The sequence below is a fragment of the Dendrobates tinctorius genome, unplaced genomic scaffold (genome assembly GCF_039654945.1).
Source record: "Dendrobates tinctorius isolate UK_male_01 unplaced genomic scaffold, ASM3965494v1 ptg000250l, whole genome shotgun sequence".
Classification (NCBI taxonomy): Eukaryota; Metazoa; Chordata; class Amphibia; order Anura; family Dendrobatidae; genus Dendrobates; species Dendrobates tinctorius.
Window position 1 is genome coordinate 1430900 of NW_027361917.1, and position 72089 is coordinate 1502988.

Genomic DNA, 72089 nt, shown 5'->3' on the forward strand with positions numbered 1-72089 from the left:
ACATAAACTTAAGACCAATGGCATTCATCTAATGACCTTTTTACTCATAGACCTGAGACAGGGACAAGGGGGCATCCTCTATGTCTGGAGGAAAGAAGGTTTAAGCATAATCACAGATGCAGATTTTTTACTGTAAGAGCAGTGAGACTATGGAACTCTGCCATATGATGTTGTAATGAGTGATTCCCTGCTAAAATTTAAGAAGGGACTGGATGCCTTTCTTGAAAAGTATAATATTACAGGGTATATACACTAGTTTCCTTGATATTGCATTGATCCAGGGAGCTAGTCTGATTGCCGTATGCGGAGTCGGGAAGGAATTTTTTCCCCCAATGTGAAGCTTACTGTTTGCCACATGGGTTTTTTTTTGCCTTCCTCTGGATTAACATGTTAGGGCATGTAGGTTAGCATATGGGTTGAACTAGATGGACTTAAAGTCTTCCTTCACCCTTAATAACTGAGATGATGACATCTCAGTATATTCTAGCTGCATTCAAATTCAGAAGGAGAGGTTAATATTCACTATGGCTAAGAAATTATCACAAATGTTTCCTGGGATATTCATCCAAGCTTAACATCTCCCCTTTTCTTCTCATAGAGGTCTAATTTACAAATTTACCTTCATAAACGGTACACTAGTCACTTCTCATGGCCAAGCTGTGCGTCAGAATAGTCAAGAAGTTCAAGGTCAGAAGTCAGGAGAGTACGTTATAAACGGAAGGAAGATACAAAAGCGTGGTCAGGTAACATTCCAAAGGTCAGAGTACCAGGAGAATAATGGATCACAGCAGAAGGGGTTAAACAGTCGGATGGCCAGAAAGAAGTCCAAGATCAGGCAGCAAATGATCAATCATACAGAACTCAAGGCACATGGAGCTCAAACCCACTACATGAATGTACGTCTGGCAGAGGTATGGAAGAAGCAGCTCAGTTAAGTAGTATGGCAATCACCTGGGATAGTGAGCACTTTGAGACAGCCAACGCCTCCCAGTCACAGATTGGATAGTCGAGCTGTCAATCAACACACTGACAGCTCAGCATGCCCCTGTACCAGATTGGATGGCCAAGCTGTCAATCAAAGTACTGAGAGCTTCAGCAAGCCCCTGTACCAGATTGGACTGCTGATCTGTCAGTTACTGCATCCCAGACACCCTGAGAGGTGGAACCATGACACTTACTCTTTAATAGTAGAAACTAAAACTACATCTATTGATAAAGGCATATCATGTCAAGAAATAATGGTTCTTATGATGCAGAACCTCTGCTTGTGTATTAATAAGCAATTAAAAATAATAATGCTTTTGGATTTTAGAATGGCTCAAGCTCCAGCATTAGTAAGCCACAAATCATCTGGCACACCAATGAAGTATGCAAGAATTAAACAAATAAAAACACTGCATGCGAAGAACGATCATCTGTGTTTCACGAGCTGTTCTACATAATTAACATTAATTTTTATAGAGATAATGATCAACTAGTAGAGTTTTTGCAAAAAAAGTATCAGTATGTGAACTGAATTTCCTTTGTCTCTGCTTCTTTTTGGCTTACTCAGCTTGCTAACAGGCAGTTTTTCGTGCCGCTGAAATACCTAGAAATGTTCTCCGAGAAACATTACATCAAAAAGAACTTTTGTAGATGTAAATCTGCTATAGGACAAAAAGGCTGTCAATAAAATACGTATAATGTCAGATGAAATGAAAGTACGCACAACTTGGTAATGACTGCTGGACGGATATATATGCCAAAGCTTTAATATCAAGCAATGGAAAATGTCTCTCTCATTCACATTTCTCTTCAGACAGCCACTTGCAGTTTGTCTGCAGACACATTTGTTAAGCCAAAAACCAGACCACTTAAGAATCAATTGGGTATTGTGAATTTTTATAGCATGTGCACAGCTCTCTTTTGTTTTTCCTAAAGACTGTCATTTTTTGCCATTTATTGTTAAATTGCCATCTTAATTGGTTACAGCATAATACTTTGTCCTGTGCCAATTATTAAAGACATTGTCATATACAGTACATTATATTACAGTCATGATTCTTACCCCGTGTTATGATGCCGTACCATACACTTGCCAACTTTTCCTACTTTTAAGTCTTAATTGTTTCCTCTGTAATTTAGCCTGTTTCTTGGATTCTGTACTATCTCTTTTAGCATTCATTTATCCTTTTATTAGTTCAAAATTTAATAAAACCAGGATGTCTGTGTTAGTAAAATATATGTATTTTTATTTTATTATTCTCTTCATTTGCTTGCCAGGAATGCTATTGTTCTTTTAATCTAATGACAATAATCAGCAGGAGAAATATTATAAAAGTCTGTTACACTAATAAAAGTATCTGGTGATAAATGTGTGTTATATAGGCTAGAGCAAAAATAATCTATAATTGTAGCAATAGCTAAAGTAGCTCATATTGTATATATAGAGCATATAATTAACAGTGACTTCTGCACAGGGTTTGCTTATTACTGTCCAAAGCCATTGTGCTCTCTACTTTATTCTTAATGGCTTCCTATTACATCCCCTTACATCTTGGTAACTCTTAAATAGGAGTGAGCTTTGGAGTTTCCTTCTTTCCTATTATCACTTGGTTAATGGGTCTTCTACAATCCAAAGGCATTGCTAGTTTTTAGAGATGAGTGAATATTTTGAAATTTGAATTTACATCACAAGCTTCAACTAATTCTTCCCACAAAATCAATTTGTGGAATTGATTCATGACAAATTCCAATTACTCCAATTATCCCAAAAAGAAGTGTGTAACACTTTGAGGTCTCCTTGGACTGTATCCATTTCCTTTCAAGCCTTTGAACACAAACACAAACTTTATAATGTCAAAGTGACCTCAGTATATATCTCTATGAGAAAAACGGATGGTAACTGTCCTGCGCTGCTGTAAAGCAGTGGACCGGATGCAACATGCAGCTAGACATGAGACAGGAACAGCTAATGAACTATTTATTTTCACTGATATGGCGGGAAATTGCAGTCGTAATGGCAACCATTAAACAGATCAAACTCAAGTAGAGTATACAATACAGAATGTGTAGTGAGTCCTACAATTCACTTTAGATGTTATGGAAGTCTCTGACTGATTATTCTCACAACACTCTAACAGGGGTTGTACACGCGTTCACATGGGAGCTAACATGCTGGCTCCTCCTTTTGTAATGTCTATAGCAGGGGTCACTGGTTCTTCACGCTAGGTCACACGTGACAAAGTCTATCAAAGCATATTGGGCCTCCTTCACTTTAATTGACCCCCCCCATCCTGTTTGCTATCTTAGCCCAGGTCCACCTCTGTACCGTACGTCAGTGCTGGAAGTGATTGCCCTCCCATTCACCACCACAGTTGTCATTTCCTGGGTGGAGTCTCCTCATGGATGTTCAGTGTTTAACCAATGGCGGGTGTCTCCCAGGTTTAAAGGGATGAGGGATGGGCTCCAACTCTTGACTGGTGCCGTCTGGGCTCTGGAACTTGACTGGAGCGGTTCAGGGATTTAGACTTGACTGGCATCATCAGAACTCCACGTCTTGATAAACGTGGATTGGGTTCTCAGGCCTTGATCAGCGTAGTCTGTATACAGGGCCTAGTCTGTTGCTATTTGGGTTCTGTTGGAAGCATGCTGCAGCTCTCTGGTGCATACTTCTACTGTGGCCTGTCACTTTGGCTACAGCGTCTTTCCCAATGCATGTCTTGACCGCTCTCCCTCTTTGCGCCAAACCAGCCTATCTTTTGGCGTGCAGATCTTTTTTATACAGAAACCTCGTCATTAATGTCGCCTCACTAGGGGCTTTATCCAAACTTGTCCCCCCGGAAACTCTTTCTCTTCTGGTTGATTCAGCATGGTCCCTTTTGGACAGTAGCTGGCAATCTTCTCAGTCCAATGACGAACAGCGCTGGTTACTGTGTTAAGTTATTTTTTTTTCTCTCCCTATATCTATGGCTAAGTTATGAATTGTGACTTCCTCTCATTATCCAGATCTATGCCAAATGGCTTCTGCAATCCCTGTATCTGCTTTTTTACAGGTGATAGTAGTCCTTCCTGATTGGTTATATTATATCTTATAATGTGGTTGCTGCAATTCATTATGGGGAAGCCCGCGTAGTTGTAGAAACTGCAGGTACTTGAGATGTCATCATGGACAGGAGACAAATCAAGAGTTAAAAGGATTTTATTAACAACAAATACACTCCACGCAGGGAGTGGCAGGGCACGGAGGAGTATAATAGAACAAAGGTCAAGGCAGGGATGAACGATAGTTCAGAAGGAAAAGGGAAAAACTTATCAGTCTGTAGTCTTCTTGATTGCAGCATCTCGGTTCTCCAACGGTGGCACCGGCAACATCGGCATGTGACGTCTCGGAGATGTCAGTAGGGAACCAGGTTCCAATTCACGGAGCAGTAGAACAGTCTCTGTAGGGCGTAGTGTCCAGAGGCTGTAGGCGCTACCAGGAGACAGGTCAGTACACCAGGAGACGTGGTGTGGGCTGTAGGAGGGCAACAACCCAGCAGCAGGACCGCTCCCTTTGCCTTTGTGCAAGGAATAACAGGAGGAACACTGCCAGAGCCCTGCAAAATGACCTCCAGCAGGCCACAAATGTGCATGGTGTCTGCACAAATGGTTAGAAACCGACTCCATGAGGATGGTCTGAGTGCCCAATGTCCACAGATGGGGGTTGTGCTCACAGCCCAACACCGTTCAGGACGCTTGGCATTTGCCACAGAACACCAGGAATCTTAAAAATTCACCACTGGCGCCCTGTGCTCTTCACAGATGAAAGCAGGTTCACACTGAGCACATTTGAGAGACGTGACAGAGTCTGGAGATGTCGTGGAGAGCGATCTTCTGCCTGCAACATCCTTCAGCATGACCGGTTTGGCAGTGGGTCAGTAATGGTATGGGTATAATAAAGTAACTTGGCACTCAACTGAATGATCCTTTTTGAAAATAAGTTTTTATTGTGGCAGTCACAAAGGACGTTTCGGCCTACAATTGGCCTTCGTCAGTCTGCTGTAATTCATACAAAACAACATACAGAAGAAATAAAAATTATATCCTCAAATTGGTACCATAGAGTAACATATGTGTTTACAATTCATATATACAGACTTAAAAAATAGTGAAACACAATAACCTGTGGAGGCATACACAGAAAACCAGGTGGGGGGAGAAAGAAAAAATAGAAAATGTTGGCCTACCCGACTGCTGCAGATGATGAAGATAAAAGTGGAGAATTATATAAGATCCTATAGTGAAAGAAAGTGCTTTGAGATTGTGTAATTGAGTGAGCATGGCAATAGAGTGCCGTACTGGAGAAGTCATACCTATTACAAGGCAGTGATTTTGGAGGTTACTGCAATGACCAACTGTCTATAACACGTGTAGTGCTCTATCAAATATAAAGAGATGAGTGAATAATTAGTAGTAGCTCATTATGGAAAGAGAGAAAGATAAAGAGATAAAAAGATAAAAAAAAGTTTTTTGAATATACACCTGGTGAATGCCACAATAAAAACTTATTTTCAAAAAGGATCATTCAGTTGAGTGCCAAGTTACTTTATTATTCACTTGGGTCTGGGTAACCTACTTGTGCACCTTGTAGTAGTGCCACGCTATACTTTACACAGTAATGGTATGGGGTGACATTTCTTTGGAGGGTTGCACAGCCCTCCATGTGCTTGCCAGAGGTAGCCTGACAGCCATTAGGTACCAAGATGAGATCCTCAGACCCCTTGTGAGACCATATGCTGGTTCGGTTGGCCCAGTTCCTCCTAATGCAGGACAATGCCAGACCTCATGTGGCTGGAGTGTGTCAGTAGTTCCTGCAAGATGAAGGCATTGAAGCTATGGACTGGCCCGCCCGTTCCCCAGACCTGAATTCGATTGAGCACATCTGGGACATCATGTCTTGCTCTATCCACCAATGTCACATTGCACCACAGACTGTCCAGGAGTTGGTGGATGCTTTAGTCCAGGTCTGGGAGGAGATTCCTCAGGAGACCATACGCTGCCTCATCAGGAACATGGCCAGGTGTTGTAGGGAGGTCATACAGGCACGTGGAGGCCACACACTACTGAGCATCATTTCCTTGTCATGAGGAATTTCCACTGAAGTTATATCAGCCTGTAATTTGATTTTCCACTTTGATTTTGAGTATCATTTCAAATCCAGACCTCCATGGGAAATTCATTTTGATTTACATTGATAATTGTTAGGTTTTATTGTTCTGAACATATGCCACTATGCAATCAATAAAAATTTGCAACTGGAATATTTCATTCAGAGATATCTAGGATGTGGTATTTTAGTGTTCCCTTTATTTTTGTCTTGATTTAAGGCTACATGAGTGCTGCTGGTGAATTTACAGATGTATTGCTCTATATTAAAAGAGAAGATGCTACCATTGGGCAATGAAGAAAAAAATAATTATATTTTTACCACAAAAATTTAGTTTTAACCCCAGATTTTATATTTTCACACTGGAAAATGGATAAAGATGGCACCAAAATTTGTCCCACAATTTCTGCTGAAGGTAGAAATACCCCATATGTGGCTGTAGTGTACTGCTTAGCCATATGGCGAGACTCTGGAGGGATAGTGCTCCATCCCTCCCAAGTCTTGCTGTATGGCTAAGCAGTACTGTTATACAGGAGGCAACCTGGAGCACATAATTTTCTATAATAGTTTGAGGACGCCATATACAGAACCCCTAAGTGCTAGAAAAGCAGAATCCCCCCTCAAGTGACCCCATTTTGGAAATTATACCCCTTTGGGAATTTATGTACAGGTGCTGTGACAATTTTGACTCCATGAGTGTTTTCCAGAAACAAGCAACAGTGGATGTTCCATAGTGAAAATTGCAAACTGTCATTGTAGTGACCAGTACGTTGTGCCCAGCTCATGCAGCCATAAATTAGGTGGGCTCTCATCACTACAGAAATGCCAAACATGTGGACACTTTCTGCAGTTTAGGCAAACTGGAGCTCAGAAGGGAGGGGGGCATTTGGATTTGAGGACACAGAATTTGCTGAATTTCTTTTAGGGGTGAGGGCCATTTCACATTTCCAGAGCCTTTGTGCTACCAGTAACATGGGAGCTCCCTATAGTTCCATTAAAAGATGCCGCTGCTGAGTGGGGACTTACTTTTTTTGTGGATTGAGTTGAAGCTTTGATTGGGAACATTTTACATAACATTTTGGATCACATTTATCCTGTGCTCTACGCTGAGCACTTACATCAGAGTTTCCATATAAATCTCCAAGTGACGTAATTCAGATGAAATCCCCAAGGGAGGCACTTACTATAATGAGGCAGCAGAGTTACCCTGGACTCTGCCTGGTGTCTATTCAGTGGTGTCCTCTTTTTCGGAGGTACATAAAACTGTGGCCGACAGCACTTTTATGTACTCCTGATCTAACTCATTATAGGGAATCTTCCACCAGGGGTTCTGTCTGAATCACGTATTTCAGAAATTTACACGGAAACCTCTGTGTAAGCGCTTAACACAAGTATAAGGTATAGCAATACATGAAAATTGCTATACCTCTTAGCCTGTCAGCCCTGCAGACACAAGTTAGTTAGATCATGCACTGCACATGATCTAACTAACTTTCTAGTGTCTGGTGACCTGGATGTAGGCATGGCAACATTAGGTCACCATGACAACTATTATGAATGAGTCACCATAGGAGGCAAAAACAGAAATGCTAGCTAAGTCCAGAAAACCAGAGAAGTTGGCAGCTATCGGATTGCAGACCCCTGAACCTTTCAACAACAACTAGCAGTAGCCGTGGGGGGTTCCTACGATGCCCTAGACCCCTCAATCACAGCCGGAGAACTGCCTAGCCTAAAGACAGAAAGGGAAATCTAAACTGCCCCAGAGCAGACCCCAAAGCAATAGGCAGCCCCCAACATATAATGACGGTGAAGCAAGAAGAAAAAACACGAACACAGATAGCAAGATAGACTGAGCAAATGATGGGGCCCAAGCTAACTAGATAGGACAGGATAGGAAGGCTGCTGTCTGCAATCCGCGAAAAACCCTATCAAAATAAGAGCCAACAGACTGACAGGGAAAAAGGCCCTGAAGACGCTAGGCTTCAAAAAGACTATGTCAGTACTCAGGTATTTTCTGAAGACAGAGCAAACCGACAAAAAGGAATTCAGCTCACCCCAGCAGGGAATGGCAGAATCCAGAAAAGCAAGGCAAACTAAAACCAAAACACAAATGCAAAAAGGCAAAGCAGAAAACTTAGCTTTTGAGGAGCAGGAATCAGACTGGTCTCCTAGAATTCCACAGCGAAATCACCAGCGAGGCAGAAGGGCGTTGGCTGCCTTATATCCAGTCAGAGATCCCCGTCGCCCAGTCATCCTCTCCCAGCTCAGGTGCTTGGTAATCAGCCTCACTACCTTCCTTCACCAGAAGAGGGAGTTCATCAGACCTCAATGGTGAAGGGGAAAATGAACTCATAACAGACAACTATCGGGACCCACAATGATGTGGTGGGGTCACCGATCCAAAGACAGAGGGGCTTTCTTCCCTCTGCCTGCTTGCTAATTCTTGATCACAGCATTTAGAGGGCTAAAGTGCCGGGAGCAATTCGGACGCCGCTCCTGGCTGAGAGCCGGGTGTCAGCTGTCAGAATCAGTTGACACCTGGCGGCAATTGCCCACGTACAGCCCCCCATCATGACATACTTACAGTTGTGGCCAAAAGTATTGACACCCCTGCAATTCTGTCAGATAATACTCAGTTTCTTCATGAAAATGATTGCAAACACAAATTCTTTGGTATTATTATCTTCATTTAATTTGTCTTAAATGAAAAAACAAAACAAAAAGAATTGTCCTAAAGCCAAATTGGATATAATTCCATGCCAAACATAAAAAGGAGGGTGGACAAAAGTATTGGAACTGTTTGAAAAATCATGTGATGCTTCTCTAATTTGTGTAATTAACAGCACCTGTAACTTACCTGTGGCACATAACAGGTGTTGGCAATAACTAAATCACACTTGCAGCCAGTTGACATGGATTAAAGTTGACGCAACCTCTGTCCTGTGTCCTTGTGTGTACCACATTGAGCATGGAGAAAAGAAAGAAGACCAAAGAACTGTCTGAGGACTTGAGAAACCAAATTGTGAGGAAGCATGAGCAATCTCAAGGCTACAAGTCCATCTCCAAAGACCTGAATGTTCCCATGTCTACCGTGCACAGTGTCATCAAGAAGTTTGAAGCCCATGGCACTGTGGCTATCCTCCCTAGATGTGGACAGAAAAGAAAAATTGACAAGAGATTTCAACGCAAGATTGTGCGGATGTTGGATAAAGAACCTCGACTAACATCCAAACAAGTTCAAGCTGCCCTGCAGTCCGAGGGTACAACAGTGTTCAACCCGTACTATACGTCGGCGTCTGAATGAAAAGGTACTGTATGGTAGGAGACCCAGGAAGACCCCACTTCTTACCCCGAGACATAAAAAAGCCAGGCTGGAGTTTGCCAAAACTTACCTGAAAAAGCCTAAAACATTTTGGAAGAATGTTCTCTGGTCAGATGAGACAAAAGTAGAGCTTTTTGGGCAAAGGCATCAACATAGAGTTTACAGGAGAAAAAAGAGGCATTCAAAGAAAAGAACACGGTCCCTACAGTCAAACATGGCGGAGGTTCCCTGATGTTTTGGGGTTGCTTTGCTGCCTCTGGCACTGGACTGCTTGACCGTGTGCATGGCATTATGAAGTCTGAAGACTACCAACAAATTTTGCAGTATAATGTAGGGCCCAGTGTGAGAAAGCTGGGTCTCCCTCAGAGGTCATGGGTCTTCCAGCAGGACAATGACCCAAAACACACTTCAAAAAGCACTAGAAAATGGTTTGAGAGAAAACACTAGAGACTTCTAAGGTGGCAAGCAATGAGTCCAGACCTGAATCCCAGAGAACACCTGTGGAGAGATCTAAAAATGGCAATTTGGAGAAGGCACCCTTCAAATATCAGGGACCTGGAGCAGTTTGCCTAAGAAGAATGGTCTAAAATTCCAGCAGAGCATTGTAAGAAACTCATTGATGGTTACCGGAAGCGGTTGGTCGCAGTTATTTTGGCTAAAGGTTGTGCAACCAAGTATTAGGCTGAGGGTGCCAATACTTTTGTCTGGCCCATTTTTTGAGTTTTGTGTGAAATGATCAATGTTTTGCTTTTTGCTCCATTCTCTTTTGTGTTTTTTCAATTAAGACAAATTAAATGAAGATAATAATACCAAAGAATTTGTGTTTGCAATCATTTTCAGGAAGAAACTGAGTATTATCTGACAGAATTGCAGGGGTGTCAATACTTTTGGCCACAACTGTATACTGCATTGGTCAGAAAGTCCTTCTCGACCATGACGTATATACTGTATACTGCAAATATCGGGAAGGGGTTCAGCTACTTCTTGATGACTGTCTTCAAAGTGTTCCATGGTAATGCCTTGGAAATCAATCAAAAGGTTAATGAACTTGAAATCTGAATATTTGAGAAAGTAAAGTAAGTTTTTGTCTTTCTTAGGAGAATATCAATGTGTGCATAATTATTGGGCAACTATTAGTGAGCAGAATTATTATACAACTAAATGAAAAATGGCAATTTTCCTATCTCAAATGGTAATTTTCTTCTGTTAAAGTGAGAATAATAGCCAAACATCTCAAATTTTACAAAAATGCATTTCAGACATTAACACATTTAAAACAAATATCAGTGACAAATATAGAAAACTTTTTCAATAACAATCATAATACTTCCATCCATGCAATCTGTCAATTTCTTAATCCTTTGACGATGAACTTTTTGGGCAGCACCAACCACAGCCTCCAAGACACTGATCGGAGAGGTGTACTGTTTTCCATCACCATAACTTTCCCAAATGAGGAAAGCCCACAACCTGTCAACAGGGTTTAGGTCAGATTAGGAAGGAGCCATGTCAGCATTCTTTTATCTTTAAGGCCATTACTGGCTAGCCAAGCAGTGGAGGTCTTAGATTCATAAAATCATGGTTTTCTTGAAAGGTGCAGACTTTTTCCTGTACCACTGTTTGAAGAACGTGTCTTCTAAAAACTGTCAGTAAGTTTGGAAGTTGATTTTGAGTCCATCTTCAACCCAAAAAGGTCCAACTAGCTCATCTTAAATAATATTGGTATTAATGTTAAAGTGTCTTGTGCTGAAATCTGAACATGGACTTCTTCTGGAGACAATTTTACAGTTCGGGAGTCTGGGGAGAAGAGAAAAAATTTTTCCTGCTCCAAATTTTGGGTCAACATTGATTTCTCTGGGGTTCATGTTCAAGGTTGGGTGCAGTTCTGGTACCAAACTGAACTTTGGACGAATCTGAACTCCCACGGCTCCACTCATTCCTAAATATCAGCCAATAGCAGTATCCAACCTCCACCTTTCTGTCATCTGAACCAAAGTCGAGATCTGTGCCCATGATCCAGCCATAGGCCTAACCATCTGGTCAGTCAAGAGTCACTAGCATCTTATCAGTCAATAAAACCTTTGAAAAATGTGTTTTCAGATATCTCTTGGCTCAGTCTTAACATTTCAGATTATGTGTCTTGTTAAATAGTGCTTGAGTTTCAGCTTTCCTTACCTTGGCCATGTCTCTGAGAACTGAAAGCCTTGGGAACTCTGGAGAGGTTGCAATTCTGGGATGAGATAGCACTGCATGTTTCATTCCTCTCAATTCTACATCACTGCAAAGTCCCTGGCAAGCCAGCCCTACCTCCTCTTCTACTCCTGACCCAGCTGCTCTGCTCCTCCACCCCTGCCAGGGACTTTACTGTAATGTAGATTTGTAGTTCTAATGATGACTCATGCAGGGAAAATTGACATAATATACCATTTGGAGAACTTACCTGAATAAAACGCAATTGCTCTTAAGGAATAATTTTTGAAAAAGAATGTAACAACACTCTCAATAGATTATCTAACAGGGGATACTCTGATTGGTGTTTGAAAAAAGCTAATGCCTGGATAGATAATATTGATCGTAAGACTTTATGATACAAATCTAAAAATGATAACAAGAGCCATTTTTCAGGCATAGCTTTTTCAACAGAATATAGTACCCAGTATGGTTATATTGTGAGTGTTATTAAAAAATATCTTCCAACATTGAATTAATATGAAATTAAAAGAAATTCTGAGTAATGATGTTAGATTTGTAGCTAAAAAAGCCCCCACTTTGGGGTCTCTATTACCACCCAGTCTTTTTGGATAGAATACATCACAAAAAAGGGGAAAAAAACATGATTAAATATACAAGGTTTCTTTGGATGTGGGGCAAAACGATGTATTGCGTGTCATCATGTTAATAAAACGGATAAATTTCAATCTATACACAATTCTAATATATCACATTTGTGATTTTATTAATTGTAATGATAATTATGTGATTTATCTTGTAGAATGTGTTTTGTGTAAATTGCAGTATGTTGGCTGCACTACCTGTGCGCTAAAAACTAGGATTAGACGGCATATATCGGATGCTGCGAATCCTCAAGAGTTTTCCTCATCAGCGGTTTCTAAACATTTTGCCAGAATTCACAAGGGAGATGTAAGCAGATTAAAATTTTGTGCTATTGAGAAAGTTTATCACCCTCATAGAGGTGGTGATCATAAACGCAAACTTCTCAACAGAGAATCTTTCTGGATATTCACTCTGGAAACTAGAATACTGAATGGTTTAAATCAAAGACAAGATTTGATTTTACAATATTAATTTTTTGATATATAATCTGCTTATATTTCACATATAAAAAAAAAATTCCTATTGTGAGTTTATATCATTCTGGGATTCGTTTTGGATGTAATATTTGTTTTTATTAGTCCTTTCGCTAAAGGCAGTTTTGTTTTAATTATTTCTTGTTCATATGCAGCTATTTGGTTTATTTCTTGACCCTGAAACACTCATCATGATTAGAACACCTGATTGGAATGGGAAGTATACTATTTAAATGTAAACAATGTTGAACAATGCCTATACCATTATACCATGATTAAGACCTAGAGTCGAAACGCGTTGGATTATGCTGCTATGTGTGCTGTGCTGCTAAGTACTATTCTTGTATTGAACACCAGATTTATTCATATTTTATGAAAATGAATAAAAGTTACTTTTTAAGTGATGAAGATTTCCTTTGGATCCTGCTGGAATTCACCTGCTATTTGATTATCTCTTCTGAGGCCACTCAGCCCAGTCCGTGCGGGATCTGGAACTTGGAACTATGGCTAATATGGGTGAGCTGATGAACCTTTTCTTTTTTCTAAATATTGCATCCAAGACTCGGAGTATAACCTTACTGAAAGTTTTGAAAAAAATTACTAGTGTTTGACTATTATAGAGTCACCAATAATAGGGCCACATTGTGCACACTTTTGATATTTATTTTCAACTAGCTGAAGAGCCCGGCGCTGCCCGGGCATAGTAACTAACTGTGGTTAGTTATAGCAAATTATAATTATCCTCCATCCCATAGTCCCATGCGCATATACCAATCATACATATCCTCCATCCCATAGTCGAGTGCCCATATACCCTTCACACATCCTCCATCCCCTAGTCCCATGCCCGTAAACCCATCATACATATTCGCCATCCCATAGTCGAGTGCCCATATACCCATCACACATCCTTCATCTCATAGTCCCATGCCCATATACCCATCATAAATATCCGCCATCCCATAGTCCCGTGCCCATATACACGTCATACACATCCTCCATCCCATAGTCCAGTGCCCATATACCCATCACACATCCTCCATCCCATAGTCAACCATTATGACATCATAATGAGTGGCGGGGCTTGCAAACTATGATGACATCAGCGTCGCCATGGTAACCATTATGACATCATAATGAGGGGCGGGGCTTGATACACACACACTTTTTCCCCATTATGTAGATAGGGGCAAAATTGTTTGGTGAATTGGAATGCGCGGGGTTAAAATTTTGCCTCACAACATAGCCTAGGACACTCTCAGGGTCCAGACGTGTGACTGTGCCAAATTTTGTGGCTGTAGCTGCGACGGTGCGGATGCCAATCCCGGACATACACACATACATACATACACACATACATACATACACACACTTGAGCTTTATATAATAGACTAGCTGAAGAGCCCGGCACTGCCAGGGCATAGTAACTAACTGTGGTTAGTTATAGCAAATTATAATTATCCTCCATCCCATAGTCCCGTGCCCATATACCCATCATACATATCCATGATCCCATAGGCCCGTGCCCATATACCCATCATACATATCCTCCATCCCATAGTCGAGTGCCCATGTACCATCACACATCCTCCATCCCATAGTCCCATGCCCATATACCCATCACACATATTCTCCATCCCATAGTCCCATGCCCATATACCCATCAAACATATTCGCCATCCCATAGTCGAGTGCCCATATACCCATCACACATCCTTCATCTCATAGTCCCATGCCCATATACCCATCATACATATCCACCATCCCATAGTCCAGTGCCCATATACCCATCACACATCCTCCATCCCATAGTCAACCACTATGACATCATAGTGAGCAGCGGGACTTGCAACCTATGATGACATCAGCATCGCCATGGCAACCATTATGACATTATAATGAGGGGCGGGGCTTGATACACACACACTTTTTCCCCATTATGTAGACAGGGGCAAAATTGTTTGGTGAATTGGAATGCGCGGGGTTAAAATTTTGCCTCACAACATAGCCTAGGACGCTCTTGGGGTCCAGACGTGTGACTGTGCCAAATTTTGTGGCTGTAGCTGCGACGGTGCGGATGCCAATCCCAAACATACACACATACATAGATACACACATACAGTTGTGGCCAAAAGTATTGACACCCCTGCAATTCTGTCACATAATACTCAGTTTCTTCCTGAAAATGATTGCAAAGACAAATTCTTTGGTATTATTATCTTCATTTCATTTGTCTTAAATGAAAAAACACAAAAAGAATTGTCCTAAAACTAAATTGGATATAATTCCACACCAAACACAAAAAAGAGGGTGGGCAAAAGTATTGTCACTGTTCGAAAAATCATGTGATGCTTCTCTAATTTGTGTAATTAACAGAACCTGTAACTTACCTGTGGCACCTAACAGGTGTTGGCAATAACTAAATCACACTTGCAGCCAGTTGACATGGATTAAAGTTGACTCAACCTCTGTCCTGTGTCCTTGTGTGTACCACATTGAGCATGGAGAAAAGAAAGAAGACCAAAGAACTGTCTGAGGACTTGAGAAACCAAATTGTGAGGAAGCATGAGCAATCTCAAGGCTACAAGTCCATCTCCAAAGACCTGAATGTTCCTGTGTCTACCGTGCGCAGTGTCATCAAGAAGTTTAAAGCCCATGGCACTGTAGCTAACCTCCCTAGATGTGGACGGAAAAGAAAAATTGACAAGAGATTTCAACGCAAGATTGTGCGGATGTTGGATAAAGAACCTTGACTAACATCCAAACAAGTTCAAGCTACACTGCAGTCCAAGGGTACAACAGTGTCAACCCATACTATCCGTCGGCGTCTGAATAAAAAGGGACTGTATGGTAGGAGACCCAGGAAGACCCCACTTCTTACCCCGAGACATAAAAAAGCCAGGCTGGAGTTTGCCAAAACTTCCCTGAAAAAGCCTAAAACGTTTTGGAAGAATGTTCTCTGGTCAGATGAGACAAAAGTAGAACTTTTTGGGCAAAGGCATCAACATAGAGTTTACAGGAGAAAAAAAGAGGCATTCAAAGAAAAGAACACGGTCCCTACAGTCAAGCATGGCGGAGGTTCCCTGATGTTTTGGGGTTGCTTTGCTGCCTCTGGCACAGGACTGCTTGACCGTGTGCATGGCATTATGAAGACAGAAGACTACCAACAAATTTTGCAGCATAATGTAGGGCCCAGTGTGAGAAAGCTGGGTCTTCCTCAGAGGTCATGGGTCTTCCAGCAGGACAATGACCCAAAACACACTTCCAAAAGCACTAGAAAATGGTTTGAGAGAAAGCACTGGAGACTTCTAAGGTGGCCAGCAATGAGTCCAGACCTGAATCCCATAGAACACCTGTGGAGAGATCTAAAAATGGCAGTTTGGAGAAGGTACCCTTCAAATATCAGGGACCTGGAGCAGTTTGCCAAAGAAGAATGGTCTAAAATTCCAGCAGAGCATTGTAAGAAACTCATTGATGGTTACCGGAAGTGGTTGGTCGCAGTTATTTTGGCTAAAGATTGTGCAACCAAGTATTAGGCTGAGGGTGCCAATACTTTTGTCTGGCCCATTTTTGGAGTTTTGTGTGAAATGATCAATGTTTTGCTTTTTGCTTCATTCTCTTTTGTGTTTTTTCATTTAAGACAAATTAAATGAAGATAATAATACCAAAGAATTTGTGTTTGCAATCATTTTCAGGAAGAAACTGAGTATTATCTGACAGAATTGCAGGGGTGTCAATACTTTTGGCCACAACTGTACATACATACACACACTTGAACTTTATATAATAGATGATATACTGCAAAAGTTCCTATATATGAAATCCACATGACATACACAGTACATCCACACCCACCCAGTGGGGATCCATCACAAAAATAAGGCAGAAAGCATTGTCTTTCACACACTTGCTGCAAGAAACCAACACTTTCGTTGAAGTACAGTCAAACTACAGTGGGGGAAATAAGTATTTGATCCTTTGCTGATTTTGTAAGTTTGCCCACTGACAACAACATGAGCAATCTATAATTTTAAGGGCAGGTTAATTTTAACATTGAGAGATAGAATATCAAAAATGAAATCCAGAAAATCACACTGTATAAATTATATAAATTTATTTGCATTTTGCAGTGAGAAATAAGTATTTGATCCCTCTGGCTAATAAGACTTATTACTTTGTGGCAGAACCTTTGTTGGCAAGCACAGCAGTCAGACGTCTTTTGTAGTTGATGATGAGGTTTGCGCACATGTCAGAAGGAATTTTGATCCAGTCCTCTTTGCAGATCATCTCTAAATCATGAAGATTTTGAGGCTGTCACTTGGCAACTTGGAGCTTCAACTCCCTCCATAAGATTTCTATGAGATTAAGGTCTGGAGACTGGCTAGGCCACTCCATGACCTTAATGTGCTTCTTTTTGTGTCACTCCTTTGTTGCCTTCACTGTATGCTTTGGGTCATTGTCTTGCTGGAAGATCCAGCAACAACCCATTTTTAATGTCCTGGCAGAGGGAAGGAGGTTGTCACTCAGGATTTTACAGTACATGGCTCCATCCATTCTCCCAATGATACGGTGAAGTAATCCTGTGCCCTTAAGCAGAGAAACACCCCCAAAACATAATGTTTCCACCTCCATGCTTGACAGTGGGGACAGTGTTCTTTGGGTCATAGGCAGCATTTCTCTTCCTCCAAACACAGCGAGTTGAGTTAATGCCAAAAAGCTCAATTTTCGTCTCATCTCACCATAGAATCTTCTTCCAATCACTCACAGAATCATCCAGGTGTTCATTGGCAAACTTCAAATGGGCCTGCACATGTGCCTTCTTGAGCAGAGGGAGTTTGTGGGTACTGCAGGATTTTAAACCTTTGTGTCGTAATGTGTTACCAATGGTTTTCTTGGTACATGTGGTCTCAGCTGCCTTGAGATCATTAACAAGTTCCCTCTGTGTAGTTTTAGGCTGACTTCGCACCTTCCTCATGATCAAGGATACCCCATGAGGTGAAATTTTGCATGGTGCCCCAAGATCGATGTCAATTGACAGTCATTTTTTATTTCTTCAATTTAATTACTATTGCACCAACAGTTGTTTCCTTCTCACCCAGCGTCTTACTTATGGTTTTGTAGCCCATTCCAGCTTTATGCAAGTCCTTGATCTTGTCGCTGACATCCTTATAAAGCTCTTTGGTCTTGCCCATGTTGTAGAGGTTAGAGTCTGATTAATTAATTGAGTCTGTGGACAGGAGTCTTTTATAAAGGTGACTTTGTAAGACAGTTATGTTTAATGCAGGTAAAGAGTTAATTAAGAGCATCTAACTGGTCTGTAGGAGCCAGACCTCTTAATGATTGGTAGGGGATCAAATATTTATTTCTCCCTGCAAGATGCAAATAAATTTATATACTTTATACAATGTGATTTTCTGGATTTTATTTTTAATATTCTATCTCTTCATGTTAAAATTAACCCACCCTTAAAAATATAGTCTGTTCATGTCTTTGTGGGGAGGTTGACCTGACAGAGAAATCTGCTTTTAGTAAAAGGCAGAGGGAATAATTCAGTGTAGAAATAGAGGCACTGAGAAGAAGGAAAAAGGGTGCCGTATTGAGTGTGACCATTAGAGGGCAGTGGGGAGCACAGAAGAGAGTGATTACATAACTGCCACAGGTCAAGTTCACACTCATTGGTCAAAGGTGACTGTCAGGTGACAGTGGGCGGAGCTACCTAGGCTGGGAGTATAAAGGCTGTGAGAAGCTTCCAGAATGGTCAGTCAGCCAGGGGAGCTCACTAGAAATGAGGGTCTGCTGCGCAGTAGAGAGCCCTCAGACAGCACCAGACAGTAGAGACGGTCACGGGGGGGTGACCCAGGAACACAGAAACATCAGACCGAGACGGTCTGAGTAGAATAGGTACCGGTGTACTTTGAACGGGGAAGCGCTGTGGTGGAAGTGCCTAGGGCAGCCACAGTGAGGAGAACTGCAGAGGACACCACTACAGTGGCACAGAGGCATCTAAGGTACCCGGGTCTGTGTGAGGAGGAAAAGTGTACAGTCCTGTATAAAAGTGTGGACATCGGCAAAGTTGGTGAATAAAACCAGACCTGTTGAAATACAGTACTGTCTCAGTCTCCAGTCTGTTTGCGCTAAGAAGTGGGTCACCCCCCAATTCTGTGGGATCAGCTCACCTCTCTGTTGTGAGTTCATTTTCCCCTTCGCCATTGGGGTCTGGTGAACTCCCTCTTCTGGTGAGGGAAGGTGGTGAGGCTGATTGCAAAGCACCTGAGCAGAATGATGATGACTGGGTGACTGAGATTGCTGACTGGATGTAGGGCAGCCGGCGCCCTTCTGCCTTGCGGGTGGTTGCTCTGAGGGATTCTTGGAGACCAGTCTGATTCCTGCTCCTCAAGGGCTAAGTTTTCTGCTCTGCTTTTTGCATTTGTGTTTTGGTTTGGTTTTGCCTTGTTTTTTTCTGGATTTCTGCCTTTCCCTGATGGGTGAGCTGAATTCCTTTTTGCTCTGTCTTCGGATAATACCTGAGTGCTGATGTGGTCTTTTTGAGGCCTAGCGTCTTCAGGGCTTTTTTCCCTATCAGTCTGTTGGCTCTTGTTTTTGGGGGGGTTTTGGCGGATTGCAGACGGCAGCTTTTCTATTCTGTCCTATTTAGTTAGCTTTGGCCCCATCATTTGCTCAGCCTGTCTTTCTATCTGTGTGAGTGTTTTTTCATCTTGCTTCACCGTCATTATATGTTGGGGGCTGCCCATTGCTTTGGGGTCTGCTCTGGGGCAGTTTAAATTTCCCTTTCTGTCTTTAGGCTATGTAGTTCTCCGGCTGTGATCGAGGGGTCTAGGGGACCGTAGGAACCCCCCACGGCTACTGCTAGTTGTTGTTGTTAGGTTCAGGGGTCTGCAATCCGATAGCTGCCAACTTCTCTGGTTTTCTGGACTTAGCTAGTATTTCTGTTTTTGCCTCCTCTGGTGACTCATTCATAACACCTCTCCCACCTATCAGCAGCAGCACCACCGCATCATCGCCTCATCTCCCTCAGCTCTGCCCGAAACCCCCCTACATTTGGCGTAGTCGGCAGGATCAATTGCCGCCAATACAACATCTTCAGCGACAGGCCTGCCACCAAGTAGCAAAGGCCCCAAGTTGTGTGGGGTGAAGAATTGTTTGGTTGCTGTTCCCTGTGGATTACAAATAAAAAAAAATTTTGGACTGTGGATTTCTGGCTGCCGATAAAATGGCTGTGGTGGTTTGGTGCCCAAAGGAAGATGTACAGACATTGCTGATTGTACTGAGTGATCCAGGGCTTTGTCAAATCCACCCCTGGAGGGAGTGGTGTTCGTCTGAAGAGAACTGTTCCCTCATGTTGGACCCTGGAGGATGGGTGGAGAAGCCCACCGCCACACCCCCCAAGAACAAGAATGGCCCGGGTGGAGAGACCTGCTGTGGCTGTTTGGCACCATTCAGCTACTGGACCTCAGATAGCATGAGACACTGTAGCTGTCGGGGTGTCGGACGCCAGGAATGGCGGTGGCGCCAAGGACTGGAGACACGTCGGGAGATCTGCTCAGGGAGCCTCCCCGCGGAGCTGTTGGGCCTGGAGGCTGGCTCTGTCGGACAGCGGGGTGAAGATCAACGGCTGAAACAGGAGCGGTGGGAGAGTCTGCTGGGAGCCGCGGCGGCTGGGAAGGTGATCATGTCCCTGGCCCCGCCGGCAACAGCCCAGACAAACCCCGTTCCCGCGTACCATGCAGCGGACAGACCACGGGGCCTTGACACCGGTCCTCGGCCTCCCTGCTCACCTCTATACGCTGTGGTGCCTCCAGCTCTGAGCGACGGCGTAACCCCCATCAAGCTGACTTCCAACACATCGGTCTCACTCCCGGGCACTACTGAAATCGGGCCATCAGCTGCAGTGTCTGACTTACCGGAAAGTGCGGCCGCTGCTTCATCTGTGGCCCTACCTGAGGTTGCTTTGCCGGAGCACGTGGAAGCATTGGTACCAGCTGCGGCCTCCCGTGCGGCTGCGCCTACGTCGCTGTCAAAGCCGGCTGCAGCCTACTCACCATGGGAGCCTGCGGCCACTTCTGTTCTGCCCTCAACCTCGACCGCGACCCACCCACTGGACTCTGCGGCCTATACCGGACCCTCTGCCTGGGTTGCAGAGGTCATTGAAGGAAAAAAGGCCAGAGAGCGGGAGATCTGGGGGCTGCTCCATGAAAAAGGAGAAGCGGGCATGGCGGCTCCACGTTCTCTCGGGAGGCTGGTGCACGCAAACTGAGAGAAAGGGTATGGCTTTTTCCGGGACCGCGCCACTGGAGAGAAAGTTTACCTAAATGTGGCGTCCATCCGGCACGGCCGGGCTTTGCAAGAAGGAGACTGGGTCTCTTATTATAAGGAGTACTGCCCAAGAGGCTACTACGCTGTGGCAATAATTGCTTGCCCTGAAGATTACGTACCCCCATAAAAGGGACTCCCAGAGACACCCCAAGAGTCCCAGGACTTTAAGTCCCTTGCTGAGTTGGCAAAACATCGGCCTCAGGAGATGGCCCGGACTACCGGGAGTTTGATACACAATTGTGCAATTCATCGGACAGTTTCACATCCGCGTTTATAGAAATGTTTTTGTTGTTGTTCATGTTTATCTCCTGACGCAGTGGGAACGCATAAGGGGGATGCTCAGGTCAAAGGAAGGGGCAGTATGTCAGTATGACAGTTTAGATGTTGAAAAAAGGAAAAAAAAATCTGTTTTGATAAAAACGTATTGCAACAAATGTGGAAAAGTGTGTAGTGAATTTGAAATGTTAAAGTGTTATTTATTTTAAACAAGAAAATGTGTATTCAGCAGGTCCCGGATATGGAGAGCATGACGACCACGACTTGTCCAAGATGACAGGATGACAGGACAAGGAGACAGACAGACCGGGTACATGAGTAAGGGGTCTGTATGACAAAGGGGTCTGTGTGATCAAGGGTCTGTGTGACCAAGAGTCTGTGTGACAAAGGGGTCTGTGTGACCAAGGGTCTGTGTGACCGAGAGTCTGTGTGACAAAAGGGGTCTGTGAGACCAAGAGTCTGTGTGACCAAGAGTCTGTGTGACAAAAGGGTCTGTGTGACCGAGAGTCTGTGTGACAAAGGGGTCTGTGTGACCCAGATGCCGACCTTAACTTATTGCTAAAGTGCCAGGTTCCGGACACCACATACACCCCAGGAGATTGGGAAGAGATTGTCGAGGACATCAATGTTTAATGGAAGGGAGAATGTGGGGAGGTTGACCTGACAGAGAAATCTGCTTTTAGTAAAAGGCAGAGGGAATAATTCAGTGTAGAAATAGAGGCACTGAGAAGAAGGAAAAAGGGTGCTGTATTGAGTGACCATTAGAGGGCAGTGGGGAGCACAGAAGAGAGTGGTTACATAACTGCCACAGGTCAAGTTCACACTCATTGGTCAAAGGTGACTGTCAGGTGACAGTGGGCGGAGCTACCTAGGCTGGGAGTATAAAGGCTGGGAGAAGCTTCCAGAATGGTCAGTCAGCCAGGGGAGCTCACTGGAAATGAGGGTCTGCTGCACAGTAGAGAGCCCTCAGACAGCACCAGACAGTAGAGACGATCACAGGGGGTGACCCAGGAACACAGAAGCATCAGACGGAGACGGTCTGAGAATAGGTACCGGTGTACTTTGAATGGGGAAGCGCTGTGGTGGAAGTGCCTAGGGCAGCCACAGTGAGGAGAACTGCAGAGGACACCACTACAGTGGCACAGAGACATCTAAGGCACCCGGGTCTGTGTGAGGAGGAAAAGTGTACAGTCCTGTATAAAAGTGTGGACATCGGCAATGTTTGTGAATAAAACCAGACCTGTTGAAATACAGTACTGTCTCAGTCTTCAGTCTGTTTGCGCTAAGAAGTGGGTCACCCCCCCAATTCTGTGGGATCAGCACACCTCTCCCGCCTATCAGCAGCAGCACCACCGCATCATCGCCTCATCTCCCTCAGCTCTGCCCGAAACCCCCCTACATCTTTGTCAGTGGGCAAACTTACAAAATCAGAAAGGGATCAAATACTTATTTCCCCCACTGTATGTACTTCAATATTTCCAAGTTAGTAGGTGAGAGTAGCTGAATATAGAGTGAGAGGCTGACACGCTCAGCGGCTTCACAAGGTATACACAGGAACAGTTCTGTAGAAGATCACCTGCTGGTTTATTATGGTTAGCATAAATCTTGGCAGGGGTCAGCAAAATAAACTGAGCCTTGCTGGAATAACAGAAAAACAAACAAAGACACAGTCCATAGGAGTCCTTTCCCTACAGGATTCCACTGCAGTTAACCCACACAGTCCACAGCTCCTCCTGGAGCTATCTGGGAGTTCCTGCTCTCCCATGACACAGGAAAGTCTGACTCTCATGATCAGGTATTTAACAACCCATGTGATGATCACATGACCTTGACCTCACACAGGTCCTGTCAAGACTCTGTAGGTGGAGATACGGTGGATCTCCTCCCACCCCGATCTATGACTGTCCACTTAAACCAGCCCATAACATAGCTTTCAATTAACCCTCTCAGCACCTTAGCATGCTGAAGGCAAAAACATTCTGGTTCTATATCACTGACCACAGAATGCGCAGTGACACTTTTACACACTGTGCCAGTGACTCTATCACAATAGGCACAATAAAAAGGTGGACTTTCAGTTCCAGATGGCAAGGAGCAATGTATTCTGGGAAAGCAAGTTCCAGCTCTTAAAGCGCAGGTAGAATAATAGTGAACAAGCACCCAATCATAAAGAGTAGATAATTTGCACAGCATCACATATTGGACAGATACTGGATAGAAAATTCTAGTATCTGCACCAAACATATTTTAACTTACTGAGGGGTATGAGAGCAGCAAGACTAAGCTTTTATCCAGGTTTGGGGTGAAATGAGAAGTCTCTCTCTCTATAGGAAAATAGAATGTAAACTGTATTAAAAGATGTGCTGGCAGAAGCCATATTTACTGTGCAAGGGTCAGTAATGTCATGTTGCTTACACACAGTATTAAAAAGAATGTTTCACCAGGTTTTTGCTACCTCAAAAGATAAGGAGACCCCGATTCCAGCAATGTATTACTTAGTTTACTAGGGGCAATAGCTTTAAAACGATCAGCGTATTTAGATGTAGCAGAGCTGAAAAAGCTAACACCACAGCTCTCTATGTATATTGCATATTGACAGTAAGCTGCTAATCAGAGGAAGGGGCATGGTTGATCTAACAGGCCTGTCAGACCTAGTCTGGCAGTGATAATATCCTGGTGATAAAACCTTCATTGTAAGTAAACAACAGCACACCGCCTGATAAGTGACACATCGCTGAATTCAGTTATTTAACCTCTACCTCATGATATCCTCAGATTACATAGCAAAAACCTGCTGACAGATTCCCTTTACTGTACAATCCCTGCCATATGCAGCTATATGCTCTGGAAAAGAAGGATTGTGAATACGTTTATACATAATCAACAGTTTTAAAGGATTTTTCTTATTATGATAAATGGTTGCATTTGTAAAGTGCTTGCACAACTAGTAACTTTGCAATTTAGTTATTAAAAATCCTCTCTTTTCTTATGATCAGAGGGATTTTTAATTTGATTTGTTTGCTGCCTATTGTCTCTGTTACCAACCACTGCTATTCTCAAGATGTGGTCAATTTCCTAGGCAAGGAGCGCAGTACTTACAAGCACTCTGCAATAAAGCTTGTAAGCGATGCCCTGAAATTGGCCAGAAAACTGAATCCAGCCAGATTCAATGCTTCTCTGCACTAATGATGGGTGAACGTGCTCTCATAGCATGTTATCCGAGCATGCTCACGTGGTATCTGAGTATCTTGGGCGTTCTCGAATAATATGGCCCTGCGGGGATTGCCTAACAGCCGTGAATAATGCAACCCTGGGGACTCAAACATATTATTCGAGCACACCCAAGATACTTGGATAACACGCGAGCATGCTAGGATAACAGGCTCTTCCGTCCCCTCTCCCTCAGGGTAGCGGTCATATACCGGCCCCCAGGCTCACCCACCCTCTTCCTTGACCACTTTTCAGCCTGGCTGCCACACTTCATGTCCTCAGAACTACCAACCCTCATCCTGGGAGACTTCAACATCCCCATTACCAGCCCTAATTCCACATCTGCATCCCAGCTTCTATCACTAACCACCTCTCTAGGCCTCTCACAGCTTTCAACCTCTGAGACACATAAGGACGGTAACACCCTTGATCTGGTCTTCTGCCGGCTCTGTTCAATCTCCCACCTAAACAACTCACCGCTTCCACTCTCTGACCACAACATTCTCTCCTTCACGCTCACAAATCCTCGCCCACCCCAGCTCATTCCTACCTACCACACAGTCAGAAATCTACAAGCTATTAACCCTCAGACACTTTCAGATTCACTACACTCATCTCTGTCCCCAATCTCCTCTCTTTCCTGTCCTAATCTGGCTGTTCATCACTACAATGACACTCTTAGAAGCACCCTTGACCAAGTAGCTCCCCTCACCCTCAGAACTTCCAAACACAGAGTAAAAGAGCCCTGGCTCACATCGCAAACTCAACTTCTCCAGCGATGCTACAGGAGTGCTGAACGCCTATGGAGAAAAACCCGCACACCAGAAGACTTCATCCACTTCAAATTTATGTTAAGAACCTATAACGCTGCCCTTCACCTTGCCAAACAGACCTACTTCACCACCCTGATCTCCTCACTAGCCAACAACCCCAAGAAACTTTTTGACACTTTTCACTCCCTCCTCAGGCCAAAAGCACAAGCCCCTATCACAGACATTTGTGCTGATGACCTGGCCTCCCACTTTACAGAAAAAATAGATAATATCCGTCAAGAAATCTGCTCCCAACCACCAAGTGCTGTGACTCCCATCCGTTCCTACATTTCCCCTGGCTCACTCTCCACATTTGATCCCATAACAGAAGAAGAAGTCTCCAGACTCCTCTCTTCTTCTCGTCCGACTACATGCACTACCGACCCCATTCCCTCACATCTCCTCCAGTCTCTCTCTCCAGTCGTCACAACCCACCTAACTACAATCTTTAATCTCTCCCTCTCCTCGGGCATTTTCCCATCCTCCTTCAAACACGCCATCGTTACTCCACTACTAAAGAAACCTGCTCTCGACCCATCCTGCACAAACAACTACAGACCAGTCTCCAATCTCCCCTTCATCTCTAAACTTTTGGAACGCCTAGTTTACTCCCGCCTTACCCATTACCTCTCCATTCACTCCCTTCTAGACCCTTCACAGTCCGGCTTCCGCCCCCTACATTCGACTGAAACTGCACTCATCAAAGTGACCAATGACCTTCTGACAGCAAAACGTAACGGTGACCACTCTCTGCTCATTCTTCTTGACCTATCTGCAGCTTTCGATACTGTTGACCACCATCTCCTACTCTCTAGGCTCCAGTCACTAGGCATTAAGGACAATGCACTCTCCTGGTTCTCTTCCTATCTCTCTGACCGCTCCTTCAGTGTTTTGTTCTCTGGCTCCACGTCATCTCCTCTTCCTCTTGCTGTCGGGGTACCTCAGGGCTCAGTCCTTGGCCCCCTTCTTTTCTCTCTCTACACGGCCCCAATTGGACAGACCATCAGCAGATTTGGCTTTCAGTACCATCTTTATCTTTATGCTGATGACACACAACTATACACGTCTTCCCCCGACCTTACCCCCGCTGTACTACAGAACGCCAGTGACTGTCTGTCCGCAGTCTCCAATATCATGTCCGCTCTCTATCTGAAACTCAACCTCTCCAAAACTGAACTTCTTCTGCTCCCGCCGTCTACTAACCTCCCTAAATCTGACATTTCCTTCTCCGTGGGTGGTACCACAATAACACCCCGGCAGCAGGTGCGCTGTCTGGGTGTTATGTTTGACACCAATCTCTCCTTTACATCCCATATACAATCCCTTGCCCGCTCTTGCCGCTTACACCTAAAGAACATCTCTAGAATCCGCCCTTTTCTCATTATGGAAACAACAAAAACCCTCACTGTTGCATTGATCCACTCTCGCCTGGATTACTGCAACGCTCTATTAATTGGCCTCCCCGTCACTCGACTATCCCCTCTCCAGTCCATACTCAATGCAGCAGCCAGGATCGTCCATCTGGGTAATCGGTACTCGGACGCGTCCGCTCTTCGCCAGTCCTTACATTGGCTGCCCATTCATTATAGGATCCAATTCAAAGTACTTGTTCTCACCCACAAAGCTCTCCACAGTGCGGCACCCCCTTACATCTCTTCTCTCATTTCTGTCTATCGGCCTAGCCGATCGCTGCGCTCTGCAAATGACTTTCGAATAACCTCTGCACTAATCCGTACCTCCCACTCCCGACTCCAAGACTTCTCCCGTGCTGCTCCTATCCTCTGGAATGCTCTACCTCAAGAAATCAGGACTATCCACAATTTGCATAGTTTTATGCGCTCCCTCAAAACACACCTGTTCAGAGCGGCCTATCACATTCACTAATCAAAGTCATTCTCTGTGTAAGTGTGCGTGCGTAGCCCATTCACTATCTCCATCCATCCTTCACTCCTGCAAGATGGCTGGACCTTCATTGTAAATACACCATCGTAAATACACACCTGTACTCTGTATCTCCCTCACCTCATTGTAGATTGTACGCTCTCACGAGCAGGGTCGTCTTATTTCGTCTTATTTTGCTTTAATTATTGCATTGTTAGCGTTGTTACTTATGACTTGTGTTTTGAAACTGTTAAACTGTAAAGCGCTGCGGAATATGTTGGCGCTATATAAATAAAGATTATTATTATTATTATTATTATAACATGTTATGCGAGCACATTGGCTGATCACTTCTCTGCACTCCTCCAAAGCTTTAGAGGAAAAGCTGCCTATTCTTGCAACATCAGGGTGCACATAATTCTTGCTAGCGGCGCAACAATGCCACTAGTCCAAACTGTCAATTAATCAGGAGTGCCCTGTTCCTCATCCAAGCAGAAAGTCAAGATTCTGAGGAGCAGTGTGCTTCTGAAGATAGATAACGAGACAAATTCTTTAATGTGGCCACCATCCAGCATATAATTGCGTATGAGAGATACTCACATGTGTACAAGCCCTAATTTGCCATGTTATTAAAGTTCCTTTTGCAAATTACTAAATAATATATCTCAATTAAGACAAATTGTCCAACTTCTACATTATATAATCTGATTCACAGCATGCTATCATTACAGATTTTGGAATTTCTCCTGTTAAAACACAGTACGCCCGCATTTGTAGGTTTCAGATTCTGTCTGGAAATTACATGGTGGGATAAAAACATCACATTGAGTCCTTTAGGACCATTTCGTTCATTAATTTTAACTTTTCTGTTTTCACCATATCACTTAGATCTGAATTAATCTTGAGAGAAAGGAGATACTAAGACAGTATTCAGTACATAAAGTACATGTGAAATGCAGGTGAGAAAATATTGAAGCAAGCAGGAATTTTTTGATCAATTAAAATGTACCATTTGCTTTTGACTAATATAAAATACAACATCCTTATCTTTTCATAGTTTTTTTTATAGGTTTTAACTTACTCTGCTATTTTTATTTAGCCTGCAGAGTAAAGAGTGTTTTGGTATGGTGGCAACTTCAACATATTAAATAGTTTGCCAGTAATAGGTGAGGTTCATACAACTGTAAACATTTTCAAGTCAGTCACATCCACAAATTGACATATGTGTGATCTGCCTGCTATTACATGGGGGCTGTATGGGGACATCATTCTGAATGGGGAGCTGTGTGGGGACATAATACTGAGTAATGGCGCTATGAGGGTGTAAGGTTCAGCCAGGGCAGTAGTCGTGGCCGAGGACTCCAGGGCAATGGAGTCCTGGCCTCCTCTCACATAGACATGACAGTTGTTCTGTCAGCATACCTGTCGCTTTCTCCGGCTCCCCCTCGAGGCTTTCTGTTATGCGCTGCACCTTCTCCTCAGATGATGTGGAACAAACAGAGTCAATACTTGAACAATCAACTTTACTGTTTCCTTTACACAGCGCATATATATTCACCCCAGCATCAGCATCAGGGTTGGCAATGGACATTTTCTCCTCTGTCCCTGTCTTTCCTTCTCTCCCACTAAGCTCGCTTCTGGGACGGACCGTGCTCTCCGGTCTTTCAGCATCAACTCTGCTCAGTCTTACTCCAGTAGGGGACCATCTTAACCGTTTTGCCCCAGTCTCAAGAATATCCACAGATGAAGTAAGCCACCACATTCTGAGTGACGTGCCCGTACTGCTTAGTCTTCTTCTGGCAACTGCAGACCCACTAATTCTGCACTGTCAGCACTTCTCCTGATGTTACTCCTGATGAGATACTGGCCCGAATTTAGTATGACTGGGCTCTTGACTTCAACTTTACGGAGCCAACAGCCCTGTCAGGGCGCTCCCGCCCAACTGTTCCAAATTCCAGATGCTCCCTGGCTTAACAGCTGTTAGCCCCTCCTACTTTAAGTATTTACAAGCTGAGCATCTCTAACCCCATCTAGTGAGCAAACTAGGGTACTAGTCTTTCCCTATCTATATAACAGTGTCCAATGTTAATTACATATAACAGATACAATAAATAGACATTTACATGGCATGTACAAAAAATATGAATAACGTTAAAGGGTACATAACATCCGACATTAAATATATATATATACACGTATATATCCAGGATATCTATAAACAGAAAGATAGTGAGGAAACACTTAGCTAACCTAAAAGTATTCAAGTCTCCAGGTCCAGATGAATTACACCCCAGAGTACTGAAGGAGATAGCAGAAGAAATTTTTGAACCCCTCTCCATAATCTTTGAAAATTCTTGGAGAACAGGAGAAGTGCCAGAAGACTGGAGAAGAGCAAATGTTGTTCCTATCTTCAAAAAGGGGAAGAAGGTGGACCCAGGCAACTATAGGCCGGTGAGTCTGACTTCTATACCAGGAAAGATCTTTGAACAAATTATTAAACAACATGTATGTCAATACCTGGATAAGAATGAAGTGATTAAACAGAGTCAGCATGGGTTTGTAACTAATAAGTCATGTCAGACTAATTTAATTTCCTTCTATGATGGTATTACTGATTGGGTGGATCAAGGAAATGCTGTAGATATAGTATATCTTGACTTCAGCAAAGCATTTGACAAAGTCTCTCATACAATCCTTATTGAAAAAATGACTAAGTATGGAATGGACAAGGCAACTGTTAGGTGGATTCATAACTGGCTTAGTGATCGGACCCAAAGAGTGGTCGTAAATGGCTGCACATCCAGTTGGAAGAATGTCTCAAGTGGGGTACCACAGGGCTCTGTCCTGGGCCCTGTATTGTTCAACATCTTTATCAACGATTTAGATGAAGGAATTGAGGGTAAACTGATTAAATTTGCTGATGACACAAAGCTAGGAGGGATAGCTAATACTAGAGAAGAGAGAGAGAGGATTCAAAAAGATTTAAATAAACTGGAGAAGTGGGCAGCAACTAACAGAATGGTTTTTAACAGGGAGAAATGCAAAGTACTACATCTGGGCAATAAAAATGAAAAAAGCATATATAGAATGGGAGGAATAGGGCTAAGTGACAGCACATGTGAAAAAGACTTGGGTATACTAATAGATCACAGACTGAATATGAGTCAACAGTGTGATGCAGCAGCAAAAAAGGCAAATGCAATTCTAGGATGTATTAACAGAAGCATACAGTCTAGATCACGTGAAGTAATTATTTCCCTCTACTCCTCTTTGGTCAGACCTCATCTGGAATATTGTGTCCAATTTTGGGCACCACATTTTAAAAAAGACATCAACAAACTGAAGCAAGTTCAGAAAAGAGCGACCAGAATGGTGACCGGTCTGCAAACCCTGTCTTATGAGGAAAGGTTGCAGGATTTGGGAATGTTTAGTTTGCAAAAGAGAAGACTGAGAGGAGACTTAATAGCTGTCTACAAATATCTAAAGGGCTGTCACATTGTAGAAGGATCAACTTTATTCTCATTTGCACAAGGAAAGACTAGAAGCAATGGGATGAAGCTGAATGGGAGGAGACACAGATTAGATATTAGAAAAAACTTTTTGACAGTTAGAGTGATCAATGAGTGGAACAGGCTGCCACGAGAAGTGGTGAGTTCTCCTTCAATGGAAGTCTTCAAACAGAGGCTGGACAGACATCTAACTGGGATGATTTAGTGAATCCTGCTTTGAGCAGGGGGTTGGACCAGATGGCCCAGGAGGTCCCTTCCAACTCTACGATTCTATGATTCTATGATTCTATATCTGTACACCTATGGACACTCCTTTGTGTCCCTTACATGGGGACATCATACTATGTAGGAAGCTGTTGGTCAAGGTACAGTGGTTGAATAACAGGAGCATTATGATTTACTCTATTATAAAAATGCTATAAAAAGTAGTAAATTATATGGTTTTGATTAGCAGCTACATGTAAGGTTCAAGTTAGAATAAGCCCAATCGTACCATGTATTAACCAAAATAACTAGTCAGTCGTAGGGATGAGCGGACCTGTGGAAGTTCAGGTTCATCAGGTTTGGCCGAACTTTAGTCCAAAGTTTGGTTCAGTCACTAGAACTTGACCCCAGACCTGAACCCCAAATAAATCAATAGGAACCTGAACTTTGGTGCTGTAAAATGGTCACAGTAAGAGCTATTGGGATGAAAAAGGAAGCAAAATGGGTGTACAAGCAGGACAATTGGCCTGCAAACAAATGTGAATAGGGAAATTAACATAGAAAAAAAATCTATGTATATAAAAATGAAACACAGAGAAACACAGTACAACAAATGTGAAAAAATGCTCTACTGTGAAAAAAAATCTAACAATAAATATCAAGTGCTAGTAAAAAGATTATAACAAAACAGGGTATTTAGTTGATACGTTTTTTGCAAAAAATGTATAATAAGACGCTCTACCAAACACCCAGGTATACCCAGCAGAGCAGTCCTAACCAATGTATTTAAAATCTGACCATGTGAACAGTACCTATATGAGTAGGGCACTATAAAAATGAGTGTATGTATGTGTGTGTATCAGCCACGCCCACTCCACATAGCAACCAATCACTAAGCATCTTTCATTTCACCAAAGCTTTTTTAAAAGAAGTTGAGCTGTGATTGGTTGCTATGAGCAACAGTTTTCCTTGTAGACAGTTGTGGTAACTATTATTCTTATCATTTCTATTGTGTTATCGTCCTTCTGTAAAGCTGGAAATAGCACAATTTATTACCGTGCCGACACAGACCACCCTCTGACACAGACTGCAGGGGGTGCCCAGGGGGAGCCCGGTATCACACATGATAGGATTAGATACATGGCTCAGCAAATTGTATCACACAGGATAGGATTAGATACACAGCTCAGCAGTCAGTAACACAGGATAGGATTAGATACACAGCTCAGCAGACAGTATCACACAGGATAGGATTAGATACACGGCTCAGCAGACTGTATCACACAGGATAGGATTAGATACATGGCTCAGCAGACAGTATCACACAGGATAGGATTAGATACATGGCTCAGCAGACAGTATCACACAGGATAGGATTAAGATACATGGCTCAGCAGACAGTATCACACAGGAAAGTGTTAGATACATGGCTCAGCAGACTGTATCACACAGGATAGGATTAGATACATGGCTCAGCAGACAGTATCACACAGTGTAGGATTAGATACACGGGTGAGCAGACAGTATCAAACAGGATAGGACTCGATACACGGTTCAGCAGTCAGTATCACACAAGATAGGTTAAGATACACAGGTCAGCAGTCAGTATCACACAGGATAGGATTAGATGCATGGCTCAGCAGACAATAGCACACAGGAGAGGATTAGATACATGGCTCAGCAGACAGTATCACACATGAGAGGATTAGATAGATGGCTCAGCAGTCAGTATCACACAGGAGAGGATTAGATAGATGGCTCAGCAGTCAGCATCACACAGGATAGGATTAGCTACTCGGATCAGCAGACTGTATCACACAGAATAGGATTAGATACACAGCTCAGCAGTCAGTATCAAACAGGATAGGATAAGATACACAGCTCAGCAGACTGTATCACACAGGATAGGATTAGATACATGGCTCAGCAGACAGTAACACACAGAATAGGATTAGATACACGGCTCTGCAGCCAGTATCACACAGGATAGGATTAGAAACACGGCTCAGCAGACAGTATCACACAGTATAGGATTAGATACATGGCTCAGCAGACTGTATCACACAGGGTAAGATTAGATACACGGCTCAGCAGACAGTATCACATAGTATAGGATTAGATACACAGGTCAGCAGACAGTATCACACAGGATAGTATTTGATACACGGTTCAGCAGTCAGTATCACACAGGATTAGATACACAGGTCAGCAGTCAGTATCACACAGGATAGGATTAGATACACAGCTCAGCAGACAATAACACACAGGAGAGGATTAGATACATGGCTCAGCAGACAGTATCAAACAGGATAGGATTAGGTACACAGCTCAGGAGACAGTATCCCACAGGATAGGGTTAGATACATGGCTCAGCAAACAGTATCACACAGGACAGCATTAGATACACAGCTCAGTAGACAGTATCACACAGAATGGGATTGGATACACAGCTCAGCAACTGGATGTGCCAAAGGAGAGGACATTTTCATTCCAAGAATTCCACTCATTCCATTTGATTTGCCTTTTGATTTTAAACGCCTCGAGTTTCTACTTCGACTGGCATTTGCAATGTCCATTAACAAGGCTCAGGGACAGTCCTTGAAAGTAGTAGGGATCGATTTGCAATCTCCATGCTTTTCTCATGGTCAACTTTTCGTGGCCTGTTCAAGAGTTGGAATTGCCAAAAATCTGGTCATCTTTGCACCAAAAGGAAAAATCAAAAATGTTGTTTATCAAAAGGCTCTTGAATGAGTTGAAAATAAATTACTATCAAAACTTAGGTAATCGTTTAGTTAATTTGTGTTGCAAATCTGTAGTGTTGAATATATGATGTGAAATGTTTTTATGTGCAATTTAAAGATTACAATTTGTTATAACTAACCGCAGTTAGTTACTATGGCCGTGCAATGCCGGACTCTTCATCTAGTATAGAATAAAAAATAATAATCTTGAACCAGGAGGTTAATAGATAAAAAAGTAAATTAAAAAACAATGTTGGTCCCCCTATTTTTAATAACCAGCCAAGGAAAAGCAGACAGCTGTGAAATGGTCATATTAGGCTGGGAAGGGGCAACTATCCATGGACTTTCCCAGCCTATTACTATCATCCCTCAGTTGCCATTGCGGGTTATTAAAAATCACTGGACTTCCAGCTAAGGCAAAGCAGACAGCTGGGGGCTGATATTAATAGGCTGGGAAGGGCTATGGATATTGGCCCTTTTCCAGCCTAATAAGACCAGCCCTCAGCTACCCCAGAAATTGTGCATCCACTAGATGCGCTAATTCTGGCGTTTAGCCTCGACACTTCCCAATTGCTCTGGTGCGTTGGCAATCAAGGTAATGGGATTGTGGTGCTGATGTCAGCAGCTGGCACTGACATCAAGCCCTTGGGTTAGGAATGGAGAGGCATCTATCAGACACCCTTATTACTAACCCAGTAGTCAAAGGAAATAAACAAGCACATAAAAGTACTTTATTTGTAAAAATCATTTCCCGACAACTTCTCACTTTCACCCATTTAATAAAGAAAATCCACACCTGTCCGCCATTATCTAAATAGAGGTCCCACGCCGGTCCCCATCTTCTTAGTCCATTGTATGGAGCCCCATTCAGAGAACAAAGCTTCATAGACTAGACCAGCAGCCACTGCCGGGTCCCAGATGGGCCTAGTGGAAGAACAAGAAACCCCGCCAGTTTCTGCAAGTGACTAAAGATCGGGTGGGGAAGATAGCAAGATGGGTGGGGAAGCCGGAAGTAATCCCATCCAGGGAAGGGAGGAGTCCTAGAAGAGTACACCCTGAGGAGAGCAGGCCAGTGCCGTTATGGGAGAAAGCGAGCAAGCTGAAGGACATTCTGATGGATCGTTACCTGATTCTGGTTCAACACGATGGATGGTTCTATGGCATGACCCTCCGTGGAGGGCCCGGACGGGCCAAGTGCAAGCACAGGTTGGTGCAGGCAGAGGAGGAGATGCGGCTAACAATATGTGGCAAAGTGCTACAAAATTAAGGAGCAAAAAATTAGCATGAAATAAGGAAACCGCAAAGTGGAATAAAGTTAGGTAACAGTTTTCATAGATGCACAAATTTTATCATCTAGCATAAGTCTCAGAGGTAAATTTGACACATTTTTAGACTGCCAATCTTACATTTGCAGTGTAATCTGCAACAGTGTTTTTAAAGTTGTTTATTGTATAATGTAAGTAAAAACTCAATAGTAGGAAGTTTTAGAATATGAAGGGTTTACATACTATGCATTTTATGCCTCTTGTACACATAACAAATAAAAAAAATCTCTGCTATTTCTATCTTCATATAGTTCTTTAGCTTGATCTTACTTTATATTGTATGGTAATTAGAGATAGGCGTATCTTTTGAAATTAAAATTCACCACTTTCATACAATTTAAATTCATGAATGAATTGATTCACCACAAATCGATCGTAGTACATTTGCCCTGAAAATCCATTTATTTCATTCTGAGGTCTCCTAGGATTGTATCCAACTAATTTTAAAAACTTTATCACAAACACAGTCTTAATAATACGAAAGTGGCCTTAACATTTATGGGTATGGGTAATGTGGTAGCAACTGTTTTTCACTGCTGTACTGTCACACACTATATGTAATATCGTAATAAGCTGTGGGGAGTTATGCTGCTGCATTCCCTGGCTGTGCTTTTATACAGGCTACATCGTGTAATGTATTAGCTAAAAGGCATTATGATGTAGCCTGAGGTCATGTGAGCCTTCCCTGACTGATGCAATCTTCTGCAATGTGTAAAATGTTTTCAGCTATTTTAGTTGATAAACATAATTGGTGTAATTCGTCAGGTTCAACAAATTCTTTAAAATTGGGCACAAACTCAGTTTACACCAATTCAATTACTGGTTCTCTAATAGCAATCACAACTGAGCAAAATAATTAATTCTATTTGTGTTAAAGGAGATTAGCCTAGATCTCATCTAGGCCATATTTTAGAGAAATTCCCAATATAGCCTATCACTTGCTGTTAGGCAACTAATTGCAGCAAGTGAACTACCCCATTTTTCTGCCATATCAAAATTTTGTGCAGGACTGTCTAAGGATTGTGCATAAAACCATACAGACCTACAACCTCTCTGCATGACCTTTACTTCTATTTCCTTTGACCATGATTTTCTGGGTTTTGTATTTCCTTAACACATTTGTGGTTTATTTTGAGCGACTTTATAGAATTACAAGCTGTTAAAACTGTTAAAGTTCAACATTCAACAAGGTAGAAAATGTTGCTCTTTAAACATATTTCTTCCAACCAGTCTATAAATATTAATACAATATTGAAATCAATACAATAACGGCAAAAAAAAAGATAAAAAGCATTTTAACAGTCATTTAACAGTCATTTCCACACCCAATCCCTGCTCCTCCAGTTGCTCAAGATTTAACTGTAAAAGTCATAAAAGATTCTTTCCAAAAGCTTTTCAAAAATGGTGTCTTTTTTTCAAAGTATGAAAGACACAGAAACCTCAATGCTGATAAATGAATACCTTTGTTTTCCTGAAGAAGTGTCGCAATGTAAACTAGATACATGTTTGTACAGGGTATGAAAAGGGCCCATATATGTTACAGACAGTGATAAATTGTTTTACTAGGAACAAAACATAAGCTGTATACCTTACTTACTTACGTCTCTTTGGGGCTCTAAAATTTACATGGATGCCACATGAATTAATCTTCCTTATGAAAATGTATTGATTCCTTTAAGACTCTGACAGTAATGTGGGGTTTGAAACTATTTAAATTTAAATACATGACCTCAATATTTCAGTTTAATTGTAATATATAGCCTTTATTCATCTGCAATAATATTTTTAAAAGTCATGAATGTTTTAAGTATTTTTCCACAATTTGAAGAGTGGAGTCCAAAGCACGCTTAATCAGAAATGGGGAAATGTTTTTAAAGAGGACCTGTCAGCTGATTAATGGTGCCTAAACCTCAGGCAGCATGAATCATAACTTGACTGCACGATTACAGTGTTTCAGAGGAAATAAAGTTAGAGGATCTGGCCGGCAACCATAGCTGAAGACAAGACTAGTCTGATGCCACCCATGGTTGGCTTCTCCCAGCCCAGCTACAGGTGAACGATAGGTCTCTTTCATAGTGAGACACCTGTCAATCAATTGGGGAAAGCTGTCCATAGTGAGACGTTGGACTAGTCTCATCTCTTGTGCTGTTCTCCAGACCCCAGAGCATACTAAACATGAGATGTAAAAAATAAAATTATACTCACCTCACCATTCACCTTTCCAGATGCTTTCAATGCTTCCTGTCCGATATCCAGTCCTCTGTGCCTCCTTTCATTTTGCATTTACAGCTGGTGTTTACTCTAGGCCACTTCCATCCACAAGTAGGCTGAGGAGGATGCATTGCGAACTCTAAGGTCTGCTCACAATGGGACGTGAAATCCAGGCCAGAAATACAACACCATGGTGTCACAGATGACGGGATAGCAGACAGGGAATAACAGGTTGACCGGAGAGGGAAGTGAGTATTAGCATGAGTAATCTAATTTATGATATTGTTACACATATTTTACAATTTTTAAAAGGCAAATAAAAATACTTGCTTTTTTATCTGTAAAAACGATAATAAGGTAATCTCATATGTACAGACTAGGAGAATAGTTGTGGGACCAATAAAAGCACAATAGGGTTTTATCCAGATTCCAGTGTTGAGTAAAATACAGTACCGCTCACCTGATGTGGTTATATGAGACACAACACTGAAAAAGTTAAAATCTAGTATCCAGTTGCACAGCCCCACAGGTTGGCAAATTCAGTGATGTATTGAGCAATTTAGATGTAGCAGGTAACCTGTGCTGCTGGTATTGTGTCCCATAAGAGAGTCCAATTCAGGAGAAGATATCAGTAGTAGTGGGTAACCTCCGCTGCAGGTACTGTATCTATTGAAGGACTCCAATTCTGGACATTTATTTGTGCAATTTATTTCTAAATATGTTTTGAAATATTCTTACTTCTTCAAGAGAACCACTGAAATATCTCCTGTGGTTGTTTTGTGAACTTGCAAAGACAGGTCCAGTGTGGTCTGTATCCACATCTGCGTCATAGATATGGGACAGGCAAGCATACAGCACTGGGGAAAAGGCAGTGGTGTCACCCACAAACACTGATTGCGGACCCAAACATTCGGCCTATATAGTCAGGTGCTTTGATTACATATGTCTGAGCATGTGTCACTGATGTTTCAGAGGCTGCAGACCATTGCACTGCATCTGTCTACAGAAGAATGCAGTTGTTTGCTTTTCAGACTGGTGTCCACCTCCCCCGATGCAAATGACCACACCTGGACGTGGATGTTTATAACTCCCTACTTCCTGTTTGGAGGTTCAGGTGTTATTTCCTATTTGCACTTCTCTGTTGAAGCTTGGAGCTGTAGCAGTCTGCTAGCGTCCTCTTAGAGTTTGAAGGGCATCAGCATTTCAAGCTAAGTGTCCCCCTTGTTTTCATCTATCATTACTGTCTTTAGTGTTATTGGGATTGACTAGTGTTTTCCTGTCCTTTCCAGTGCAAGGCTTAGCGCCAGGGTCACACAGGGACTATTATCCTGCTCAGCAAAAGGTGTGGAACCTATATAGGAATGGTAGGACAGACAGGGTGACGTTAGATCAGTCTAGCAGTCTCCACTTCCCCCTTTCCCTAGTGTTTGGTTTCCCTTCCCATATCACTTTGTGTTGCACTTAGTCTGTCCTGCACTGTGTGTGACAGCATGCTGGTGGTGGTCAGGCTGGTAGTGGTCAGGAGCCTGCTCATTTTGGTACAGCACAGGTTGCAAGTGACCATTCATTTATCATCTGCACTTTCTTTAAAAAATTGCCAGACTAGGGAACACCTAACCCTTGACCTGGGAACTTGACGCATGTTGATGGTCTGGGGAACCGCTACCCACCTTCTCCCTCTTGCCACCCCAATGCTTCTTCCTGCCTGTTGTGGTGTTGATGATCACTACCCTTCTGCGCTAATGGACTCTCAGTGCAAGGCACCTTCCCAGGTTGGGTCAGTGACTTCATTGTCCACCACCTTATCTTCCACTTCTGCACTCTAGTCCTCCTGAGTTATTGACTTAACAACATCACTTGTTGGCAACTATGTCACATAATCATCATCATCTACCTTTTGAGACACTAATTGCCATTTCCCACAACCATCTTCTTCTGACCGGGGCTGCTCAAATATTTGGGCACTACACATAATCTCCTCATGCCCCTCTTGAAATCTGCAGAACAAGAGGCTAAAATCAATAAATGGAAAGATAAAAAGCTCCTTGGAATGTTCAAGTATGGGATTACTTGTCTCCTGAAAGTCACCATGGTGAGAGGAAGGAGGATCAGGGTGAGGATTATGTGGTCCAGAATCTCAGCTATTGCGACTGGACCATGTGGAAGACAGGGTGGTGCTGAAAAACATACTGGAAGCATTATCGGCCATCCAACTTACCACCTGTTTGCCCTCTTCTGGCATCAAGAGTGGAGTCCTGCACTCCCCTGCAAAGTGGAACCGGAAGCAGGCACAGTTTCACCTTGCCAATGGCCTCTGTCTCTGCGTGCACCATCAGCAGCACGTCTACTTCCCCGTCCCTTACCATACACCTTGCACATTTTAAGTTAGGTGTATATGGCTGCAAACTTTCTGGTATTAATAGGTAATAAAAATATTTAGCCCTGACAAAGACTGTTGTTTTATCCGTGCAGCAGCAGTGGTACAAATGTACTGCAATAGCAATACTAAACTCTGCCAAGATTCCTCTAATCCTAGAGTTTACCCCCACTGAATGCAAGTAATATCGGTCTTACTACAGAAAGGAAATATTTAGCCTTGACAAGGACTGTTGTTTTTAACAGTGCAAAAGCCAAGGAGGTATACAAGTACTGCCATAGTAATGTTAAACCCTACCTAGATGCCTCTAATCCTAAAATTTCCTTCCACTGAATGCAGGTAACCGCAGACAGGAAAATACATAGCCTTGACAAGGACTGTTGATTTAATGCTGCAGGAGAGGTATACAAGTACTGCAACAGCAATATTAAACCCTTACTATATCCCAGCTCTAAAATACACTCTCCCTCCAATATCAACTGTCCCTGAACTACTTTATGAACACAGTGTGCCAAGCATTGCATCGCCGGATCTTGTATAAGACCACATGATGTGATTCAGCCAGCCAATCACAGTAATGCCAGTAGCCAACATGGTTATGGCATTACAGTACATGGCGGGCAATCCTCGCATATTTATTAGCTGTCTAACAGGTGCCAAACAGGCGGGGCAGGGACTTGAGCATGGCACTTGAGCACCCCGATGCTCGATCGAGTATCGAGCAGTGGCAAACACGCTTTCTCATCACTAGTAAAAATACTAATTATTTCTATAGGAAATCACATACATTTACAACAATCTTGATACAAAGGCTAACAATGGTGCAGTTTATTTCCTCTACAACACTGATGTATCATCTGAAGCAGACATAATGTTGGAAAAGTTCATGAAAGACTTCTTTGCACTGTACAAGGACTGTAGAATCTTTCTTGTCCTTTTGTAAAAGTACTGTAAAGATTTTTTTTACATGTAGGTACAACCCCCCCTCCTCTATTTTTAAAAATTGCATTCCTTGCTTTATCCAGTCCTACAACATTAATGGGTGGGAGTGCAATCATAATTACAATTTCTGCATCATTACCATCACAAAATGTAAGTAGGTGTATTTTGAAATAGTTTGTTGATTGAGCTGGAGCCTAACCCAAAGTAGATCCAATATTTTAACTCAATAGCTATAGGATATTTCTTTTGTACTTTAATTTCTTTCCTTTTTTAAAGTGTTCCGTCTGAACCTTAATCTCTATTGTCAAATTTTCAAACAAATCTTTTTCAAGGCTTCTCGTGTTTTGTCTTATTCTTGCTGGGAGATCTTAGCTAGTTTGTTTTGCATGTCTAAATGCTTCTCTTAGAGGTTGTTATAACTGAGACAGGCAAGAAAGTATATACGTCTTTCAAACATGCTCACAAAATGTATATATGCAACATTCCAAATAAATAACTTAAACAATAAATGCCAAGCATATATGATGACGAGGATGATTATTATCATCATTATTATTGTTGTTACTATTATCATAGTCATTATTTATTCATTCTTACTATATTCCATATTAGTGCTTGTCAGGTCCTTCATCTTTACATAATTTTAATTTATTCCATTACCATTTCCCATAAACCAAATTTATTAAATTGTATTTTTATTTAATGAGACATTCTTAGGCAATTTGAAACTAAAAGGTCCTTAGATTTAAAGGGAATCTGTCACCATTTCTTTCCGATATAACCTACAGCCACCATCTTTCAGTTCCATGTTCCGGCACTATTTTGACCTTTCCCGGCATATACACACTGCTGTACTTTGCTGTACACGCGGTAGGGCAGAGAGAAGTGCACATACACAGAAGAGTACTTTGCTCTGACCTCAGCAGGGTAGAGAGAAGTACGCTTACACAGAACCGTGAAGGGGAGCACTGTGTGAATGACATAGGATGCGTCATCCACATGAAGCACAGAAGGAGAACGGCATCATAAGGAGAGGAGGCATTGGACCAAGACCAATGACACCCATCAGACCAGAATGCCCCTTAAGTGTGTATACTAAAAGGTCTTTTTTTCCTTGCAGGGTGAATTTTAGTCATATGTGCACCATTATAGAATGTTGTAACATGCGGCTGAAAGGTAGTGGCTGTAGGTTATATAAAAAAAAAAATGGTGACAGGTTCCTTTTAAAGGGTGCTGTTGCTCAAAAAAGAGGCTTGCGATTTGTTCAAATGTTTTATACATAAAGCTCTAAAGCTAAAACAGTTTATGTGATTATATATTTAATTGTCTGCATACATTTCATTATTTTTTATGTAATTATATTTTTATTTGATCTATTCCTTGCCCAAAGTATTTATTTAATTCAATGGATACCCAGTCCCGTATTTCCACTGCCCCATATTAACATATCAACATATCTTTCACTAAAAGGCATCAAGTTAAAAAAAACTGAGCTTGCTGTAAAGGATACGTGTGAACCGTGTCAAACACTTTAATGACATGCCAAAAGATGATTGACTAGAATCTTTTTAAAACTACAAGTCATATATTTTTTCAGGGTGAGCCCCAGTTGTTGAGTGACTTCCTATTACAGTTTGAACATATCGCAAATTTCTTTTTTGTGCAAGACCCCTAATTCCTCAAGAGATTACTTGTCTTCCTGTTACCAACCAGCCCACACCAAGCTAATATCTCACTAGATATCGGCAATCTTAACCAAACTCTCAATCTACAAACTGTTATGGGAATTATTTAACATAATTTGTACAATTTTTGCAGTTGTGAAGTCTCGACTTGTGTCTCATGTCATAAAAATGCAATAATTTGTGACTTTACTTCCTCTTTGCACTTTTGAAATAAAGCCAGAAAATTGTCTGGGGTTATCATGGGAAGATAACGTCTTCATCAGGCTAATAGGGTTACTATCCCTAAAGACAGAAAGCGGTGTACATTTTAGCTCACCTGTTACCAGCAGGCATACATCTCATGGGCTAAATTTTTCAGTTTGTGTACATTTAGAAGTTTTGAGAGTTGAGCACCTTCTTAAATTCAGCACACATTATTCCAACACACATTATTCCAACACACTGCAGTTTGAACTGAAATATGAAATGTCAGTTTTAATAAATTTTTCCCTCTATTCTTTTAAGTTTTGAGGGTTGTTATATTCTACTTATGTGAGAAATCTATCTGTAAGAAATTATTTTTGTGATGTTTTGTCTGAAATTCTGTTTGAATCTAAAGCTGTATATGTTGTAAAAAAAAAAAAAAAGAAATTACTGCCTATGGCACACTGTCTAGTTTTAGAATATCTGCTGGTGTCAAACCTCTAAATTTAACTTTACAGTTAAACAAGTTTTACATTTGAATCTACTTAGAATTTGCTAGAGATGTAGTAAAGAACACCTACATGCATACAGTGAACATATTCCGCTTTTTTGTATGGATGGTTTAGTGGTTTTCAATCACTACCTGGTCACAATTTTACACACTATACAGATGCGTGGTAGAGATTTATCAAGCAAAATGGGCCAGAATTCAGATGCAATTTAAACCAAAAATTGTCTTTCATGATTTGCACCATAATTATCATGAGTTTTAGATACTTTCTAAGACTTGTCCAACACGGTGATTAGCTTCAATGAAAACTGGGCAAGGCTTAGTGAAAAGTAGCTTGTCCTATTGTTTTAACACTGTGCACCAAGAATGCACTAAAATTATTGCGCAACTTCTGGCAAACAGTAAGTCAATTAATAGATGGTGTAAACTTAGATAAGACTTTCTAATGATGCTCTAGAGTTATCAAACAGATTGAACTACTGTGATAAATTTAATATATCCAAAATCTACCTAGAAAAGCCACACGCTAAAATTACTACTTTATTTTCTCACATTGTAATAGTTGTACATAGAGGAATCACACTTGGTGCTAGCAAACCTATGCTTTTTTGTTGTTAAGCCTTACTGATGGTTTACTGAACATGTAACATATATCCCATTTAAGCTCTTCACCCCACAGCCCTTTTTCGTTTTTGCATTTTCTGTTTTTGCTCCCCTTTTTCCTAGAGCTATAACTTTTTTATTTTTCCGTCAATATGGCCATGTGAGGGCTTCTATTTTGCGGAACAAATTGTGCTTTTGAATGACGCCAATGGTTTTACCATATCGGGTACTCGAAAATGGTAAAAAAAAAATTCCAATTGCACTTAAGTTTCAAAAAAAGTGCAATTCCACAACTGTTTTTTTTATTTTGTTTTTACCATGTTCACCAAATGCTAAAACTGACCTGCCATTATGATTTTCCAGGTCATTATGAGTTCGTTGACACCAAACATGTCTAGGTTGCTTTTTATTTAAAAGGTGAAAAAAAAATCTAAAGTTTCTTTAAAACAAATTGCATCATTTTCCGAGACACGTAACATCTCCATTTTTTGTGATCTGGGGCTGGGTGAGGGCTTATTTTTTGTTTACCGAGCTAACATGTTTAATGATTCCATTTTGGTGTGGATACGATCTTTAGAGTGCCCTTTATTGCACTTTTATGCAATGTTGCGGCAACCAAAAAAAAAGGAGATCTGACGTTTTGACTTTTATACCGATCAAATTAATTATTTTCATAGCTTGATAGATCTGGTGATTCTGAACCAAATATGTGTATTTTTTATTTCTTTTTTAATATGAAGTGAATGGGAGGTGATTTGAACGTTTATATTTTTTAATTTTTTTTATATTTTTAAAAACTTTTTTTTACTTTCGACCACTGGGCAGTGCTCATAGAAATCTGGCAGTGACAACCACAGGAGTCTCCTGTGCCAACCCTTCAATGATCCGTGGTCATGTGACACAGTCACCGATGGGCGGGATTAGTGACGTGCTTCCTATCACATTAAATGCCGCTGTCACAGATTGACAGTGGCATTTAACAGGTTAACAGTCGCGGGTGGAATCGCAATCCACTCATGGCTGTTAGGGGCACATATCAGCTATTCAAAACAGCTGACATGTGCTGGGAAAGATGTGGGCTCAGCGCCGGAGCCTACATCAAAGGGAGGGACACGACATGCGCTGTACTAGTATGGCACATGTCATGAAGGGGTTAATTCGGAATACAATACATATCCTCTTTAAATAAGAAAGTCTAAGGATGTTCCAGATTTATCAAACAGAATGAACCACTATGATAAAATTGGCACTTTTTATGACTATCTAGTATAAGCTTCCACTGCTTAAGAATTACAGTATTGAAAAATATTCTGCACTGTGCATTGCAATTTCTCAACCTACTGTGGACCACACAGAAAGTCAATGCAGGAGCATAATTTATTAGTGTCATAATAGACATACCACAGACCATGATTTATCTCATTTCTGAGATTGAGAAAACAATGTACAGAACAGCCAAGAAAAAGCACGCAAATATACACAGAAAACTAAAAAATGTTTAAAGCGTTGTGTTATTATTTTATTAAACCAGTTTTTCCACATACAAGAGCAACTTCAGGTTTACTGTATTTTTATTATTTTTTTGTTCAATGGTTTTTTCTTTAAAAAATGTAACAAATCAGCAAAATCATGAGGAGAAGATAGCTTTGAGCCAACTTTTTTAAACTGAAATCTGAAGTGCATATTGAGATACAATATAAATGCCCCGTTCATCTTACTCAATATCTTATGTTGATCTTTGTCGCTAAATACAGAAGCCATGTGTCACGATCCATTTTTGGATCTGTGGCAGATCGGCTTCTCAGATTAAATCTTTTTCCCTTTCAGGCCATCAGGGGTTAATGTCAGTTTTTTCCCTCTCTGGCCTGCTGGTGTTACTGCAGTGCTGCTGGGTCACCTGATTATAAACCAGAAAAAACAAGCAATGCAAAAAGTCCAAAAGATCATATAGTTAAAAAAATGCAAATCTTTATTAATATACCAGGTGAGAGAAATATGTGGCTAAAAAAGTGACAAATGAGCTAACACCAGAGTCATAGTACATAATGCTCACAAGCGCATAACATCAAAGAGTATGACTTAAACCTGGTCATGAAAGTAATTAGAACAGTAGTCATATGGTCACAAGAAATAAGTAGGTGGCCAGTAGTGTTGAGCATTCCGATACCGCAAGTATCGGGTATCGGCCGATACTTGCTGTATCGGAATTCCGATACAGACTTCCGATATTTTTTCAATATCAGAAGTCGGCATCGGAATCGGAAGTTCAAAGTTGATTGACAGCCTGACGTCATCATGATGCGCGGTGTGTGCGCATCATGATGCGCCGTCATTTCGGGCCTTCCGGGGGTCTCTGCCGGCCTGCTGGGGGGCTGTGTGGACTGCCCGGGGTCTGTACCGGCCTGCCGGGGGGCTGTGCCGGCCTGCCGGTGGTCTGTGCACCCTGTGGGGGTCTGTACCGGCCTGCCGGGGGGCTGTGCCGGCCTGCCGGTGGTCTGTGCACCCTGTGGGGGTCTGTACCGGCCTGCCGGGGGGCTGTGCCGGCCTGCCGGGGGGCTGTGCTGATGTCCGGGGGTCTGTGCAAGCATCGTCCGATGGGACTATAAGTCCCATCTGGCGATGCCTGCTACCATGACAGTGATTGACACATTAGCCAATGATGGGACAGTAGTAGTCCCATCATCCGGCTAATGTGTTAAATGTTAAAAAAAAAAAAAAAAAAATACTACATACATACTACATACATACTACATGCATGCTACATACATACTACATGCTACATACATGCTACATACATACCACATATATACTACATACATACTACATGCATGCTACATACTACATGCATGCTACATACATAACATATATACTACATGCATGCTACATACATACTACATGCTACATACATACTACATATATACTACATGCATGCTACATACATACTACATGCATGCTACATACATACTACATACATACTACATATATACTACATGCATGCTACATACATACTGCATGCTACATACATACTACATACATACCACATATATACTACATACATACTACATGCATGCTACATACATACTACATACATACTACATACATACTACATGCATGCTACATACATAACACATATATACTACATGCATGCTACATACATACTACATGCTACATACATACCACATATATACTACATACATACTACATACAATACATTCATACAATACATACATAGACATACAGTACATATAACATAGAGTAACATACTTACCAATACTTGTCACATTGTTCCCCGAAGCCAATGTCTTTTAAAGGAATAAATATTAACATAACAAACCACAAAAATACTCACCCACGATCCGAAGCAGTCCACGAGTGTGTCCCACGACGATCTTGGGTAGAGAACTGCAGCATCAGATGATGAATTTCCCACACAGCAATGGCATAAAGTGAGACTAGGGACTTTTTTTTTTTTTTAAGTGGCGGAGGAATACAGTGCGGAAGGATACCTACCTTCTGTCATTGGATTCCTGCAGCCCGTAGAGAACGGCGGCATCAGCTGTATGTATGTAGCATGTAGTATGTATGTAGTATGTATGTGGTATGTATGTAGCATGTAGCATGCATGTAGTATGTATGTAGTATATATGTAGTATGTATGTAGCATGCATGTAGTATATATGTAGTATGTATGTAGCATGCAGTATGTATGTAGCATGCAGTATGTATGTAGCATGCATGTAGTATATATGTAGTATGTATGTAGCATGCATGTAGTATATATGTAGTATGCATGTAGTATATATGTAGTATGTATGTAGCATGCAGTATGTATGTAGCATGCATGTAGTATATATGTAGCATATATGTAGTATGTATGTAGCATGTAGTATATATGTAGTATGCATGTTGCATGCATGTAGTATATATGTAGTATGCATGTTGCATGCATGTAGTATATATGTAGTATGTATGTTGCATGTAGTATATATGTAGTATGAATGTAGCATGTATGTAGTATGAATGTAGCATGTATGTAGCATGTAATTTTTTTTTTTTTTTTTACATTCAACACATTAGCCGGATGATGGGACTACTACTGTCCCATCATTGGCTAATGTGTCAATCACTGTCATGGTAGCAGGCATCGCCCGATGGGACTTGTAGTCCCATCGGACGATGCCTGCACAGACCCCCGAAGCCTGCACAGCCCCCCGGCAGGCCGGCACAGCCCCCCGGCAGGCCGGCACAGCCCACCGGAGCCTGCACAGACCACCGGCAGGCCGGCACAGCCCCCCGGCAGGCCGGCACAGCCCACCGGAGCCTGCACAGCCCCCTGGCAGGCCGGCACAGCCCACCGGAGCCTGCACAGCCCCCCCCGGCAGGCCGGCACAGCCCCCCCGGCAGGCCGGCACAGACCACCGGAGCCTGCACAGACCCCCTGGCAGGCCGGCACAGCCCCCCGAAAGGCCCGTACAGACCCCAGAGAGGCTGTACAAGGCAAAAACAGGGTTTTTCTTATTCCGATACCGGAAGTCCCATAGACTTGAATGGGACTTCCGGTATCGGAATCGGCGATACCGATACTTTTTTTTAAGATCGGCCGATCCATTCCGATCCGATACTTTGAAGTATCGGACGGTATCGCTCAACTCTAGTGGCCAGCATTATAGCAAGTATAGGGAAAAGTCCCCAGCAGACCATACAAGTTAGTAATAAGCAAATTTGAAAACCATATGAACAAAGTGACTGAGTCAAACACATACCAGGACAAGGGAGCGCTGTACACCACACACTGCTGACCCCGACGCGCATTTCGGAAAAAGTTCCTTCCTCAGGGGGCGTGTGAATATGCTGGAGTGAAAGCTGTCAGAGACGCCGCACTACACTCGCTCACAGAGCCAGTGCGCGTGTCCTGAGTACAGAAACAGTGCTAAAAGATACCTATGGAGAAGGGCAGCAGAGGTGGCAATGCGTGCTTCAAACTATTAGTGTCAGGGTCCAGTCAGTGCCGGAAAGTAAAGAGGCACAGGACCTGCGGACACTGAAATTAGCAAGCTGGCACAGGACCTATGGTCAGGTGACTGCAAGGGGGCGGGGCTTAGCATCCTGCTTTCAGATATGACAGGACATCATACAACAACTCAGAGTCTGGCAAAACAGAGGTCACAACAGTACGGGCAAACGAGGCACAGGAGGGACAAACAGACGGGTAGTCAGACAAAGCCAAACGTCATACACAAGAGGGCGACTTGGTACCAAGGGGATGAGCAGAGAGAAGTCGGGTCACAAGCAGAGAGTCATACACGAGAGGTAGCGCAGTACAAGAGGGGCAGGCAGAACTCGTAAGAGGGACAGAAGCGGATCAAAACCAAACAAGCAAGCAAGATATCAGGCACAAGGCACACGTACGCACAAGGTCAACTAACTCAGCTGAGGGCAGGAGTATAACTGACACCAGACCTAGGTCCAATGAGCATTAAATAGCCGCTCTCTGCCAGAGAGAGGCGGAACAATTAACCCCCAGTCTGATCAGGATGGGCCAAAGCGAAACCCCGTCCTTGATCATGACAAAAGCTATTTATAAGTGCCTCCAAAAATGTAAGCCAATAGCGCAGGATACTACAGCCAAACCCCCTGGCCCGTACCGCCAACACAGCTGACGCCGACGAGTGGGTCACGGTTAGCAGTGGGGTACCACAGGGGTCAGTTTTGGGCCCGCTTCTTTTTAACATATTTATTAATGACCTTGTAGGGGGCATAGAGAGTAGAATTTCAATATTTGCAGATGACACTAAACTCTGCAGGGTAATTAATACAGAGGAGGACAATTTTATATTACAGGAGGATTTATGTAAACTAGAAGCTTGGGCTGATAAATGGCAAATGAGCTTTAATGGGGATAAATGTAAGGTCATGCACTTGGGTAGAACGAACAAGTTGTATAATTATGTGCTTAATTGTAAAACACTGGGCAAAACAGTCACTGAAAAAGACCTGGGTGTATGGGTGGACGACAAACTCACATTTAGTGGCCAGAGTCAAGCAGCTGCTGCAAAGGCAAATAAAATAATGGGATGCATTAAAAGAGGCATAGATGCTCATGAGGAGAACATAATTTTACCTCTATATAAGTCACTAGTGCGACCACACTTAGAATACTGTGTACAGTTCTGGTCTCCGGTGTATAAGAAAGACATAGCTGAACTGGAGCGGGTGCAGAGAAGAGCAACCAAGGTTATTAGGGAACTAGGGGGTCTGCAATACCAAGACAGATTATTACACTTGGGGTTATTTAGTTTGGAGAATCGAAGGCTTAGGGGTGATCTTATTACAATGTATAAATATATGTGGGGACAATACAAAGACCTTTCTAATGATCTTTTTACTCTTAGACCTGTGACGGGGACAAGGGGGCATCCTCTACGTCTGGAGGAAAGAAGGTTTAAGCATACTCACAGACGCGGATTCTTTACTGTAAGAGCAGTGAGACTATGGAACTCTCTGCCATATGATGTTGTAATGACTGATTCACTACTAAAATTTAAGAAGGGACTGGATGCCTTTCTTGAAAAGTATAATATTACAGGGTATATACACTAGTCTCCTTAATATTGCGTTGATCCAGGGAGCTAGTCTGATTGCCGTATGTGGAGTCGGGAAGGAATTTTTTTCCCCAATGTGAAGCTTACTGTTGCCACATGGGGTTTTTTTGCCTTCCTCTGGATCAACATGTTAGGGCAAGTTAGGATAGGATATGGGTTGAACTAGATGGACTTAAAGTCTCCCTTCAACCTTAATAACTATGTTACTATGTTACTATGTTACTATGAGTGCACGGGGCCCCGTGACGTCAGACGCCAGACCGTGGGCGGAAGTGGCAAGAGCGGAAACCGTACCATCCAGCACATGCGCAAAAGCAGGATGACACGCGGCCGCCATTTTGAAAGAGGGCAAGCTGATGGGCATGTCTCCTGCAGATGTACGAATGGAAATAACAGCGCAAGCTGGCCAAAAATATTACAAAAAGAGAGCGTTTGTAATGGGGGAACAATATAGAAAACAATAGTAATAACCATAATAAGATTAGAACAGACCAATGTATGAAAGTAATGGAACATATGGCAGCCATATCAAGAGAGGGCACAAGTAAGGGCATATATTTAAAAATACAAGAATGTATAAATAGCCATTTGCAATGCTTGTTTTTTCTGGTTTATAACTATATTTGCAATGTGTCCTGCACTGTCCTTATAATGAGCTGGAGTGGTTATTTTTGATCATTCTTGAGTATTCTAAATATGTTGTTACTGCTATCCAGCTCTTTATGCTGTCATTTGTGTTAATTATGGGTCACTTGATGTAGGTGGTGACCACTGCCACCATTCTTTATAGAGTCACGTGATGCATCAGCTGACTGTTACTTATACAGGTCCTTTCTGGAGACCAGCCTAGCAGAAGCAGCTTTCTGGTGCCTGCCACATTTGGTGTTAAGAGTCCTGTTGCTGTTGATATCTGCAGTGTGGAGCTTTGCAGCGGTGCATATAAGCTAAGTGTGGTGTTTTTTCTCCTAGTCCCTTTTGGTGTTTGTCACTTTTCCCCGTGTGTATTATCTGCAGTGGCAAAGGCTAGTGCTCCTTGCCGGCCAGTGCATTAGCCAGGGCAGAGACTGGTGACACTAGGGATTAGTGTTATGAATGGGTCACCATGGAGAAAAAAGCAAACAAGCTAAGCCACAGAAAACAGAGTGGTTGGTAACTATGCAGATTGCAGATCCCTGATCTTACCACACAACTAGCAGTAGCCGTGGAGCGTGCCTACGATGAACCTAGACGCCTCGTCACGGCTGGAGGGCTACATAAGCCTAAAGCAAGAAAAGGGAAAACTAACTGCCCCAGAGCAGACCCCAAAGGAATAGATAGCCCCCACACATGTATTGACAGTGAAACAAGATGAAGGCACAAACACAGGCAGGAAAATAGGCTGAGCAAATGATGGGGCCCAAACTAACTAGACAGGAAAGGAAAGGGAAGACACTATCTGCAACCTGCAAAAAATCCTACAAAATAATGTCCAACACTTCTGATAGCAAAATTAACCCTGAAGTCACTAGACTTCTCCCACTATATCAGCACTCTGAAATATTCAGAGACAGAGCAAAAAGAGACCGAACTAGTAAGGGACAAAAAGCCAATTGGCAAAATACTGATAAATAAGAGTGGAAATTCAGCTCAGCCCCCAGCCGGGAATGGCAGACCTCAAAAAAAACTGAATAGACCAACAAAATCAAGTGTGAACATTAGCAGAAAAACTTAGCTTTAGATGACTGGAACAGAGCTGAAAACCAAGAGCTGACAAGCCAGAAGGAATCACCAGCAACTGAATAGGACGTCAGCTGTCTTAAATCCAACCTGAGAATCCTATAATCCAATCATCATCCTCATTCTCAGGTGGCAGATCTCTACCGATCAAACCAGCCGCACCACCTCCCGTCACCACCAGAGGGAGTCCAGAAGGAGAACTCACAACTGGTGAGAATGAACTCACAACAGTACCCCCCCCTTGAGGAGGGGTCACTGAACCCTCATCCACGCCACCAGGCCGATCAGGATGGGCCCGGTGAAAAGCACGAACCAATCTATTGGCATGAATATCGGAGGCAGAGACACAAGAATTATCCTCCTGACCATAACCCTTCCATTTGACCAAATACTGGAGTCTCCGTCTAACCAAACGAGAATCCAATATTTTCTCTACTTCATATTCCACATTGCCTTCGACCAACACAGGGTCAGGAGGTGCTGCCATAGGAACCACTGGCTCAAGAAACCTCTTCAACAGAGATTTGTGAAATATGTTATGGATCATGAAAGTAACTGAAAGAGCCAATCGAAACGAAACAGGATTAAGAATTTCCAAAATCTTATAAGGACCAATAAATCTTGGCTTAAATTTAGGAGATGCAACCTTCATAGGAATATTCTTAGACGACAACCAAACGATATCATCCACTTTAAACCGGGAACCAATGGTCCTATGCCGGTTGGAAAATCGCTGGGCCTTTTCCTGAGAAAGTGACAACTTATCCACCACTTGGTCCTATATCTGCTGCATTCTCTTAACCACAGTGTCCACACCTCGGCAGGACGAAGATTCCACTTGCCCTGAAGAGAACCGAGGATGAAACCCAAAATTACAGAAAAAGGGTGACATCAAAGTGGCAGAACTAGCTCTATTGTTCAGCGCGAATTTGGCCAAGGGCAAAAACGAGACCCAATCATCCTGATCAGCAGATATAAAACACCTCAAATAAGACTCCAAGGTCTGGTTTGTTCTCTCAGTCTGTCCATTGGTCTGGGGATGAAACGCGGAGGAGAAGGATAACTGAATTCTCAGATTGGAACAAAAGGCTTTCCAGAATCTGGAAACAAACTGGACTCCTCTGTCGGACACAATGTTCTCAGGAATCCCATGTAACCGAACCACCTGTTGTAAAAACAAGGGCACCAACTCAGCAGAAGATGGCAACACTGGGAGTGGTACAAGATGGACCATCTTCGAAAATCTATGACAAATCACCCAGATAGCAGTCATTCTCTGAGAGACAGGAAGATCAGAAATAAAATCCATTGAGATATGGGTCCATGGCCTCTTGGGCACCGGCAAGGGCATCAGCAACCCACTAGAATGAGAACACGGTTTAGACCGAGAACAAGTCCCACAGGACTGTGCAAAATTCCTGCCATCACGAGATAAGGCAGGCCACCAAAAGGACCGACTCACCAAATTTCTGGTACCAAAAATACCTGGATGACCAGCCAATGCGGAGCAATGAATTTCAGACATCACTCTCTTTCTCCACTGGTCAGGAACATACAATTTTCCCATAGGGCAACGCTCAGGTTTATCCTCCTGAAATTCCTCCAGGGCGCGTCTCAAATCGGGCAAAATGGCAGAAAGAACTACCCCCTCACCTAGGATGGTAGTAGGCTCGGTCACACTAAGAGAATCGGCAAAGAAACTCCTAGAAAGGGCGTCTGCCTTAACATTCTTAGTGCCCGGAAGAAAAGAGACCACAAAATTAAAACGCGTGGAAAAACAAGGCCCATCTAGCCTGTCTAGGATTCAAGCGTTTGGCCGACTCCAGATAAATCAAATTCTTGTGATCGGTGAGGACCACAACTTGATGTCCAGCTCTCTCCAACCAATGTCTCCACTCCTCAAATGCCCACTTCATGGCCAACAATTCCCGATTCCCCACGTCATAGTTGCGTTCAGATGGGGGAGAACTTTCGAGAAAAGAAGGCACAGGGATTCATCTTAGAAGTCACAGGGTCTTTTTGGGACAAAACAGCTCCTGCACCAATCTCAGAAGCATCTACCTTCACCTGAAATGGAAGTGAGACATCAGGTTGCCATAAAACTGGAGCTGAAGTAAATCTCTGCTTAAGCTCCTGAAATGCTGAGATAGCCTCAGGAGACCAATTCAGCACATCAGTGCCCTTCTTGGTCAGATCAGTCAGTCGTTTGACAAAACCGGAAAAATTACCTATAAATTTACGATAGAAATTAGCAAAACCCAAAAACTTCTAGAGGGCCTTCAAAGAAGTAGGCTGAACCCAATCATATATGGCCTGTACCTTGGCCGGGTCCATTTCAATAGTCGATGGAGATAAGATAAATCCCAAAAATGAAATCCTCTGTACACCAAAGAGGTATTTTGATCCCTTAACAAACAGGGAATTCTCTCTCAAAATCTAGAACACAGTCCGGACGTGTTCCACATGAGAATCCCAATCACTAGAAAAGATCAAAATATCATCCAGATAGATGATCAAAAACGTATCCACAAAGTCACGGGAAATATCATTCATAAAGAACTGTGAGACAGAAGGGGCATTAGTGAGCCCAATAGGCATCACCAGGTACTCAAAATGTCCCTCCGGAGTATTAAACGCCATCTTCCATTCATCCCTGTGCTTGATGCGAATAAGACCATACGCCCCCATGAGGTCAAGCTTAGTAAACCAGGAGGCACTCTTAACTCTGGAGAACAAATGAGACATCAGAGGCAACAGGTACTGATATTTAACCGTCATCTTGTTAAGGGAACGATAATCAATACACGGTCTTAATGAACCATCTTTCTTGGCCACAAAAAAAAAACCAGCACCTAAAGGTGACGAGTATGGTCTAATATGACCCTTCTCCAATGACTCCTTAATATAGGATCGCATAGCATCATGTTCGGGTACTGATAAGTTGAAAAGCCGACCCTTGGGAAATTTACACCCAGGCATCAACTCAATTGCACAGTCATAACTCCTATGAGGAGGCAAAGACGCAGACTTGCTCTCACTAAATACATCAGAAAAATCGGCTACATAATCAGGAATATCATGAGACTGAGGAGAGGTGGAGAAAACAGGAGCGTCCCTAAGAACACACTGACAACCCGAACTCACCACAGACCCAGATTTCAAATCCAAAACTGGATTATGAGTTTGCAACCAAGGAAAACCCAGAACAATAGTATCATGCAAATTGTGCAGCACCAAAAATTTACAATTTTCTTGGTAGTCTGGAGCAACCCGCATCGTCACCTGGGTCCAAAACTGAGGTTTATTTTCCGCCAAAGGAGTAGCATCAATTCCCCTCAAAGGAATAGGCGTCCGCAGAGGCATCATGGAAAAACCACAACGTTTAGCAAAGTCCAAATCCATCAGATTCAACGCTGCTCCTGAATCCACAAAAGCCTTCGTGGAAAATGTGGATAAGGAGCAGATCAGTGTAATTGCCAAAAGAAACTTAGGTTGTATACTGCCCACAGCAAATGTGTGTGCAAAACGTTTCTCTAGTTTTGGGCAGACAGAAATAATATGAGAGACGTCTCCACAGAGAAAACACAGCTTATTACGCCTTCTAAACTCCTGATGTTGCGCCCTAGAAAAAACTCTATCACATTGCATAGGTTCAGACATTTGTCCAAAAGGTGGCAACTCCTCTTGTGTAGTTTTGCGTTCACATAAACGCCGATCAATTTGAATGGCTAATGACATAGCCTAGTGACTGGAGCCTAGAGAGTAGGAGATGGTGGTCAACAGTATCGAAAGCTGCAGATAGGTCAAGAAGAATGAGCAGAGAGTGGTCACCGTTACGTTTTGCTGTCAGAAGGTCATTGGTCACTTTGATGAGTGCAGTTTCAGTCGAATGTAGGGGGCGGAAGCCGGACTGTGAAGGGTCTAGAAGGGAGTGAATGGAGAGGTAACGGGTAAGGCGGGAGTAAACTGGGCATTCCAAAAGTTTAGAGATGAAGGGGAGATTGGAGACTGGTCTGTAGTTGTTTGTGCAGGATGGGTCGAGAGCAGGTTTCTTTAGTAATGGAGTAACGATGGAGTGTTTGAAGGAGGATGGGAAAATGCCCGAGGAGAGGGAGAGATTAAAGATTGTAGTTAGGTGGGTTTTTGACGACTGGAGAGAGAGACTGGAGGAGATGTGAGGGAATGGGGTCGGTAGTGCATGTAGTCGGACGAGAAGAAGAGAGGAGTCTGGAGACTTCTTCTTCTGTGATGGGATCAAATGTGGAGAGTGAGCCAGGGGAGATGCAGGAAGGGATGGGAGTCACAGCACTTGGTGGTTGGGAGCAGATTTCTTGATGGATATTATCTATTTTTTCTGTAAAGTGGGAGGCCAGGTCATCAGCACAAATGTCTGTGATAGGGGCTCGTGCTTTTGGCCTGAGGAGGGAGTGAAAAGTGTCAAAAAGTTTCTTGGGGTTGTTGGCTACTGAGGAGATCAGGGTGGTGAAGTAGGTCTGTTTGGCAAGGTGAAGGGCAGCGTTATAGGTTCTTAACATAAATTTGAAGTGGATGAAGTCTTCTGGTGTGCGGGTTTTTCTCCATAGGCGTTCAGCACTCCTGGAGCATCGCTGGAGAAGTTGAGTTTGCGATGTGAGCCAGGGCTGTTTTACTCTGTGTTTGGAGGTTCTGAGGGTGAGGGGAGCTACTTGGTCAAGGGTGCTTCTAAGAGTGTCATTGTAGTGATGAACAGCCAGATTAGGACAGGAAAGAGAGGAGATTGGGGACAGAGATGAGTGTAGGGAATCTGAAAGTGTCTGAGGGTTAATAGCTTGTAGATTTCTGACTGTGTGGTAGGTAGGAATGAGCTGTGGTGGGCGAGTATTTGTGAGCGTGAAGGAGAGAATGTTGTGGTCAGAGAGTGGAAGCGGTGAGTTGTTTAGGTGGGAGATTGAACAGAGCCGGCAGAAGACCAGATCAAGGGTGTTACCATCCTTATGTGTCTCAGAGGTTGAAAGCTGTGAGAGGCCTAGAGAGGTGGTTAGTGATAGAAGCTGGGATGCAGATGTGGAATTAGGGCTGTTAATGGGGATGTTGAAGTCTCCCAGGATGAGGGTTGGTAGTTCTGAGGACATGAAGTGTGGCAGCCAGGCTGAAAAGTGGTCAAGGAAGTGGGTGGGTGAGCCTGGGGGCCGGTATATGACCGCTACCTGAGGGAGAGGGGACGGAAGAGCCTGATGGTGTGGACCTCAAAAGAAGGGAATAAGAGTGATGGGACTGGGGGGATGACCTGGAAAGTGCATTGTGGGGACAGGAGTATGCCAACTCCACCACCAGGTCTGTTTGTGGGTCTCGGGGAGTGAGAGAATTGTAAGCCACCATAGGAAATGGCAGCAGGAGAGACAGTGTCAGAATCCTGAATCCAGGTTTCAGAGAGGGCCAACAGATTAAGAGAGTTGTTCAGAAAGTAGTTGTGTAGGAAAGGAAGCTTGTTACAAGCAGACCGTGGATTCCAGAGGGCACAATTAAAAGATTGAGATGAGGGAGTGCAAGTAATGTTAATCAGATTATTGTGGTTTCGATATGAGGTAGGGTAAGGGTTGAGGTTGGGGGATGGTGGACCAGGGTTGGGGGAGATGTCCCCTGAAATCAGTAGGAGAAGGAAGATAAAGAGCCAATAGTTGTTGGAATTGTAAGTAGTTTTTTTCTGCGATGTGTTTGGGCAAGATGGGCTGAGGTTTCTCAGGAAGGTGAGGAGTGTGTGGGAGCTGTACATGGGAGAAGGAAGTATAGAGGGGCTGATGTGTATCAGTCGTGATGGAGGGGGGTAGGGTGATGAATGTGGATGGCAAGGGAACACAGGAGGATAAAAATAAAGCACATGGTTAAAGGGGAAGGCAAAGTGTGGGTTACCTGACTCCTGCCCTGACTAACTGCCATGTATAACTGCCGTTTTGCTGGATGCTTATCTTCTGTGATGCTTTGCTTATGGGATGCTTGCATGCTGTACCCCACACTGCGTGCTTCCCCTTAGCAACTACTACATATATAGGCCACACTACAGGGTCAGGAGAGAGGGATTGTGGGAGCTGGTTGGGTATAATTTGGCAGCTGGGGCCAGCACACCAGGGGATGGTTAGATGATCAAAGGCACTAGACCAAGATGTGGCAATATGCTATAGCACCTTCCACCTGATAAGATCTAGAAAGGCCCCAGTCACAGATCTAAAGCAGTAAGTATTACATACAGTGCAACAAATGAATTATACCAAAGCTTTAGCAAGCACATTTAAATATGCAGCAAAATGGTAAAGCAGAAGAAGTATGGAGTTGTACCATTTGGATATATTACAGCAGAGAATAGAGGCAGCAGAGGTGGGAAGTTGTATCATTCAGGCTGCTTGCTAGCAGTGAATGGAGTAAATACATGCAGGGTGGCTCAGTTGATTACCATTTGGATGGTAGAGCAGATTGCAGATCCCTGATCTTACCACACAACTAGCAGTAGCCGAGGATCATGCCTACGATGAACCTAGATGCCTCGTCATGGGCGGGGGACTGCATAAGCCTAAAGCAAGAAAAGGGAAAACTAACTGCCCCAGAGCAGACCCCAAAGGAATAGATAGCCCCCACACATGTATTGACGGTGAAACAAGATGAAGGCACAAACACAGGCAGGAAAATAGGCTGAGCAAATGATGGGGCCCAAACTAACTAGACAGGAAAGGAAAGGAAAAGGAAGACACTATCTGCAACCTGCAAAAAACCCTACAAAATAATGTCCAACACTTCTGATAGCAAAATTAACCCTGAAGTCACTAGACTTCTCCCACTATATCAGCACTCTGAAATATTCAGAGACAGAGCAATAAGAGACCGAACTAGTAAGGGACAAAAAGCCAATTGGCAAAATACTGATAAATAAGAGTGGAAATTCAGTTCAGCCCCCAGCCGGGGCTGGCAGACCTCACAAAAAACTGAATAGACCAGCAAAATCAAGTGTAAACATTAGCAGAAAAACTTAGCTTTAGATGACTGGAACAGAGCTGAAAACCAAGAGCTGACAAGCCAGAAGGAATCACCAGCAACTGAATAGGGCGTCGGCTGTCTTAAATCCAATCTGAGAATCCTGAAATCCAATCATCATCCTCATTCTCAGGTGGCAGATCTCCACAGATCAAACCAGCCACACCACCTCCCGTCACCAGCAGAGGGAGTCCAGAAGGGGAACTCACAACTGGTGAGAATTAACTCACAACAGATTAGGTTCCTGAAGGCAACAGGGGGAAGGACCTGCATAGAGTGTTAGGGGAGTGCAGGGACAGGCTCAGGCTGAGCTCAGGTGGTGACCATCCCTCATTCCATATCGCTAGGACCTTCCTTTCATCTTTTTCCATCCCGTTGTCTGTGAGTTGCGCCGTCTGTTCCCATTGGGGTCGAGTCACACCATGACATTATATTTCTTGCAAATATATTTGTGTGTGGGTCATTTTTATATTATCTGCAAGAAATAGTTCAAAGCCTAATAGCACGTAGCTGAAATTGGTAACTAGAGGTCACCATGAGAAGGGCACACACATAATATAGATAGTAAAAAGAAAATGTCAAATGAATCTGTGTTATCTAAGAGCAGCTTATCCATATGCATTACATACAGTGGGGAAAAAAAGTATTTAGTCAGTCAGCAATAGTGCAAGTTCCACCACTTAAAAAGATGAGAGGCATCTGTAATTTACATCATAGGTAGACCTCAACTATGGCAGACAAACTGAGAAAAAAAAATCCAGAAAATCACATTGTCTGGTTTTTTTTCATTTTATTTGCATATTATGGTGGAAAATAAGTATTTGGTCAGAAACAAGCAATCAAGATTTCTGGCTCTCACAGACCTGTAACTTCTTCTTTAAGAGTCTCCTCTTTCCTCCACTCATTACCTGTAGTAATGGCACCTGTTTAAACTTGTTATCAGTATAAAAAGACACCTGTGCACACCCTCAAACAGTCTGACTCCAAACTCCACTATGGTGAAGACCAAAGAGCTGTCAAAGGACACCAGAAACAAAATTGTAGCCCTGCACCAGGCTGGGAAGACTGAATCTGCAATAGCCAACCAGCTTGGAGTGAAGAAATCAACTGTGGGAGCAATAATTAGAAAATGGAAGACATACAAGACCACTGATAATCTCCCTCGATCTGGTGCTCCACGCAAAATCCCACCCCGTGGGGTCAGAATGATCACAAGAACGGTGAGCAAAAATCCCAGAACCACGCGGGGGGACCTAGTGAATGAACTGCAGAGAGCTGGGACCAATGTAACAAGGCCTACCATAAGTAACACACTACGCCACCATGGACTCAGATCCTGCAGTGCCAGACGTGTCCCACTGCTTAAGCCTGTACATGTCCGGGCCCGTCTGAAGTTTGCTAGAGAGCATTTGGATGATCCAGAGGAGTTTTGGGAGAATGTCCTATGGTCTGATGAAACCAAACTGGAACTGTTTGGTAGAAACACAACTTGTCGTGTTTGGAGGAAAAAGAATACTGAGTTGCATCCATCAAACACCATACCTACTGTAAAGCATGGTGGTGGAAACATCATGCTTTGGGGCTGTTTCTCTGCAAAGGGGCCAGGACGACTGATCCGGGTACATGAAAGAATGAATGGGGCCATGTATCGTGAGATTTTGAGTGCAAACGTCCTTCCATCAGCAAGGGCATTGAAGATGAAACGTGGCTGGGTCTTTCAACATGACAATGATCCAAAGCACACCGCCAGGGCAACGAAGGAGTGGCTTCGTAAGAAGCATTTCAAGGTCCTGGAGTGGCCTAGCCAGTCTCCAGATCTCAACCCTATAGAAAACCTTTGGAGGGAGTTGAAAGTCCGTGTTGCCAAGCGAAAAGCCAAAAACATCACTGCTCTAGAGGAGATCTGCATGGAGGAATGGGCCAACATACCAACAACAGTGTGTGGCAACCTTGTGAAGACTTACAGAAAACGTTTGACCTCTGTCATTGCCAACAAAGGATATATCACAAAGTATTGAGATGAAATTTTGTTTCTGACCAAACACTTATTTTCCACCATAATATGCAAATAAAATGAAAAAAAAAACAGACAATGTGATTTTCTGGATTTTTTTTTCTCAGTTTGTCTCCCATAGTTGAGGTCTACCTATGATGTAAATTACAGACGCCTCTCATCTTTTTAAGTGGTGGAACTTGCACTATTGCTGACTGACTAAATACTTTTTTTCCCCACTGTGTCAGGAATGACAGGCTTAAATGGCCAGCCATCAGAATGTAATAGACCAAGTCCAACAGCGGACATGAAACACTAGAAACCCACAATGTGACCGAATGGCAATGGATACATAAGGATAAATAATAAGGGCTAAAATAGCCACCTGCAAAAAAACAACACCACAGATTTGCATTAGCTGTGTGCGGACCCCATGTGGAGTTAAGCCAGGCAGAAAAGAGACCCGACGCATGTCGCCACCCTAAGTGGCTTCGTCAGGTGAGGTCATGCATTGACTATTTATCACACATATTGGTACTTTGTGGAGTATTTTTGCTGCAGGTGGTTGGCTCTATTATTAGTCTAGTGTGATTTGTTTGTATGTCACATGTGTGAGTATTTTTAATGTTTTTAAATGTTTTTTGCTTGTTTTTTCTATGTCAAATAAAGTTTGTATAATTTTATGCTAATTCCTGCCTTGGGTGATCCCCTGTCTGTGGCCTATTTCTTTTTTCTTCTTTTATATTGATACATTGCTATATAGGCCTGGGTTGGATCCCTTTAGATATTTCGGTGGTGCCCCCCATTCTCTGATTTTCCCTCTTGAAAACTATGGCAAGTTTGCCTAAATAGAAAAAAAAACGCTTGCGCATATAACCTAAAGCTGTACTTTAGTTAATCTACCCACAATATCCAAATATCATACCCAAATATCATAGTATAATAAGCACGCTCTACAGTAAATCATGGTTCTTAAAATGGAATCATAGAATTATAGATTATTAGACTTGGAAGGGACCTCCAGGGTCATCATGTCAAACTCCCTGCACAATGCAGGAGTCACTAAACCATCTCACACAGATGACTGTCCAGCCTCTGTTTGAAGACTTCCATTGAAGGAGAACTCACCACCTCTCGTGGCAGCCTGTTCCTCTCATTGATTACCCTCACTGTGAAAAAGTTTTTTGTAAGATCGAATCTGTAGCTACTAATTATTGTTATTATTATTATTATGACTAAAAAAAGAGAAAATATTTGTCACATACAGTACATTTGTTACAGTTAACTTTTGTCCTTAATATTTATTTTTAATAACCAAATAATTAAAAAAGATAAAATAGCACAAAATTTGTAAACAACATAAAAGTGCTCTGCAAATGTATTTAATGTTGATTTCCCAATTGTTAACATTATCGTTAAATAAATTTCATTAAAATGAATGGCCTTTAAAAATAAAGTTCATGATGCTTCTCAAGAAAACAGCTATTGTATGCTATCTTTACAATAGATTAGCCAAACAGGGATCCAGTGATCCTCATGTGGAAGAAATATTCGGCTTCTTTGAAGCTTGAGCCGTGCCGTGTGAAAACAAAGAATGCGGACTGCAGACACTTTTTAGTTGTAACTTCTGTTTAACAGTATTTTTTGTTAGCATTCGGTAAACATCTCTACAATTCTGTCTATGAGGAAAAAACGCTTTACAGGTCAGTGGTATAACGTATACCCAGAATTTACGTAATAGGTAAAAACACAGATGTGAAAACAGACAGACGATTTTCCTGTGAGCCCATTATCAGATACAGAAAGAGCACATTTGTCCCATAAAATGGATGAATATTGTTCATGAGTCATCACTATGTTACTATCTACTGCAGATCTATGTCACGACATTATAAGAGACCCTGATTATGAAACTTTTGCGTGACTGTGCTAGAAATATGTATAGTTTGCAACTGTTTAAAACAACCAACCAAACTGCCAACCAAACAGCAGAAAAGAAGTTAGCTTCCTAGAACTATTGTATACAATAGAAAAAATATGCATTGAAATCTTAGGGGTAAATTTCACTGTGGTTGTAATTGTTGAAAAGGGCTTAGGCCGGGGTCACACTGGCGAGGAATACGGACGAGTGCGAGGCGCTAAAAGCACGCATTAGACATGGACCAATGATTCTCTATGGGGTCCCTCGCACCAGCCATATATTTCTCATCCGTATTCTACGGTCCGTGCCAATCGCAGCATGCTGCGATTGTCAGCGTACTACGCCCGTAATACGCCAATGCAAGTCTATGGGTGCGCAAAAAATACGGATTACACACTGACCACACGTGTGACTTGCGAGAAATACGCAGGTCTTTTGGCTGCTGACAGGAAATAGGGCAATCCATCATCAGGAAGCCTAGACATGCAAATGAGCTCAAAAAGCGCTCCAGACATCCAGGAAGTCAGCCTCCACGGAGTAAAGCAGCGTCATGGTGCCATATTTCCTTAATGTGGAGATCCTTATAGTATTAGCGCAGGAGCGGCCAGAACTTTGGGACCAAAGGGATCCCAATTATGCCAACCGCGCAAGAAAGGAGGCATCATGGAAGCGCATATGTCGCCAGATGTTCCATGACTTTGGTGATCGGCCACGTGAGGAGCGGCAGAAACTGAGTAAGTACAAGGCCCAAAAATTATTTAAAATACCTCACAAACAAAAACGATTACAGATTCTGCCCCCCTCCCCTTCCTGTCCTTCTCCTTTTTGCCTCATGAGGCGGGTAGATTTTGATGTGACACATAGTTTCACACTGCCATAATTTTGCCCAGGCCACAAGCTCCTCTTCCTCTTAGCCAACCAAGTTATTAAGTGTAGTTACTTGATACATAAACTATTCTGACCCTGTGGATCTGGCCTGGATGGGCCAATTAGATATGGCAGCCTGGCTATAAAGCACACCCCAGAAGGCCACATGCCTAGACTACTGGTTGCAAATGTCACCGATCAAATATGTGAAATTGATAATATTTCCTGTCACATTGCAGTGGAAGATGTGATGAAACGCTGGCGAAGCACCGGGACCAATACCGCCGGTAACGTCAGCAGCGGTCCAGGAATGGGGATGCGGGCTACGTGAAACGAAAATATGTGTATTATGACCACCTCTCCTTCCTCGCCCCAATTCTGGATCTGAGACCGTAAGTACATACCTCACACCACATTACACCGATACTTTACAGGGCCAAAAATATTGATGTATTTTTGCCTCTGTTCTATTTCATAACAGAACTCAATCCAACCTTACGGATAGAGGAACGGGCTCAGAGACAGAGCCCATAATTGATCCTGTAGGGGATGAGGTGGCTGACCCATCTTCTCCCCCTACAAGAAGCATGGGTGAAGATGAGTCATCACAGGAGAACCCATTGGCTGCCCAACAAACCACACCACCAGGACCGTCTGCTGCTGCCCCATCACCCATCCTGGAAGAGCAGGGCAATTTGAGCAGCAGCCCAACTGCACAGATCCGGGGATCCCCACAGGCTGCTGTTACATCCCGGCGAGGCCGAAGAAGGCGCCAGGTCGCTTTTCAAGAGAGCAGGACCAATGTGAACACAGGGGTCCTAAATTATTTATCTAGAGTCACTACAGATGATGGGGAGGAGGCCTACTTACGTAGCCTGACCCTTTATCTCCGTGTCCTTTCCCGTGAGGTTAGGCTCCGTATTAGGGGATGTTTTCAGATCCTGCTTGATGCAAGCACCCCCCCCCAATACCCCATATGAGCTTTTCGAATATCTGGAGAGGTGGCAGCTTTCCCCCAGAAATCTAATGCGCATGAGACCACCCACACAGATGCTTGTTCAAGCAGGGTCTGAACATCCTCTAATACGTGGGCCTACACCTCACCCCCTTCCTCCCCCTACCCAACCTTCACAACAGCAGCAACAGATTTCTGGCTCTAGCCAACCCCACCAATATGGCCACTTATTCCCACCCAGTGTTGGAGGCTGGTCCCAACCTGGTTGGGGACGACATGGCTATATTGGTGGGTATGAGACACGGGCCTACCCGCCACAACAAGATGCCCCTCAGCAGTATTACTATGGCCACTACCCCCAACAAGCACAGGAGGAAGGTCAGTACCAACAGCATGGGCAACAGTATGCACCCACACAGGGCAATGTTGCTCAAAGTAGTCAGCAGCAACCACAGGCTGCTCCTCCACCTTCTCCTTCCCCAACATTCCACAATTTATAAGTGGCTAAAAACATGGAATTAGTAAACCCATACTGTACATGAGTGTTCTTAAGCGGTCTGATGGGAGGAGATGTCCAGTGTGTTTGAACTGGTGGTTAAAATCCCAAGGCAAAGTAAAAAAGAGGTTTTCTCCATCATCAAAATGAGCTAAAACAGATAATACTAACATTTCTTATGACGGTTTGCAAATCATATGATTAAGACACCATGACAGGCAAGGCTACCTTATGCGTTTCTGAGACATATTACATGTCTGTTAAAAGTACAATATTTCACGGGGCTATACTGGCAAAGTCAAAGATCAAAATAGAGTACTCACTTGATAATGCATAGAAAAGGCGTGCTGTCCATATTCACTTAGTCTAATTTAGGCCAGCTAACTATATTCCAAAATCAAGGCAAACAGCCTCAAGACCATCACGCTCTCTCTATGTATTATCAAGTCAGTCTTCTAATTTGATCCTTTGACTCTCCCAGTATAGTGCGGTGAAATATTGTGTTTATTACAGACATGTAATATGTGTCAGAAAGGCGTAAGGTAGCCTTGCCTGTCATGGTGGCTTATTAATATGATTTGAAAACCTTCAGAATAAATGTTAGTATTATCTTGTGTAGCTCATTTTGATGATGGATAACTCCTCTTTTTTACTTTGGATTACAAACGTGTAAATTTGCAATGTTGTTATTGCACTATGTATGTTGTAGGATATGTTTGTAATTTTGTTTTACCAACAATGTTGAAATATGCCAAAAGGCCAATTTGGGCCATTGCCCAAGTTTTTCATTGGGCAAGAATATGTTTGCCTTACAAACGAAAAAAAAAATTTGGCAACTACACTTTACTTCTCTGTCTTAATTGTCCAAACCCCTATCAAATTATGCTTACCAAATCAATTCAACAGTCATAGATTCAGAAGGGGTACAAATATATATATTTTCAGATATCAAAGAAACAATTTTCGGATTTAAACGTGCGCTGCTAGACAAAACGACTCCTTTCCAGATTGTGTACTTGTATACTTTTATTTTCCCCTATACTTTTTGGGAAAATAAAAGTATACAAGTACACAATCTGGAAAGGAGTCGTTTTGTCTAGCAGCGCACGTTTAAATCCGAAAATTGTTTCTTTGATATCTGATGATCTATGGTCACGGCGGGGCCATTTGGATGTGCAGCAGCTTTGACCTCTATTCCTTTATGCCTCTAACTCTCCTGCTATTGGTGAGTATAATAGCTTGAACTGTATCTCTTTTACCTGGGTAAGACCCTATTGCGCTCTTTCTCTTTTAGTTTTAACCAATATATATATTTTGACACACATCAAACCAACATTGCCAACATAGATCCAGCATGCTCTTGCCAAGAAGGTTCCCCCTGAGGTGCCAAAAAGTAATTAGTGAAAAGATCACGCACTTTGAGGCCAGAGATCGGTCTACGTTGATGGTTGATAGGTGGTCTCACCCTACGCACATTGTCCGGCCTACGCACAACACCAGCAGAGGAGGAACAATCATGTATCCTGGTGAAGTGATGAAGAACCACAAAGGCTTTCAGTACTTCATTAACATTTTGTTTACTCAGCTGAATGGCAGACTGGAGTACCCACCATTTGGCAAAAAGAATGGCAAAGGAACACTCCACCAGTCGCCGAGCACGTGATAGGCGCAACTTAAATATCCTGCACCTGTGGTGAAGGTTGCGCCGGGGATACGGCCTCATGACATTGCGTGGTAACTGAAAGGCCTCATCTGCAACAAGGACATAAGGGACACATTCTTGAGTGGAGCCTGGTAGCTGGCGTGGTGGTAGGTCCAACTGGTTGGTGCGTAGCCGCCGAGCCATAATGGAAGTATTGAAGACTCGAGAGTCTCTCGTCCTTCCATAGGCCCCAATGTCAACAATTATAAACTTGTATTGAGGGTCGACCAGAGCCAACAATACAACAGAAAAGTATTGTTTATAATTGAAGAATTGGGAGCCAGAGTTCGGCGGCTTACGCACCCGGATATGTTTCCAATCAAGGGCCCCAATACAATTTGGAAACTGGCATTCTACCTCAAAGTCCCTTGATATCCTCAACCAGTCTTCCATCCTGGCCTCGGGCATGACGAATTGATATAGTCTTGTCCATATTTCAATACATGTTGACCTGACTATGCCAGATATGGTTGATCTTCCAATCAGAAACTCATGGTGGAGGGCAGCATAAGACAGGCCAGTGGCCAGGAAGCTGAAGAACAACAGAAAAGGATGATTGTCGAATGCACACATTTACAAAACAAACAGGTCCATACATACCAAACTTGGTAAGATTTCAGAGCAAATAACACACACATCTTGCTTTGCACAATGAGTAAGTGATATTCAGTACATATTCCACATAACATTCAGGTATGTAAGTTGAAACATATGTGGACTAAGATGAGGGCCTAAAACTTACTCAAAAAAGGCAAAAATTCAAACTTTGCCCAACACATCATGAACATAGAGAATATGGTTGTGTAGTACATACCGTATTGTGAGTAGAAGTCGCTCCTCTGCAGATATAGCTTTGCGCATCCTTGTATCCTGAAAGGTTATCCCAGGGCGCACTGTCTCCAAGAGTCTATCAAATGTTGCAAGGCTCATGCGACTGTATTGGTAGAATTTGACAGGATGCTCCCACAGAGAAGAATAGAGGCGGTGAAAATTAACTCTTGTGAGTCCTTGCCTCAAAAGTGGATGTACCCACATGCGTCTCCTCCTCCGCGGATCCACTATCACTGGGTATGGTTGGCCAAAGCGGCGTGACAAAAGCCAGTTGAAGAGAACCTGCTCAGTTGTGTTGAAAGTCAGAGTGTTTGCCATGTTGCACATACAACACCAACACAACTAGTGAAGGCAAGGTGACAAATGGACAGAATGGAGGCTGCCACCTGTTCCTGAGCCAATAAATAGAGTGCAGGCTAATGATTTAAATAGTTAGCAGGCCTCAAAACCGTTAAATGTCCATTTTGCAAGGCTGCGAGAAAATCTTGCCATACGGATTGCATACGGATGCCATACGGATTACATACGGATGCTCACATGCGCAAAATACGCGACCGCACCTTGCTTACGGATAACCTACGGAGCACTATTTAGGGGTCATTCATCCGTATTACGCCTGTAAACTACGGACCGTATTTTGCACAGGTTAGTGTGTCCCCAGCCTTAGAGAGAAATACACAACGGATTTTCTGCACAGAAATTCACATAAAGTTATGATGTTTTCACAATCTGTGAACATAATATAATTTGATTTTTACCGATCCCCAAAGAACAACCAGTGTCTCTCAACACCCCTATATTTGGCGCCCCACCTCTAAATAATACTGGCACCAAGAGTGTCAAAATTACAAATACATGGTCAGAGAACCAGATTTTTAGGCCATGTATTCAGTGTTTATTTCATTTATATTTTGTGCTTCAATACAATCTTCTGTATAATTCTACTGCATTGGAAGGTTAGTTTGGAGTTAAAAGAGGTTGGCAACTAGGGATAAGCGGAACCATGGACGTTCGGGTTCGGCCGAACTTGAGTCCAGAACCAAACTTCATATATGTCAATTGGGAACAGAACTTTAGTGCTGTAAAATGGTCATAGTAAGGACTAGAGGGCTCCAAAAGGAAGCAAAATGTCACCGCTCATCATTCCGTGCTGCCCTCATAACCTTACTGACAACACCTCAGTTCACAGTGGCCAGCTGCAGGCTTCTGCTAGAAGTGAATGTATTAAATCTGTTCAGTTGAGAGTCTCTGAAGCTTTCCTGCTTTGATGATCTCAGCTGCTCAGTGTTGGCCACTCCCCTCTGCTATATATACTCACCTCTGGGAACCAGAATTTCCAGAGTTAGTTTTATACAGCCTAGTGTGGAGTTGGATGCATTTGTTGAGGAGGCGTTTAAAGTGTTGTTCTAAGACTGTTGCTTGGTGAATTGTCAGTGTGCATATCCTCACCCTCTCCTTTTTGGTTGCTCCTTCCTTTTACTTCCTGGTATTCCACTCTGTTGTTTGTGAGTGCATATTTGTATCATTGGTATATGAATTTATCCCTGTACATCTTCCCTTGTTAGTCTGGTTTGTGTATTCTTGTACACAACTGCTCCCCACTTTCTTGGGTGGGTGAGGGGACAAATAAGGGCTGATTCAGGAGTTGAGCAAGGTACATGGCCCCAGCATCTTCACGATTAGAATTAATTAGGGAAGCAAGGATAGCTAGGGCTCCCTTAGCTTTAGGGGTAGGGAAGGAGCCCCTAGCCCCAAGATATCAAACTACAGTCACGTGACATTACCCTTCATAAATTAATGGATGTTGATTTTGAGGATATTATCACAGCTTGATCTGAATGTACTGTATTACCAAAGAGATGACCATGCCTAGCCGCATTGCTAGGATTTTTGCTGGGATCTTTACGACTGACATCAATAATGATATAGGTCTATATGAATCTGGTAGCATCTTCCTCTTCTCCTCCTTAGGTATAGCCACAATTATTGTTCCTTGCAATTGTCTTTATTTCACTTATAACAACCCCCCTTCATAGCTCCCATACCACATTAATTGGTGCCAAGCCAAATTAATCTAAAAAGATAAGACAGTTTACCTTGGACGTTGTCACAATTAATAAATTTACAGTCAAGTGAGTGTTTAGCCCTAATAGGATCTAGGTGCATCCAGAGCATTAGAAGGGAGCAGGTACAGACTGGGACTGAAATTCAGCCCTGGCATTTGAAATCACATAGGCCCATGTTGTTCACGTCCCAAAGCTCCAGATGGGATATAACTATTACCCTGGATGGAGGAAACCAAGATTTACCACAAGACCAATATTTCTAATATTACCCATGGCCTGCTGGGGTAAGAGACTAAGCCAGCTACTTTGTGCTCTGTCACAAGTCTTAACAGTATCGGTGTCTTGAGAACACCGATTCAGCTAACAACGTAGCAGACAAGGCGGCTAACAACCAGACAGGCCATTCTGGCATTTGCCAGAATTGCCAGATGGCCAGTCCGGCCCTGGAAGGGAGTGATCCAATGAGGACTTAGGGGCATATTCAATATCTGACAAAAGCGGTACCATAGTGGTGTTACACCATACCATATCTATTCTTGAAAGGGTTTGATATGTCAACAAGATACAAGAAAAGGCCTTTGCAGAGGGAAACTTCTTGCTCCAAATAGCTATCAGGCCCAATTCTGTAGTAAGATGACCAAATGAAGATACACTGTCTTCCCCTCCCAGAAATTTAACTTCATGAGGATTACAAATATTATTAAAGTCACCCATAATTATTAAGGGGATATCAGGCCACCCAGTGAGTTTTACTAGAATTTTTTAAGCGGGTGTTAAAATATGGAGGGGAAATATAAAGAACAACAGTAATATATTCAAAGTGGGACACTGTACAATGCAAGCTGACAAACCTGCACTCATCATCTCTGGTTCAATCATTGCATTTAAAGGAAATTCTCTGATGCACAAAAATGTTATTCCCCACTTCCCCACTACCCAAGTAACTAGAATACAGAGAGTATAAAGCAAACCCCATCCAAGATCTATGTAGCATGTTAATGGATTAATTTATCAAATGTGTCTCCTGCAGTTCAACAATTGCCACATTCAATTTCCTAATGTATTAAAAAAAAGTGCATGTCTTATAGCATTGTCTCTCAACCCCCAGATGTTCCATAAGAGACAATTAATTGTTAAACCCATGTATTAGGAGAAAAAATAAGAGTAAATATTGTTAACAAAGCACATTCAAAACACTAGGAAGTCATACTGGAAGGGTACCATCTTTGGACCCAGTCTGCGACCCTCCATCTTCCTGGCTCATCCTTTTGCTTTCAGTTGTAGAAGCACCTCAGCCCACGACCCACCTATGACACCCAGAAACTGCTTCTCCTCCTCTGCAGCACCTTTCTGAGCACCTTTCTTACAAACAACAGAGTGGAACACCAGGAAGGAACAACCAAATAGGAGAGGATGAGGATATGCCCAAGTGTCAGGCTCTGAGAACAGGCTTTAAGACCCAGGGGAGCTCTCATGACCGTGTACCCACGGGCTGCACCAGAATCAGCATTGCAGCAAAGCAGCAGACTCGTCACCGTCTATGATCTAAAGCATTTTTGCGCAGAGGGCAAGTGTTGCCTCACCATGTCCTCTTCCCACTGTCCCACTTCACAAGTCCGGGATAGTGCACCTAAGATAGCTGCCCTCACCTCAAAGCCTTCCACAGGCCAAGGTCCTCGTGACCGAAGTGCAGGGGTCTTCGGTTATCAGAATCGGCCTTACAATGCACCGCAGCTGTTTCTTCCCCTCAGCAACTGATAGACTTAAGTTAAAACTGCAAAAGGAAGGCTTTAATGGATGATTATTGTCCAGGACACCAGAAGCTTTGCTTACACTCATTTATTTAGTACAAGAACATGGCCGTGCCCCCTTTCTTATGAGTTTTAATTGCAGGTTATGCACAGAGAATCCAATAAAATTCTGCCCTTTCTGAATATGCTATTATATAGAATAAAATCAACCTTAAACCAAAATATACAGCACTGTTTAACCTTTAAATGTCTTGTTGCTCTTTTAAAAACACCACTTAAAATGACTAAGATGTATACAATTAAGTTTGAGCCAGAAAGACTTCTTTACTAAATAATGAGAGGATTAACAAATCTTCTCACCTAAATAGTGTAGGTGCAGTCATGTGTACTGGCTACATATGTGGGATAGTATCAAAGGTCAGATGTCTGCCAGTATCAAAAAACGTCATGCTGCCCTAGACTTATATAAACATGGTGAATTGTACATATCCCTGGCTTAAAGGGATTTTCTGATCCCCGGTTTGTTTTGAAAAATCCTTTTAAAATGCTGGATGTTGAAAAATAAAAATAGCTTATAAAGTGCTTCCACTGACAGTTACAGGTAGTGAAATCATGTCCATTAAAAT